This window comes from Coregonus lavaretus (genome assembly GCF_964263955.1).
Source record: "Coregonus lavaretus genome assembly, contig: HAP1_SCAFFOLD_570, whole genome shotgun sequence".
Taxonomy (NCBI): Eukaryota; Metazoa; Chordata; class Actinopteri; order Salmoniformes; family Salmonidae; genus Coregonus; species Coregonus lavaretus.
In genome coordinates, this window is record NW_028159672.1 from 138,174 (window position 1) to 210,262 (window position 72,089).

The window sequence follows — 72,089 nt, forward strand, 5'->3', positions numbered from 1 at the left end:
GTTGTTGCAGTTCTTGACAAAAACCGGTGCGCCTGGCACCTACTACCATACCCTGTTCAAAGGCACTTAAATCTTGCCCACTCACCCTCTGAATGGCACACATACACAATCCACGTCTCAATTGTATCAAGGCTATAACCTCTCTCCACCCCTTCATCTACACTGATTGAAGTGGATTTAACAATCAATAAGGGATCATAGCTTTCACCTGGATTCACCTGGTCAGTCTATGTAATGGAAAGAGCAGGTGTTCTTACTGTTTTGTACACTCAGTGTATGCGTCGCCACGTGAAGTAGGGGTATTGAGGGTGCTGCAGCACCTAATGTATACCACTAGGACATACCTAATGAATACCACTAGGACATACCTAATGAATACAACTACGACATACCTAATGTATACCACTAGGACATACCTAATGAATACCACTAGGACATACCTAATGAATACAACTACGAAATACCTAATGAATACAACTAGGACATACCTAATGAATACCACTAGGACATACCTAATGAATACCACTAGGACATACCTAATGAATACCACTAGGACATACCTAATGAATACCACTAGGACATACCTAATGAATACAACTACGAAATACCTAATGAATACCACTAGGACATACCTAATGAATACAACTAGGACATACCTAATGAATACCACTAGGACATACCTAATGAATACCACTAGGACATACCTAATGAATACCACTAGGACATACCTAATGAATACCACTAGGACATACCTAATGAATACCTGCCCCTATGGTTCTATCGGCATACACACACACAGTGCTCAGCTAGCATATCATTCCCCTAGCTGGATCCCCATTTGTTACATCACACAAATCAACCCTCCCCTGTGTGTGTTGCACTGTCATTTCCCTCACGGTTCACTAGAAAGGCAAAGGGGCAGGAGGGGAGGGGAGGGGAGGGGAGAGGAGAGGAGAGGAGAGGAGAGGAGAGGAGAGGAGAGGAGAGGAGAGGAGAGGAGAGGAGAGGAGAGGAGAGGAGAGGAGAGGAGAGGAGAGGAGAGGAGAGGAGAGGAGAGGAGAGGAGAGGAGAGGAGAGGAGAGGAGAGGAGAGGAGAGGAGAGGAGAGGAGAGGAGAGGAGAGGAGAGGAGAGGAGAGGAGAGGAGAGGAGAGGAGAGGAGAGGAGAGGAGAGGAGAGGAGAGGAGAGGAGAGGAGAGGAGAGGAGAGGAGAGGAGAGGAGGAGGAGAGGAGGAGGAGAGGCATTGCCAATGCAGCGTGGCTATGCAGAGTGTATTTGACAGAGAGCAGATTCATGATAAATGGTCTGGACAGCATTACGACCATAGAGATACATCTGCTCGTCGAACATCTCATTTAAAAATCATGGGCATTAATATAGAGTTGGTCCCCTGTTTGCTGCTATAACAGCCTCCACTCTTCTGGGAAGGCGTTCCACTAATTGTTGGAAAATTGCTGCGGGGACTTGCTTCCATTCAGCCACAAGAGCATTAGTGAGGTAGGGCACTGATGTTGGGCGATTAGGCCTGGCTCGCAGTCGGCGGTCCAATTCATCCCAAAGGTGTTAGATGGGGTTGAGGTATAGACCTCACTTTGTGCACGGGGGCATTGTCATGCTGAAACAGAAAAGGGCCTTCCCCAAACAGTTGCCAAAAAGTGGGAAGCACAGAATCGTCTAGAATGTCATTGTATGTTGTAGCGTTAAGATTTCTCTTCACTGGAACTAAGGGGCCTAGCCCGAACCATGAAAAACAGCCCCAGACCATTATTCCTCCTCCACCAAACTTTACAGTTGGCACTATGCATTGTGGCAGGTAGCGTTCTCCTGGCATCCGCCAAACCCAGATTCATCCGTCAGATGGTGAAGCGTGATTTATCAAGCCAGAGAACGCGTTTCCACTTCTCCAGAGTCCAATGGCGGCAAGCTTTACACACCTCCAGCCGACGCTTGGCATTGCGCATTGGTGATCTTAGGCTTGTGTGCGGCTGCTCGGCCATGGAAACCCATTTCATGAATCTCCCAACAAACAGTTCTTGTGCTGACGTGGCTTCCAGAGACAGTTTGGAACTCGGTAGTGAGTGTTGCAAGCGAGGACAGAAGATTTTTACGCACTTCAGCACTGGGTGGTCACGTTCGGTGAGCTTGTGTGGCCTACCACTTCGCGGCTGAGCCGTTCTTGCTCCTAGACATTTCCACTTCACAATAACAGCACTTAAGTTGACCGGTGCAGCTCTAGCAGGGCAGAAATTTGATAAACTGACTTGTTGGAAAGGGAGCAACCTATGATGGGTGCCACGTTGAAAGTCACTGAGATCTTCAGTACGGGCCATTCTACTGCCAATGTTTGTCTATGGAGATTGCATGGCGGTGTGCTCGATTTTATACACCTGGCAGCAACGGGTGTGGCTGAAATAGCCGAATCCACTAATTTGAAGGGGTGTCCACATACTTTGTGTTGTACTATTGCTGTAAATAGGTCTTCATTTGAACAAATTAAGGAAATAATGCATTTGGCCATGTGTTGGGAAACAGACAGATGCTCTGTACACACACACTGTCTGTCATGATGTTGCTTTTCTGTTGACAGTAAACAGAAACAAAAATGAATGTGTGTACAGTATGTGTGTGTTCCCAGGCCATTGATCTCACCTTATCACAGCCACAGAAGCACAATAGTGGAAGAACAGCAGAATATCATTAAGAACAGCAGAATATCATTAATAACTGCAGAATAACATTAAGAACAGCATGATAACATTAAGAACAGCAGAATAACACTAAGAACAGCAGAATAACACTAAGAACAGCAGAATAACACTAAGAACAGCAGAATAACACTAAGAACAGCAGAATAACACTAAGAACAGCAGAATAACACTAAGAACAGCAGAATAACACCAAGAACAGCAGAATAACACTAAGAACAGCAGAATAACACTAAGAACAGCAGAATAACACTAAGAACAGCAGAATAACACTAAGAACAGCAGAATAACACTAAGAACAGGGGAATAACACTAAGAACAGGGGAATAACACTAAGAACAGCAGAATAACATTAAGAACAGCAGAATAACATTAAGAACAGCAGAATAACACTAAGAACAGCAGAATAACACTAAGAACAGCAGAATAACACTAAGAACAGCAGAATAACACTAAGAACAGGGGAATAATGTTGAATAACAACACAGAGGTAGACTTCTGTGGTTTAGAGCACAGGGAACAACAGGCTACTATAGTAACTAGGCCTCTCTGCTAGAACCCACTCATTGTCAGGCACATACAAGCAAGCAAGGACAGCAGACAGCAGACATCACATATACACTACCAGTCAAAAGTCTGGACACACCTACTCATTCAAAGGTTTTTCTTTATTTTTTTACTATTTTTTACATTGTAGAATAATAGTGAAGACATCAAAACTATGAAATAACACATATGGAATCATGTAATAACCAAAAAAGTGATAAACAAAATCAACATTTATTTTATATTTCAGATTCTTCGAATAGCCACCCTTTGCCTTGATGACAGCTTTGCACACTCTTGGCATTCTCTCAACCAGCTTCATGAGGTAGTCACCTGGAATGCGTTTCAATTAACAGGTGTGCCTTCTTAAAAGTTAATTGGTGGAATGTATTTCCTTCTTAATGCGTTTGAGCCAATCAGTTGTGTTGTGACAAGGTAGTGGGGGTATCCAGAAGATAGCCCTATTTGATAAAAGACCAAGTCCATATTATGGCAAGAACAGCTCAAATAAGCAAAGAGAAACGACAGTCCATCATTACTTTAAGACATGAAGGTCAGTCAATACGGAACATTTCAAGAACTTTGAACGTTTCTTCAAGTGCAGTCACAAAAACCATCAAGCGTTATGATGAAACTGGCTCTCATGAGGACCGCCACAGGAACGGAAGACCCAGAGTTACCTCTGCTGCAAGGATAAGTTCATTAGAGTTACCAGCCTCAGAAATTGCAGCCCAAATAAATGCTACACAGAGTTCAAGTTATAGACACATCTCAACATCAACTGTTCAGAGGGGACTGTGTGAATCAGGCCTTCGTGATCGAATTCGGTGTGGGTGAACGGATGATCTCTGCATGTGTATTTCCCACCGTAAAGCATGGAGGAGGAAGTGTTATGGTGTGGGGGTGCTTTGCTGGTGACACGGTCTGTGATTTATGTAGAATTCAAGGCACATTTAACCAGCATGGCTACCACAGCATTCTGCAGCAATACGCCATCCCATCGGGTTTGGGCTTAGTGGGACTATCATTTGTTTTTTAACAGGACATTGACCCAACACACCTCCAGGCTGTGGAAGGGCTATTTTACAAAGAAGGAGAATGATGGAGTGCTGCATCAGATGACCTGGCCTCCACAATTCCCCAACCTCAACCCAGTTGAGATGGTTTGGGATGAGTTGGACCGCAGAGTGAAGGAAAAGCAGTCAACAAGTGCTCAGCATATGTGGGAACTCCTTCAAAACAGTTGGAAAAGCATTCCAGGTAAAGCTGGTTGAGAGAATGCCAAGAGTGTGAAAAGCTGTCATCAAGGCAAAGGGTGGCTATTTGAAGAATCTCAAATATAAAATAAATGTTGATTTGTTTATCACTTTTATGGTTACTACAGGATTCCATATGTATTATTTCAGTCAAATAAAGAAAAACCCTTGAATGACTAGGTGTGTCCAAACTTTTGACTGGTACTTCATACTGAACAAAAATATAAATGCAACATGTAAACTGTTGGTCCCATGTTGCATGAGCTGAAGTAAAAGATCCCCCAAAAAGTTTCTAAACGCACAAAAACCTTATTTCTCTCAAATGTTGTTCACAAATTTGTTTACATGCCTGTTAGTGAGCATTTCTACTTTGACAAGATAATCCATCCACCTGACAAGTGTGGCATATCAAGAAGCTGATTAAACAGCATGATCATTACACAGGTGCACCGTGTGCTGGGGACAATAAAAGGCAACTAAAATGTGCCACAGATGTCTCAAGTTTTGAGGGAGTGAGCAATTGGCATGCTGACTGCAGGAATGTCCACCAGAGCTGTTGGCAGATAATTTACTGTTCACTTCTCTACCATAAACCGCCTCCAATGTTGTTTTAGAGTATTTTCAGTACGTCAAACCAGCCTCACAACCAAAGACCACGTGTAACTAGGCCAGCCCAGGACCTCCACATCTGGCTTCATCACCTGCGGTATCGTCTGAGACCAGCCACCCAGACAGCTGATGAGACTGTGGCTTTGCGCAACCGTAGAATTTCTGCACAAACTGTCAGAAACCGTCTCAGGGAAGCTCATCTGCATGCTTGTCGTCCTCACCAGGGTCTTGACCTGACTGCAGTTCGGTGTCGTAACCAACTTCAGTGGGCAAATGCTCACAGATGAATCCCGGTTTCAGCTGTACTGGGCAGATGGAAGACAGTGTGTATGGCGTTGTGTGCGTGAGCTGTTTGCTGATGTCAACGTTGTAAACAGAGCGCCCCATGGTGGCGGTGGGGTTATGGTATGGGCAGGCATAAGCTACAGACAACAAACACAATTGCATTTTATCAATGGCAATTTGAATGCACAGAGATACCGTGACGAGATCCTGAGGCCCATTCATCCGCCACCATCACCACCACTTCAGCATGATAATGCACGGCCCATGTCGCAAGGATCTGTACACAATTCCTGGAAGCTAAAAAATATCCCAGTTATTCCATGGCCTGCATTCTCACCAGACATGTCACCCATTGAGCTTGTTTGGGATGCTCTGGATCGACGTGTACAACAGCATGATCCAGTTCCCACCAATATCCAGCAACTTCGCACAGCCATTGAAGAGGAGTGGGACAACATTCCACAGGCCACAATCAACATCCTGATCAACTCTATGCGAAGGAGATGTGTCTCGCTGTATGAGGCAAATGGTGGTCACACCAGATACTGACTGGTTTTCTGATCCATGCCCCTACATTTTTTTAAAGGTATCTGTTACCAACAGATGGATATCTGTATTCCCAGTCATGTGAAATCCATAGTTTAGGGCCTAATGAATTTATTTCAATTGACCGATTTCCTTATATGAACTATAACTCAGTAAAATCTTTGAAATTGTTGCATGTTGCATTTATATTTTTGTTCAGTGTAGATAATAGTAAACAGTAGTTTTTTTTTTTGAAGAGCTGAATATGTCAAATTCAGATTGTGATCGAACAAATGTTCCCAAAGTTTAGAAGCAGTGGATGCCTCTTCTCCTTGCATTCCCTCAGTGTTGAGAGAACAGCAGAACAGTTTTGAGGAGGCTTGTTGATATGAACACCTAAACGCCGCGGCTGGAGGCAGGCTGGAGGGTCTACAGCAGGCTGTTAGTCAGGCTGACAAGTCCTAAGCTTCACCCTGAGATGAGAAAAACCTCTATCTATAAATCCAACCGACAGAGATCTTTATTGTCCATGTCTGACAGGCCTGCTGATGCTGATGTGTGGCTGCTCACACACACACACAACATTCGTCTTAACGGTAGCCTAGCACTCCGCTCACTGAGAACAGCTAAAACACAGACAGACGACTGTTGGTTTTTGCTGTTACTGGTGTTCATTTTTATTTTCCTGCGTGGACAAATAGCACCAAAGTAAGATGGTTCCTTCTTGGTATCTTTCAACACCAGCTAGTCAACAACTAGCAGTAGCTATGAGTCAGGCACTTGAGACTACAGTAGTTCTGTCTCAAAAACACTTAACACTTAAAGTTTCTACTTTTGGGTAATGGGCATAGAGATATCCATAAAATGCAGGTATAATACACTACATGACCAAAAGTATGTGGACACCTGCTAATCGAACATCTCATTCCAAAATCATGGGCATTAATGTGGAGTTGGTCCCCCTTTTGCTGCTATAACAGCCTCCACTCTTCCGGGACGGCGTTCCACTGGATGTTGGAACATTGCTGCGGGGACTTGCTTCAATTCAGCCACAAGAGCATTAGTGAGGTCAGTCACTGTTGGGCGATTAGACCTGGCTCGCAGTCGGCGTTCCAATTCATCCCAAAGGTGTTCGATGGGGTTGAGGTCAGGGCTCTGTGAAGGCCAGTCAAGTTCTTTCACACGGATCTCGACAAACCATTTCTGCATGGACCTCGCTTTTTGCATGGGGGCATTGTCATGCTGAAACAGGAAAGGGCCTTCCCCAAACTGTTGCCACAAAGTTGGAAGCACAGTATCCTTTATAATGTAATTGTATGCTGTAGCGTTAAGATTTCCCTTCACTGGAACTAAGGGGCCTAGCCCGAACCATGAAAAACAGCCCCAGACCATTATTCCTCCTCCACCAAACTTTACAGCTGGCACTATGCATTGGGGCAGGTAGCATTCTCCTGGCATCCGCCAAACCCAGACTTGTCCGTCAGATGGTGAAGCGTGATTCAGCACGCCAAAGAACGCGTTTCCACTGCTCCAGAGTCCAATGGCGGCGAGCTTTACACCACTCCAGCCGACGCTTGGCATTGCACATTGGTGATGTTAGGCTTGTGTGCGGCTGCTCGGCCATGGAAACCCATTTCATGAATCTCCCAACAAACAGTTATTGTGCTGACGTTGCTTCCAGAGGCAGTTTGGAACTCGGATTCGGCCGTCGGCCTGCAAGATGGTGCGTGATTCATCACTCCAGAGAACGTGTTTCCACTCAAGAGTCCAGGGCTGCGATCTTTACACCACTTTTGTATATACTGTATAGCGTAGCATTTCTTCCATACACACACCATAAATGCACACACTCTCTATTCTGAGTACTTTATTCTGAATACAGAGTAATTATTTTTGAGTACTGTTCACTCTTTGGGAGGCTATTAGAGCAATAGTGTAGCACTGTGTAAATATAGTAACACCAGGTCAAAGAACAAACAGTCTCCCCAGTGTTTATGAACTGACACGCAAAACGACACCGGATTCAAAAATTTGAATCTTCAATTTAAATTATTATATAAAATCTTTCAATTTAAATTATTATATAAAATTCTTGCTACCAATAGAATGTTATTTATACGGGGGATAAAATCTTCCCAGCTCTGCAGATTTTGCTGTGAAGAGACAGAATCATTAGATCATTTGTTTTGGTTCTGTCCATTTGTAGCTTGTTTTTGGACACAGGTCCAGGAATGGCTAAAGGATTGCAATATTTACCTGGAGCTAACCTTGCAGATAGCATTACTGGGTGATCTGAAAAGTCATAGTCAATCAATCAATAATATAATAATACTTTTAGCAAAAGTGTTTATTTTTAATTCACAATCTGTAGAAGCAATGAGAATAGAAAGGTTCAGAACTTTTGTAAAACATCACAGTACAGTTGAAATATATATGGCAAATAGAAATCCTATATGGATGGTGTTAAGTGATAGATGGGAGGTGTTGAATGGAGTTGAAGGATGGGACTAATAACAACTAACAACAAATAATAACAAGATAACGAATAATGTAAGTATACTGTGTCCATAATAAGTATATAGGTTGTATGTTGGGAGCTTTTGGGAAAGAGCACAGTTAGAAAGATATGGCATATAGAAGCAAACCGGATGGACATCATGAAAATGATCAGAGAGGTTGAGAGTAGAAGAAGTTCAGGAGCAAAAACAAATAAAATAGAATTATTGTAAAATTTACTGTGTCCATAAAATGTAGATAGTAAGTATAAGCTGGAAGTAGAGGCCTAAGCATTGTTGTTCACTAATTTACCCCAAGTAGGGAAAGGATGGCGGGGTTGAAAAGTAATAAAGGGGAGTATATATATATAAAAAACATGGGGGATTGGAAGTAATGCAGACAATTACATTGATGGAAGTTACAATCTATCTGCAATATTAAGCTGACCCCCCCCCCCCCCCCCCCCCCCTAGATGTCTAAGAGTCAGACCTGGGTTCAAATACTATTTCAAATATGACATATATTCAAAGTAAGTATTCAGGTCTGGAATGGAGGTTTGGGTAGCCTTATAAAAATACAGTAACATTGGGTCAGGAATATAAGGCTCATGGGAGTGGAGGTCTAGGCATCCCAGTGGACTGGAGACTGCAGCTCTGGGACTAAAAGTATTGGGTAGATGTCTGCGTAGCGCTGTAGACTGAAGACTGTAGTTCTGAGAGAGCCAGCGGTAAAGGTCACCAGGATCCTGTCTCTAAGGCCCTGGCCTATCTGTAGCCCTCACTGTTTACAAGAACACTGCTGAACACAGCAGATGGGGCTCACACACACACACACACACACACAAAACACACACAAAAGCACGAACGCACACACACAGAAGCACAAAGGCCGCATTTACAGTATAGTAGTTAACAAAGAAAGCAAATCTGAGGAAAACACTACCGAAGTTCAATCAACACATTGCCTGTAGTACTCGCGCTTCAAAAACTCTCGACCACTGTTGCTCTCCCTTCCAGGATGGTTACAAGGCCCTCCCCCGCCTTCCCTTTGGCAAATCAGATCAAGACTCCATTCTGCTCCTCCTTTCCTATAGGCAGAAACTCCAACAGGAAGTACCCATGCTAAGGTCTATTCAACACTGGTCTGACCAATCGGAATCCATGCTTCAAGATTGTTTTGATCACGCGGACTGGGATATGTTCCGGGTTGCCTCTAAGAATAACATTGACGTATACACTGACACGGTGACAGAGTTCATCAGGAAGTGTATAGGGGATGTTGTTCCCACTGTGACTATTAAAACCTACCCAAACCAAAAACCCTGGATAGATGGCAGCATTCGCACAAAAACTGAAAGTGCGAACCACCGCATTTAACCACGGCAAGGTGACTGGGAATATGCTTGAATACAAACAGTGCAGTTATGCCCTCCATAAGCCAATCAAACAGGTTAAATGTCAGTACAGAGACAAAGTGGAGTCACAATTCTACGGCTCAGACATGAGACGCATGTGGCAGGGACTCCAGACAATCACGGATCACAAAGGGAAAAGCAGCCACGTCGTGGACACCGACGTCTTACTCCCGGACAAGCTAAACACCTTCTTCGCCCGCTTTGAGGATAACACCGTACCGCCGATGCCGGCCACTCCTGAGGACTGTGGGCTCTCATTCTCCATGGCCGACGTGAGTAAGTCATTTAAGCGTGTTAACCCTCGCAAGGCTGCCGGGCCAGACTGCATTCCTAGCCACGTCCACAGAGCACGAGCAATAAAATGCAAATTAATTACTTAAAAATCATACAATGTGATTTTCTGGATTTTGTTTTAGATTCCGTCTCTCACAGTTGAAGTGTACCTATGATAAAAAATTACAGACCTCTACGTGCTTTGTAAGTAGGAAAACCTGCAAAATCGGCAGTGTTTCAAATACTTGTTCTCCCCACTGTATGGGGGGAAAAAGTATTTAGTCAGCCACCAATTGTGCAAGTTCTCCCACTTAAAAGATGAGAGAGGCCTGTAATTTTCATCATAGGTACACGTCAACTATGACAGACAAAATGAGAAAAAAAATCCAGAAAATCACATTGTAGGATTTTTAATGAATTTATTAGCAAATTATGGTGGAAAATAAGTATTTGGTCAATAACAAAAGTTTCTCAATACTTTATTATATACCCTTTGTTGGCAATGACACAGGTCAAACGTTTTCTGTAAGTCTTCACAAGGTTTTCACACACTGTTGCTGGTATTTTGGCCCATTCCTCCATGCAGATCTCCTCTAGAGCAGTGATGTTTTGGGGCTGTCGCTGGGCAACACGGACTTTCAACTCCCTCCAAAGATTTTCTATTGGGTTGAGATCTGGAGACTGGCTAGGCCACTCCAGGACCTTGAAATGCTTCTTACGAAGCCACTCCTTCGTTGCCCGGGCGGTGTGTTTGGGATCATTGTCATGCTGAAAGACCCTGCCACGTTTCATCTTCAATGCCCTTGCTGATGGAAGGAGGTTTTCACTCAAAATCTCACGATACATGGCCCCATTCATTCTTTCCTTTACACGGATCAGTCGTCCTGGTCCCTTTGCAGAAAAACAGCCCCAAAGCATGATGTTTCCACCCCCATGCTTCACAGTAGGTATGGTGTTCTTTGGATGCAACTCAGCATTCTTTGTCCTCCAAACACGACGAGTTGAGTTTTTACCAAAAAGTTCTATTTTGGTTTCATCTGACCATATGACAGGATCATCCAAATGCACTCTAGCAAACTTCAGACGGGCCTGGACATGTACAGGCTTAAGCAGGGGGACACGTCTTGCACTGCAGGATTTGAGTCCCTGGCGGCGTAGTGTGTTACTGATGGTAGGCTTTGTTACTTTGGTCCCAGCTCTCTGCAGGTCATTTACTAGGTCCCCCCGTGTGGTTCTGGGATTTTTGCTCACCGTTCTTGTGATCATTTTGACCCCACGGGGTGAGATCTTGCGTAAAGCCCCAGATCGAGGGAGATTATCAGTGGTCTTGTATGTCTTCCATTTCCTAATAATTGCTCCCACAGTTGATTTCTTCAAACCAAGCTGCTTACCTATTGCAGATTCAGTCTTCCCAGCCTGGTGCAGGTCTACAATTTTGTTTCTGGTGTCCTTTGACAGCTCTTTGGTCTTGGCCATAGTGGAGTTTGGAGTGTGACTGTTTGAGGTTGTGGACAGGTGTCTTTTATACTGATAACAAGTTCAAACAGGTGCCATTAATACAGGTAACGAGTGGAGGACAGAGGAGCCTCTTAAAGAAGAAGTTACAGGTCTGTGAGAGCCAGAAATCTTGCTTGTTTGTAGGTGACCAAATACTTATTTTCCACCATAATTTGCAAATAAATTCATAAAAAATCCTACAATGTGATTTTCTGGAGAAAAAAAAAATCTCAATTTGTCTGTCATAGTTGACGTGTACCTATGATGAAAATTACAGGCCTCTCTCATCTTTTTAAGTGGGAGAACTTGCACAATTGGTGGCTGACTAAATACTTTTTTTCCCCACTGTACATACTCCGGACTCCGACATTGCTCGTCCTAATATTTATATATTTCTTAATTCGATTATTTTTACTTTTAGATTTGTGTGCATTGTTGTGAATTCTTAGATATGACTGCACTGTTGGAGCTAGGAACACAAGCATTTTGCTACACCAGCAATAACATCTGCTAAATATGTTTATGCGACCAATAACATTTGATTTGATTTGACAAAAGCACAGACACACTCACCTTACATATTCCTGACCAAAACAGGGATCCAGGTATCAAAGGGAGGCTTCCTACTGAATAAATATGAATCCTGTATTTTTCTGTTTTGTTTTACCTTTTCCCCACCATCCAGTCAGTCACATATTTACAGCAGGGAAACGTGAGTCATGGAGAGATACCTATCTACTGTTTACTTACTTACATATAGGTGGAATGGAAAACATAATTGGTTCTACTGTGAATCAGAGGGCTTGATTATTCTCAGCACTCATATAGTGTGCCACAGTGTGTAGGAGAGGATAGTGTTCTTATGGCTTACGCTAAATACAGCAGGCACGAAGGACTGCAGAGAGAGAGAGAGAGAGAGAGAGAGAGAGAGAGAGAGAGAGAGAGAGAGAGAGAGAGAGAGAGAGAGAGAGAGAGAGAGAGAGAGAGAGAGAGAGAGAGAGAGAGAGAGAGAGAGAGAGAGAGAGAGAGAGAGAGAGAGAGAGAGAGAGAGAGAGAGGAGAGAGAGAGAGGAGAGAGAGAGAGAGAGAGAGAGAGAGAGAGAGAGAGAGAGAGAGAGAGAGAGAGGAGAGAGAGAGAGAGGAGAGAGAGAGAGAGAGAGAGAGAGAGAGAGAGACTTTAAAGCTAAAAAAAAAAAAGTGGTGGTGTCATAGTATCTGTCTAACTGCAGTCATTTTGGTATATCCCACTACTACTACATTACTAATGCTACTATACTAATACTAGAGAACAGGAATAGTGATGCTGCTCTTATTCAGGTTTATATATCCCATGAGTCATGACTATAAAGAGAACAGGAATAGAGGTGCTGCTCTTATTCAGGTTTATATATCCCATGAGTCATGACTACTAGAGAACAGGAATAGTGATGCTGCTCTTATCTTATCTTAAAGCCAGGCTACCACCCAGGGTGAGGGAGAGGGAGAGGCATCAAAGCCAAAGAAACAATATTAAGAAATGCTACAGATGAAAGGAAAGTAGTGTAGAAACCCACCAAAAAACAATTAGGCAACAACAAATTCAATCCCTTTTAGACAACTTCCTGGACAAAACATTTCACTGTAATAGTGAAGGTGTAACTTGTCAGTAGAACGCCTTAACAGTACATTTGACCTTTCAGCTTCCCTACCAAATCAAAAAGTGTCAAGTGAGAAAATGAAAAACAATGACAAATGGTTTCATGAAGAATGCTAAAACCTAAGAAAGAAATTGAGAAACCTATCCAACCAAAAACATAGAGACACAGAAAACCTGAGTCTACGCCTTCACTAAAACAATACAGAAATACACTGAAAAAGAAGGAACAGCATGTCAGATATCAGCTCAATGTAATTGAAGAATCCATACAATCTAACCACTTCTGGGAAAATTGGAAAACACTAAACAAACAACAACACGAAGAGTTATCTATCCAAAACGGAGATGTATGGATAAACCACTTCTCCAATATTTTTGGCTCTATAACAAAACAGCAATAACATACACATGATTATTTACAAATCTTAGAATCAGCTATTAAAGACTACCAGAACCCACTGGATTCTCCAATTACATTGGATGAACTACAGGACAAAATACAAACCCTCCGACCCAAAAAGGCCTGTGGTGTTGATGGTATCCTCAATGACATGATAAGATATACAGACCACAAATTCCAATTGGCTAAACTTAAACTCTTTAACATCATCCTAAGCTCTGGCATCTTCCCCAATATTTGGAACCAAGGACTGATCACCCCAATCCACAGAAGTGGAGACAAATTTGACCCCAATAACTACCATGGGTTATGCGTCAACAGCAACTTTGGAAAAATACTCTGCATTATCATTAACAGCAGACTTGTTCATTTCCTCAGTGAAAACAATGTACTGAGCAAATGTCAAATTGGCTTTTTACCAAATTACTGTACGACAGACCACGTATTCACCCTGCACACCCTAATTGACGTACAAACAAACCAAAACAAAGGCAAAGTCTTTCTCATGCGTTGTTGATTTCAAAAAAGCTTTTGACTCAATTTGATATTCAGGGTCTGTGATACAAATTGACGGAAAGTGGTGTTGGGGGAAAAACATACGATATTATAAAATCCATGTACACAAACAACAAGTGTGCAGCTTAAGCCTCACCCTCTTCAACATACAGTATATACAGTATTATATCTACAGCTGATGTGGACATTAATATATCTGCATCAGATATATACAGTGGGGAGAACAAGTATTCGATACACTGCCGATTTTGCAGGTTTTCCTACTTACAAAGCATGTAGAGGTCTGTAAATTTTTTTCATAGGTACACTTCAACTGTGAGAGACGGAATCTAAAACAAAAATCCAGAAAATCACATTGTATGATTTTTAAGTAATTCATTTGCATTTTATTGCATGACATAAGTATTTGATCACCTACCAACCAGTAAGAATTCCGGCTCTCACAGACCTGTTAGTTTTTCTTTAAGAAGCCCTCCTGTTCTCCACTCATTACCTGTATTAACTGCACCTGTTTGAACTCGTTACCTGTATAAAAGACACCTGTCCACACACTCAATCAAACAGACTCCAACCTCTCCACAATGGCCAAGACCAGAGAGCTGTGTAAGGACATCAGGGATAAAATTGTAGACCTGCACAAGGCTGGGATGGGCTACAGGACAATAGGCAAGCAGCTTAGTGAGAAGGCAACAACTGTTGGCGCAATTATTAGAAAATGGAAGAAGTTCAAGATGACGGTCAATCACCCTCAGTCTGGGGCTTCATGCAAGATCTCACCTTGTGGGGCATCAATGATCATGAGGAAGGTGAGGGATCAGCCCAGAACTACACGGCAGGACCTGGTCAATGACCTGAAGAGAGCTGGGAACACAGTCTCAAAGAAAACCATTAGTAACACACTACGCCGTCATGGATTAAAATCCTGCAGTGCACACAAGGTCCCCCTGCTCAAGCCAGCGCATGTCCAGGCCCGTCTGAAGTTTCCAATGACCATCTGGATGATCCAGAGGAGGAATGGGAGAAGGTCATGTGGTCTCAAAAATAGAGCTTAAACTCCACTCGCTGTGTTTGGAGGAAGAAGAAGGATGAGTACAACCCCAATAACACCATCCCAACCGTGAAGCATGGAGGTGGAAACATCATTCTTTGGGGATGCTTTTCTGCAAAGGGGACAGGACGACTGCACCGTATTGAGGGGAGGATGGATGGGGCCATGTATCGCAAGATCTTGGCCAACAACCTCCTTCCCTCAGTAAGAGCATTGAAGATGGGTCGTGGCTGGGTCTTCCAGCATGACAACGACCCGAAACACACAGCCAGGGCAACTAAGGAGTGGCTACATAAGAAGCATCTCAAGGTCCTGGAGTGGCCTAGCCATTCTCCAGACCTGAACCCAATAGAAAATCTTTGGAGGGAGCTGAAAGTCTGTATTGTCCAGCGAGAGCCCCGAAACCTGAAGGATCTGAAGAAGGTCTGTATGGAGGAGTGGGCCAAAGTCCCTGCTGCAGTGTGTGCAAACCTGGTCAAGACCTACAGGAAACGTATGATCTCTGTAATTGCAAACAAAGGTTTCTGTACCAAATATTAAGTTCTGCTTTTCTGATGTATCAAATACTTATGTCATGCAATAAATTGCAAATGAATTACTTACATTTTACATTTTACATTTACTTAAAAATCATACAATGTGATTTTCTGGATTTTTGTTTTAGATGCCGTCTCTCACAGTTGAAGTGTACTACCTATGATAAAAATTACAGACCTCTACATGCTTTGTAAGTAGGAAAACCTGCAAAATCGGCAGTGTATCAAATACTTGTTCTCCCCACTGTATCAATGAATTGGTGAGGGCACTAGAACAGTCTGCAGCACCCAGCCTCACCCTACTAGAATCTGAAGTCAAATGTCTACTGTTTGCTGATGATCTGGTGCTTCTGTCCCAAACCAACAAGGAGGGCCTACAGCAGCACCTAGATCTTCTGCACAGATTCTGTCAGACCTGGGCCCTGACAGTAAATCTCAGTAAGACAAAAATAATGGTGTTCCAAAAAAGGTCCAGTTGCCAGGACCACAAATACAAATTCCATTTAGACACCGTTGCCCAAGAGGACACAAAAAAATATACATACCTCGGCCTAAACATCAGCGCCACAGGTAACTTCCACGAAGCTGTGAACGATCTGAGAGACAAGTCAAGAAGGGCCCTCTACGCCATCAAAAGGAACATAATATTCAACATCCCAATTAGGATCTGGCTAAGAATACTTGAATCAGTTATAGAACCCATTGCCCTTTATGGTTGTGAGGTCTGGGGTCCGCTCACCAACCAAGAATTCACAAAATGGGACAAACATCAAATTGAGACTCTGCATGCAGAATTCTGCAAAAACATCCTCTGTGTACAACGTAAAACACCAAATAATGCATGCAGAGCAGAATTAGGCCGATACCCGCTAATTATCAAAATCCAGAAAAGAGCTGTTAAATTCTACAACCACCTAAAAGGAAGTGATTCCCAAACCTTCCATAACAAAGCCATCACCTACAGAGAAATTAACCTGGAGAAGAGTCCCCTATGCAAGCTGGTCCTGGGGCTCTGTTCACAAACACAAACAGACCCTACATAGCCCCAGGACAGCAACACAATTAGACACAACCAAATCATGAGAAAACAGAAAGATAATTACTTGACACATTGGAAAGAATTTACCAAAAAATAGAGCAAACTAGAATGCTATTTGGCCCTAAACAGAGTACAGAGTGGCAGAATACCTGACCACTGGGACTGACCCAAACTTAAGGAAAGCTTTGACTATGTACAGACTCAGTGAGCATAGCCTTGCTATTGAGAAAGGCCGCTGTAGGCAGACCTGGCTCTCAAGAGAAGACAGGCTATGTGCACACTGCCCACAAAATGAGGTGGAAACTGAGCTGCACTTCCTAACCTCCTGCCAAATATATGACCATATTAGAGACACATATTTCCCTCAGATTACACAGATCCACAAAGAATTAGAAAACAAATCAAATGTTGATAAACTCCCATATCTATTGGGTGAAATACCAGTGTGCCATCACAGCAGCAAGATTTGTGACCTGCTGCCACAAGAAAAGGGCAACCAGTGAAGAAAAACACCATTGTAAATACAACTTTAACTATTTGCACATCGTTACAACACTGTATATAGCAATAAAATGACGTTTTAAATGTCTCTATCCCTTTAGAACTTTTGTGAGTGTAATGTTTACTGTACATTTTTGATTGTTTATTTCACTTTAGTTTATTATCTATTTCACTTGCTTTGGCAACGTAAACATATGTTTCCCATGCCAATAAAGCCCTTAGAATTGCATTGAGAGAGTGAGAGAGTCAGAGAAGGAGAAGTAGAGAGGCACAGAGAACTCATGCTGCTCTGAGTCCTCCAATCATATTATCATCCTCTAATGAGTGACCAACATGGGCTAACCCTAACCCTGTAATGAGTGACCAACATGGGCTAACCCTAACCCTAACCCTGTAATGAGTGACCAACATGGGCAAACCCTAACCCTGTAATGAGTGACCAACATGGGCTAACCCTAACCCTAACCCTGTAATGAGTGACCTACATGGGCTAACCCTAACCCTCTAATGAGTGACCAACATGGGCTAACCCTAACCCTCTAATGAGTGACCTACATGGGCTAACCCTAACCCTGTAATGAGTGACCAACATGGGCTAACCCTAACCCTCTAATGAGTGACCAACATGGGCTAACCCTAACCCTAACCCTGTAATGAGTGACCTACATGGGCTAACCCTAACCCTCTAATGAGTGACCAACATGGGCTAACCCTAACCCTGTAATGAGTGACCAACATGGGCTAACCCTAACCCTGCAATGAGTGACCAACATGGGCTAACCCTAACCCTGTAATGAGTGACCAACATGGGCTAACCCTAACCCTCTAATGAGTGACCAACATGGGCTAACCCTAACCCTAACCCTCTAATGAGTGACCTACATGGGCTAACCCTAACCCTCTAATGAGTGACCAACATGGGCTAACCCTAACCCTCTAATGAGTGACCAACATGGGCTAACCCTAACCCTCTAATGAGTGACCTACATGGGCTAACCCTAACCCTAACCCTGTAATGAGTGACCAACATGGGCTAACCCTAACCCTCTAATGAGTGACCTACATGGGCTAACCCTAACCCTCTAATGAGTGACCAACATGGGCTAACCCTAACCCTCTAATGAGTGACCAACATGGGCTAACCCTAACCCTCTAATGAGTGACCAACATGGGCTAACCCTAACCCTGTAATGAGTGACCAACATGGGCTAACCCTAACCCTGCAATGAGTGACCAACATGGGCTAACCCTAACCCTAACCCTGTAATGAGTGACCAACATGGGCTAACCCTAACCCTGTAATGAGTGACCAACATGGGCTAACCCTAACCCTCTAATGAGTGACCAACATGGGCTAACCCTAACCCTCTAATGAGTGACCAACATGGGCTAACCCTAACCCTGCAATGAGTGACCAACATGGGCTAACCCTAACCCTAACCCTGTAATGAGTGACCAACATGGGCTAACCCTAACCCTGTAATGAGTGACCAACATGGGCTAACCCTAACCCTAACCCTGTAATGAGTGACCAACATGGGCTAACCCTAACCCTCTAATGAGTGACCTACATGGGCTAACCCTAACCCTCTAATGAGTGACCAACATGGGCTAACCCTAACCCTCTAATGAGTGACCTACATGGGCTAACCCTAACCCTAACCCTGTAATGAGTGACCAACATGGGCTAACCCTAACCATCTAATGAGTGACCAACATGGGCTAACCCTAACCCTGTAATGAGTGACCAACATGGGCAAACCCTAACCCTGTAATGAGTGACCAACATGGGCTAACCCTAACCCTAACCCTGTAATGAGTGACCAACATGGGCTAACCCTAACCCTAACCCTGTAATGAGTGACCAACATGGGCTAACCCTAACCCTAACCCTCTAATGAGTGACCAACATGGGCTAACCCTAACCCTGTAATGAGTGACCAACATGGGCTAACCCTAACCCTGTAATGAGTGACCAACATGGGCTAACCCTAACCCTGTAATGAGTGACCAACATGGGCTAACCCTAACCCTGTAATGAGTGACCAACATGGGCTAACCCTAACCCTGCAATGAGTGACCAACATGGGCTAACCCTAACCCTGTAATGAGTGACCAACATGGGCTAACCCTAACCCTGTAATGAGTGACCAACATGGGCTAACCCTAACCCTCTAATGATGACCAACATGGGCTAACCCTAACCCTGTAATGAGTGACCTACATCGACACACTCCCTTTCATTTAGAGTGATATGACAACAACATAGCACTGCTGCACACCATGTACACATGGGCAACCTCTAGCATTGGCTCACAAAACTACCTCTAACTTCCTTCATACTGGACGCAGAGACATAAAACTGGTATCCATGAGTTCATCTGACTCTGGGGAAGTAGATAAAGGGCCTCATTGCCAACATCCCAAAGTATCCCTTTAATCAGCACACAATAAAGAATGGACATGTCACGGAGCAAGGCTATTCACCACTTACACACGTGTACTTTTAGTAGTCGTTCAGTAGTAACATGTAGTCTATATAACCCATATAATATATTTAACCACTTTTATAAGCACACAAGAAAGAATGGAGAAGAAAACATAATTGTGTATTTATAAAATGCATGTTATTTAGCGATCTTACATATAATCAAATCAAACTGTATTCGTCACATGCTTCTTAAACAACAGGTGTGGCCAATGGTGATCAGTGAGACATGACAAGCTGTGGTTTTATAGTACAGACCCATGTCGGGGGGGCTGCAATGCCCTCTGGGTAGTCTGGGAAAGAATAACACACACACACACACACACACACACAGAAACACACACACCATCTGGACCTATAAACTGTTGGTTTGGAAAGCTCAATCTCATAACCATGAGTACGCAGAATACCTACACCTACCAGTGGAGGCTCCTCAGAGGAGGAATGGGAGGACCATCCTCCTCAGTGAATTTCATACAAATTAAAATAGTGAAAGATTTAAAAAGTTATTATTTTTATATAAAACGATACTAAATACAGTTGAAGTCGGAAGTTCACATACACCTTAGCCAAATACATTTCAACTCAGTATTTCACAATTCCTGACATTTAATCCTAGTAAAAATTCTTAGGTCAGTTAGAATCACCACTTTATTTTAAGAATGTGAAATGTCAGAATAATAGCAGAGAGAATTATTTATTTCAGCTTTTATTTCTTTCATCACATTCCCAGTGGGTCAGAAGTTTACATACACTCAATTAGTATTTAGTAGCATTGCCTTTAAATCGTTTAACTTGGGTCAAACATTTCGGCTATCCTTCCACAAGCTTCCCACAATAAGTTGGGTGAATGTTGGCCCATTCCTCCTGACAGAGCTGGTGTAACTGAGACAGGTTTGTAGGCCTCCTTGCTCGCACACGCTTCTTCAGTTCTGCCCAAACATCTTCTATAGGATTGAGGTCAGGGCTTTGTGATGGCCAATCCAATACCTTGACTTTGTTGTCCTTAGGCCATTTTGCCACAACTTTGGAAGTATGCTTGGGGTCATTGTCCATTTGGAAGACCCATTTGCGACCAAGCTTTAACTTCCTGACTGATGTCTTGAGATGTTGCTTCAATATATCCACATAATTTTCCTTCCTCATGATGCCATCTATTTTGTGAAGTGCACCAGTCCCTCCTGCAGCAAGACACCCCCACAGCATGATGCTGGCACCCCCGTGCTTCACGGTTGGGATGGTGTTCTTCGGCTTGCAAGCCACCCCCTTTTTCCTCCATACATAACGATGGTCATTGTGGCCAAACAGTTCTATTTTTGTTTCATCAGACCAGAGGACATTTCTCCAAAAAGTACAATCTTTGTCCCCATGTGCAGTTGCAAACCGTAGTCTGGCTTTTTTTATGGCGGTTTTGGAGCAGTGGCTTCTTCCTTGCTGAGCGGCCTTTCAGGTTATGTCGATATAGGACTCGTTTAACTGTGGATATAGATACTTTGGTACCTATTTCCTCCAGCATCTTCACAAGGTCCTTTGCTGTTGTTCTGGGATTGATTTGCACTTTTCGCACCAAAGTACGTTCATCTCTAGGAGACAGAACGCGTCTCCTTCCTGAGCGGTATGACGGCTGCATGGTCCCATGGTGTTTATACTTGCGTACTATTGTTTGTACAGATGAACGTGGTACCTTCAGGCGTTTGGAAATTGCTTCCAATGATGAACCAGACTTGTGGAGGTCTACAAACGTTTTTCTGAGGTCTTTGCTGATTTATTTTGATTTTCCCATGATGTCAAGCAAAGAGGCACTGAGTTTGAAGGTAGGCCTTGAAATACATCCACAGGTACACCTCCAATTGACTCAAATGATGTCATTTAGCCTATCAGAAGCTTCTACAGCCATGACATCATTTTCTGGAATTTCCCAAGCTGTTTAAAGGCACAGTCAACTTAGTGTATGTACATTTCTGACCAACTGGAATTGTGATACAGTGAATAATAAGTGAAATAATCTGTCTGTAAACAATTGTTGGAAAAATTAATTGTGTCATGCACAAAGTAGATGTCCTAACCGACTTGCCAAAACTATAGTTTGTTAACAAGAAATTTGTGGAGAGGTTGAAAAATGAGTTTTAATGACTCCAACCTAAGCGTATGTAAACTTCCGACTTCAACTGTATATTCACGTCACCAAATAGTTGATTAAAACACACTGTTTATCAAGGTCTACAGTAGCCTCAACAGCACTCTGTAGTGTAGCACCATTGTGTAGCCAGAGGACAGCTAGTTTCCATCCTCCTCTGGGTACATTGACTTCAATACAAAACCTAGGAGGCTCATGGTTCTCACCCCCTTCCATAGACTTACACAGTAATTATGACAACTTCCGGAGGACGTCCTCCAACCTATCAGAGCTCTTGCAGCATGAACTGACATGTTGTCCACCCAATCAAAGGATCAGAGAATTAATCTAGTACTGAAAGCATAATCTACAGCTAGCTAGCACAGCAGTGCATAAAATGTTGTGAGTAGTTGACTCAAAGTTGATGTGTTGTGCACTGAAGTCCACAAGTGAAGGAAAAAGGTGAGAGGAGGAGAGCACGTAGATGCGAGAAGGAATTATCAGAGCAAAGTGATCATGCTGTTTGTATGTGGCTGCTATGAAAGTGAACTGTGTTTACATGTGTGTGATCACGGGTGTATTCATTCCACCGATTTGGTTGAAAAATTAAAAATGAACTGAAGCAAAAGGAACGAAACCGGGATAAACATAACTGAATTTGTCCAATAGAAACCATCGTTTGCAACTGTTGGACTAATGATTACAACCTAGATCAGCTAGATGCAGGCAGGAGTGTGCAAGGTGGTATTGAATGTGTCACTGTCTTTCAAATTAAATTAAATCTAATTTTATTTGTCACATGCGCCGAACAGGTGTAGACCTTACAGGGAAATGCTTACATACAAGCCCTTAACCAACAATACAGTTTTAAGAAAGAATACCTAAACAAATAATTAAAGAGCAGCAGTAAAATAAAATAACAATAGCGAGGCTATATACAGGGGGTGCCGGTAGCGAGTCACCTTGATTACTCAAATTTCTCTTGACCTTTGCATCCATGTTGTAAACTTTCATTCGTAGGCTAGGTTGTAGCAACCTCATGATGGGTATAGGGAATGTGAGTATCATGTAGTAGCCTAAATCTATCGATGTTACATTGAGCTGGGTGAATGGAATATGAATGACAGACAATGCTCATGAAAAAATAACATTGTCCTCCCTCATCTTAAAACGGCAGAGACCACCACTGACACCTAATACATCTACTAAACCTAATCCTGTCATAAAACCTAATACAGTGTTGACGAGACTGCGCAATTATGTTAATGCTCCCTATACGGTTGAATGTACCCCAATAATTACACTAGCATACACTCATGAGTTTATGGACACGATTAGCCTATTCATTATTCGTCCATTCACACAACATGTTCATCCAGGGAGTTTTTCTAACGGCATTAGGTAGCATATATATAGAGAGTTTGATAAACGTTGTGTGAAATACTGCACAGCTTTATTTTCACATTAAACACTCGACTGTCTCTTGGGTAGCATCCCAAATGGCACCCTTATTCTCTAATATAGTGCACTACTTCTGAACAGAGACCTATGTGGGCCCTGGTCAGAAGTATCACACTATATGGGATAGGGTTCCATTTGAGATGCAGACTTGGATTTACAGCCTACCTGGGACACTTAACATTTCGGTTGTTAAGTAGGTAAGAGAAAAGTGCGGGTACTTACAGTGAGGGGAAAAAAGTATTTGATCCCCTGCTGATTTTGTACGTTTGCCCACTGACAAATAAATGATCAGTCTATAATTTTAATGGTAGGTTTATTTGAAGAGTGAGAGATAGAATAACAACAACAAAATCCAGAAAAACGCATGTCAAAAATTTTTATAAATTGATTTGCATTTTAATGAGGGAAATAAGTATTTGACCCTCTCTCAATCAGAAAGATTTCTGGCTCCCAGGTGTCTTTTATACAGGTAACGAGCTGAGAGTAGGAGCACACTCTTAAAGGGAGTGCTCCTAATCTCAGTTTGTTACCTGTATAAAAGACACCTGTCAACAGATGCAATCAATCAATCAAATTCCAAACTCTCCACCATGGCCAAGACCAAAGAGCTCTCCAAGGATGTCAGGGACAAGATTGTAGACCTACACAAGGCTGGAATGGGCTACAAAGACCATCGCCAAGCAGCTTGGTGAGAAGGTGACAACAGTTGGTGCCATTATTCGCAAATGGAAGAAACACAAAACACCTGTCAATCTCTCTCGGCCTGGGGCTCCATGCAAGATCTCACCTCGTGGAGTTGCAATGATCATGAGAACGGTGAGGAATCAGCCCAGAACTACACAGGAGGATCTTGTCAATGATCTCAAGGCAGCTGGGACCATAGTCACCAAGAAAACAATTGGTAACACACTACGCCGTGAAGGACTGAAATCCTGCAGCGCCCGCAAGGTCCCACTGCTCAAGAACGCACATATACAGGCCCGTCTGAAGTTTGCCAATGAACATCTGAATGATTCAGAGGAGAACTGGGTGAAAGTGTTGTGGTCAGATGAGACCAAAATGGAGCTCTTTGGCATCAACTCAACTCGCCGTGTTTGGAGGAGGAGGAATGCTGCCTATGACCCCAAGAACACCATCCCCACCGTCAAACATGGAGGTGGAAACATTATGCTTTGGGGGTGTTTTTCTGCTAAGGGGACAGGACAACTTCACCGCATCAAAGGGACGATGGACGGGGCCATGTACCGTCAAATATTGGGTGAGAACCTCCTTCCCTCAGCCAGGGCATTGAAAATGGGTCGTGGATGGGTATTCCAGCATGAAAATGACCCAAAACACACGGCCAAGGCAACAAAGGAGTGGCTCAAGAAGAAGCACATTAAGGTCCTGGAGTGGCCTAGCCAGTCTCCAGACCTTAATTCCATAGAAAATCTGTGGAGGGAGCTGAAGGTTCGAGTTGCCAAACGTCAGCCTCGAAACCTTAATGACTTGGAGAAGATCTGCAAAGAGGAGTGGGACAAAATCCTTCCTGAGATGTGTGCAAACCCGGTGGCCAACTACAAGAAACGTCTGACCTCTGTGATTGCCAACAAGGGTTTTTCCTCCAAGTACTAAGTCATGTACATGTGTTTTTCTGGATTTTTTTTGTTGTTATTCTGTCTCTCACTGTTCAAATAAACCTACCATTAAAATTATAGACTGATCATGTCTTTGTCAGTGGGCAAACGTACAAAATCAGCAGGGGATCAAATACTTTTTTCCCTCACTGTATGTTGTAATTTGAACAACGACAATTGGATTTGAAACAAATTGATTGGAAGTCTTTGGATCTGAAACGCATGTTCTGTTTGGAGAGAAGCTGGTGAGACAGCGAATGAGACAGCCAATGTCTTACATCAAGCTGTATCTCCAAAATGTATGCCACTAAAGGTGAAACCTTGGATTTTTCTGGTGTCATAGTATCTGTCTAGCTGGGCTAACTGCAGTCATTTTGGTATATCCCACTACTACTACTACTACTACTACTACTACTACATTACTAATGCTACTATACTAATACTAGAGAACAGGAATAGTGATGCTGCTCTTATTCAGGTTTATATATCCCATGAGTCATGACTACTAGAGAACAGGAATAGTGACGCTGCTCTTATCTTATCTTAAAGCCAGGCTACCACCCAGGTTTACCAAGAGCTGCTCTTATCTTAAAGCCAGGCTACCACCCAGGTTTACCAAGATGGTTCCAGGCTACCACCCAGGTTTACCAAGATGGTTCCAGGCTACCACCCAGGTTTACCAAGATGGTTCCAGGCTACCACCCAGGTTTACCAAGATGGTTCCAGGCTACCACCCAGGTTTACCAAGATGGTTCCAGGCTACCACCCAGGTTTACCAAGATGGTTCTGGCTCAGTGGAAGCCAACATAAAACATCAATTTGTCAAAACTGAAAAGAAACCACCAGAATCATGAAGACACATATCAGCTCTTCAAGGCTTTGCCTCCCAAATGGCACCCACTTCCCAATATAGTGCACTACCTTTGACGTGGGCCCATAGGGTTCTGTTCAAAAGCAGTGCACTATGTAGGGAATAGTGTGCCATTTAGGAGCCAACCAAGATATCTCCAGGTTAATAGAGTTTGCTTCACACTCCAGTGAAGTACACCTCTCCTTTTAGACCCTTCATCTCTGACAACAGACAGGAAGAAACGCCTTGAAAAGCTGCTCCCTGGTCAAGCTCCAAGCTGAAAATCCTCCAGGATACACACACACACACACAGACACACACGCACACTACACACACACACTACACACAGACACACACACACACACACACACACACACACACACAGACACACACACACAGACACACACACACACACGCACACAGACACACAGACTGTGTGCTCCTCTGGCCTAAAGATAAGATCGGGACACCTTCAGACAGTCCACCTCTCTGCTCTGATTAGAAAGTACACTTAAAACACACACACACACATATTTTTACACACACACACACACTCACAAGCACAAGGACGCCCACACACACACCCTCTTAAACACTAAAGACCAATTTGAACTCCAGCTCTGCTGATTTATGGGACGTCTCGTCCTCCTCCACTTATTTGATAAGGAATAAAAAAACACTGCTTTTCTCACAATATCATTGTCCACAGAGACAGAAACCAACCACTCCAACCATTCAATCTCAACAGCACCTCATTGACTAATGACTGATGATATGTTTAGGATCTGTTCCTCACAAGCCATTCTGATTTACTTTGACACTCACACACGATTATATTTATGCAAAGACAAAAGAGGCTGTCAGAAGCTCTCACTCTCAAAATCCCACCTCTGACACCAATGTAGCAAAGTCCAGATGCTAAGGGATTTCTCCAATAATCCATATGATTAGGCACTTGTATCTCTACTGTAACCAGATGCTCCTCACACACATATCTCAAATGAAGTTGTGGACCAAAATCAATTTAGTCTCCGTGACCATGCATAACAACCTGGTCTCAGAGCATTTCGTATTATTCTATACGAAAAATCCATATGATTATCTAGTCTATGAGACCAGGCTGCGGATAATGACAAGTTCCACATCCAAACAGAGTCATTTATTCTGCAAAGTCAAATGGACACACACACCACACAAACCTGACCCAGAACCAGTTGACTGCAGAACTACACAATCTGTGGACCCCAATGCTAGGCTACAGAACCTGTCATAATCAATAAACATCTTAAAATCAGTAAATATGGTCCAGGCAACGGCCTGTGACAAACAACCGTAGCAAGTGTAGCGCTGAACAAAATCGAAAATGGCACGTGCTTATAGCAGTGCGCAGCTCTGTGTCAAGAAACTGAGAAGTGACGCTTTATGTCAAGCTTTATGTCAACCAGATACAACATCAAACAACACAGCCCCCGATTCCGTTTAGATATTGTGCGTAATATCTAGGATGAGAGGATCAAGGAAATGTCACACTCACGATACTGAACATCATCACAAGTGGAACAGACCCTTTTCTTTAGATAATAAAACCTTTGTCTTACCTTCATGCATTCTCTGCAGACATAAAGTCAGGCTTCTTCTCCAACCGGGCATGTCGGTAAAGATGAAAGCGGTCTGTGAAAAGGGTTAAATTATTTTGTAGTAAGGCAAACAAACGATGTTGACGGAGAATGGTCATAAACTGCTACTTCTCTTCTGTTTAGCCTATTGACTGCAGCGAGCGGTGCAATGAGCGCGCTATTAATTCCCTCTGCGCCACTTCAGTGAAGAAGCAGGTGCGAGTGAGTCCCGGAAAGTGTTAGAAAACGAAAAAAAAAAAAAGATAATCTACTGTTTGACGTTGGCAGATTTTATGGGAGGTAGTCCGTTATTCGTTGCACAAACACACACCGCTTGGGAAGCAGAGAGACTGAAATCATGACTCAAAAGGTTACGCTCTCTCGGTCATGTGTTTGGCAAAGTGTATGATTCGCCCTGCTGCCTGCATGCCTCGGAACGGGAACACTCGGGAACAGAGCCGCCGCCGGTAGGCTATTCCGGTTGACATCTCACTGGCATCAGCAGTGCGTGGACGCAGAATCCACACACACACACACAGTGAGACACGCGCTCTTACACACACACAGACATAGACACACACACTTATAGGCCTTCATAGCTTCAAAGATGACTTCAGTAGCACTTCCATCACTTTTCTCTCAGAGAACAGGACGATAATGGTGATGATAATGGTGATGTTGAAGATGATTTAGTGTGTCAGAGACGTGACTCAATGTAAGGTCCTGGGGAAAGTAAAACAAAATGATCATGTTCTTCTGAGTCTTCCAGAGTAGCCTACCCCCTGTGGATAGTCCATCTGCAGGTGGCCTCAGGGGTACTAGTGCCCCACATTGAGAAACACTATTGTACACTAACACATAGTACCGGTGTGGGAAGCCGAAAAACATAGATCTGTAGGAATGAAAGTGAGTTATGCTTATGAATGTGTTATGAATAAGTTATAAAATCATTATGTAGGTGGTACATAATGATTCCATTCTCCCGGCTGCCAATCACTGTGCACCTTTCACTCACATGGCCACATGCACTTTTGGTCATCAACCAATCGCTGCGTGCCTACTAGGTACCCTTCAATAAAGTGTTGCCTTTAATATGGTCATATCTACTTACAGGCTCTGCACTCCCCAGATAGCATAGGCCATCAACAAAAAAAAGTTCCCTCCCTAGCACTCTCTTCTCAAATCTCGTTACACCCAATGCCAGTGTCTGATTCTGCTGCTTGGAGCTCCGCCTCCAGGTGTTTCGTGGGCACACCTCTTTTTGGTTTACCTTGTGGGTTCCAGGATTGCCTGGCGATGTTGCGGGGGGGGGGGGCTTTCAGGGGGTGGTCGATCCATCCCCATCTCCTCCTCCTTAACAGGAACCTGGCCGGTGTGCTCCCATAGGTCGATGTTGCTGGCCTTGTCTGACCATCTGATGTAGGGTTGGGAAACTCCAGTCCTCGGGCCTGATTGGTGTCACGTTTTCCCCAGCCCTAGATAACACACCTGATTAAACAACAAATCTTATTCTAAACTGGAGACAATGATTCGTTGATTATTGGTGTCAGATCTGGGGCAGCTGGGGCAGTCACATCACCAAACAGGCCCTCCCTGACTGATCAATCATAGAAAAAAATAGTTTAGCTTTTGGAAACAGCTTTTCCTTGAAGTTCTTTTTAATTATTTGAAATATGAAAACATAACATTCTTGTTTCTAACAATCAATTGGAAGAAAATCTTGCACAAAAACAGTTTAATATTTGACAGAACGTTATTTTTTACAAGCAAGTATGTAATCTATGAATGTTCTGAGCAGGTTTGAACATGTTTTAAATAAGGCATTTTCCCTCAATGGTAACCATTTAATATAATTTCGCCAGCCATTTGCACATGCATTAAACACGTCTCATTAGACAAACTATTAAAAATAACACTTCATTATTGTTCATTTATTAACACCTTGAAGTTCAGGAGCTGTGGAAAGGGGAGTTAATGACATGCAAGCGTGGACTACGTCTGAAATGGCACCCTATTCCCTAAACAGGGCCAAAAGTAGTGCACTATATAGGGCATAGGGTACCATTTCAGACACAGCCCTGGTGTTTAACTGAGACAAAAATCATTGGATCAAAAGACAGACTTCTCCTTAAGAGAATAGAAATTAAAGCTGGATCATCGTAAACTGAATGATGACACCTCAAATCGGTCTGTAGGGAAATGTCCTCATAAAATATGGTCTTAAAGTCTGTTAGAGAAAGAGAGAGAGAGAGAGGGGCCACTCCTGAGCTTAACAGGCTAGGTGGTAGTAGTGTCTCGAGTAGTAGCCCATTCATTCTCTGTAGGGGGTAGGAAGAGGAGTGGAATGTCCTTCTGTGCCTGGATCACTGCTCGTTCTTCGCTCCGTCTGCGATGGACGATACGGCTCCCTGGCCTTTGTTGACGTCGCTGATACAGGCCCACTGGCCGTCTGCCGACTCCTTCCACAACGTCACCTGGAGACAGCCGACAACAATATACATCAGAAAACAACACTGGACGAGAATGACAGGTAACCAAGGGGATCATTTGTGACAGCACTGATGATGGGATGTACGTGTATAAACTCACTGTACTTTTAGACCAGGGGTGTCAAACTCATTTTAGCTCAGGGGCCACATGGAGGAAAATCTATTCCCAAGTGGGCCGGACCAGAAAAATCATGGTATATATAACTTAAAAACAACAACTTCAGATTGTTTTCTTTGTTTTAATACGATCAACATACAACATAAAGCTGGAGCCTGAGGACAGTGTGTCCAAAATAGTACAAGCACAACATCACTATTAATCATAAAACACGTCAAGTTTATTTGAAAATTCTAAAGAAAAAGAACACACAAACACACAATGCCTCAGTGATTAACAGAACTGTTTCACAGATCACAGAACTATATCAGGGTGTCATTTCTCAGGCAGAAATGTAGATAAAAATAATGAAATCCTGTTCCCCAAACAAGTGCAAGAACCACAGAGTCAAGAATAGGTTAAATATACAAATAAAATAAAATCAATTAAAAACAATAGCACATCAACATAAAAACATATAAACATAAAGCTGGAGCCTGAGGACAGTGTCCAAAAGCACAACATCACTATTAATCATAAAACACGTCAAGTTATTTGAAAGTTCTGAGGACAAAGAACACACAAACACACAATGCCTCAGTGATTCACAGAAGTATATCACAGATCACAGAACTATATCAAGGTGTCATTTCTCAGGCAGAAATGTAGATAAAAATAATGAAATCCTGTTCCCCAAACAAGTGCAAGAACCACAGAGTCAAGAATAGGTTAAATATACAAATAAAATAAAAACAATTAAAAACAATAGCACATCAACATAAAAACATATAAATATAAATTTGAAAGCGTTGCTCAAACTCCCGTAACAGTCCCGTTATTTTATCTTTGAACCGCTTCATGTCTGCCACATGTTGGGTCGCGCACACATTTTTCAGACAGGGGAAGTGAGCTGCATCACCACCGGCAAGTTGCGTCTCCCACAATGACAGCTTTAACTTGAAAGAACGTATGCTGTCATAATACTGCGTGACAACTTTGTTGCGCCCTTGCAGCTGTTTGTTCAAGTTATTCAGGTGCTCTGTAACATCCACCATAAATGCAAGGTCCTGCATCCATTCTGCGGAATGAAATTCTAACACTGGTTTGCCCTTTTCTTCCATGAACTGTTCAATTTCTTCTCGTAAATCAAAGAAACGCCTCAGCACAGCACCTCGGCTTAACCATCTTACCTCAGTGTGGTATGGCAGGCCATAGATGTGGTCTTTCTCTCTGAGAAGGCTGTCAAACTGATGGTGATTCAGGCTTCTGGATCGGATGAAATTAACAGTTTGGATGACCACCTTCATGACATTATCCATCTTTAATGACTTGCAACACAAAGCCTCCTGGTGCAAAATACAGTGAAAAGTCAAAAAATCACGTCCTCCATTTGCAGATTGCACTTTCTCTCTGAACTTTGTCACAACGCCTGCTTTTTTCCCGATCATTGAGGGCGCACCATCTGTAGCCAGGCTGACAGCGCGGGACCAGTCCACTCCGACCCTGTCCAGCGCGCCGACGAGTGCGGTAAAAATATCAGCTGCTGTCGTTGTATCTGTCATCGGCACCAACTCCACGAACTCCTCGGTGACGGTCAATGTGTCATCAACTCCGCGGATGAAAATGGCCAGTTGTGCAACATCTGTAATGTCCGTGCTTTCATCAATTGCAACCGAAAACGCAATAAATGACTTTACTTTTTGCTTCAACTGGCTGTCCAAATACACTGAAAGATCGGAAATCCTGTCTGCAACTGTGTTTCTTGTCAGGCTGATATTTGCAAAAGCCTGCCGCTTTTCAGGGCACACAATCTCCGCTGTCTTCATCATGCATGTTTTTACAAATTCACCCTCACTAAATGGTTTTGAAGCCACTGCGATTTCATTAGCAATGAGGTAGCTAGCTTTCACTGCAGCGTCACTGATGTCTCGGCTGTGAGTAAACACAGACTGCTGTTTCTTCAGACCCGCCAACAGTTCATTCACCTTCTCTCATCTCCGCTGTCCTTGAAAGTTGTCATATTTGTCGGCATGAAGACTCACATAGTGGCGACGAAGGTTATATTCTTTCAGCACTGCAAAATGCTCTGAACACACCAAACATACAGCTTTCCCATTCAATTCCGTGAATAAATAGGATGACCATTTTTCTTGGAACACTCTGCACTCTGCGTCCACTTTTCTCTTTTTTGACAGAGACATATTGGGGCAATGAGGGTGCCAAAGCACATAATGTTAAAAGTAGAAGCCCTAATAAATATCGTGGGCAAAACAAAGTAGCTCATTGGCTGCACGTGCTTGACCTACTTGCTCTGCCCCGGTATAAACAGTTTGCTTGCTTAACACAATTGCTATTGCGCCATCCAGTGGACGCAATTGGAACAGCAGTTTATTTTATTGGAAAATTGCAGCGCATTTTTATACTTTACAAAATTATTATTATTATTATTATTATTTTTTTTTTTTTTATCATCTCGCGGGCCGGATTAAACCCGTTTGCGGGCCTGATCCGGCCCATGGGCCGGACGTTTGACACCCCTGTTTTAGACGCTTTGGATGAAGTATCTGCTAAGTGGCATAAATGATACATTGCTGGGGATCAAGTTTATTCAGCTGCCTGGTAAAAGAGTAAACACTTCACCACTGACCGTGTGTGTGTGTGTGTGTGTGTGTGTACTGACCTTGTTATCCCCCCCAGACACAGCCAGGATGTTTCCAGTGATGGACCAGCTGACATGCCACACCACGTCGTTGAACTTGTGGAGGAGTTTAGCCGTCCACGTGTTGCCTGAAGGGTCGTCACACGTCCAGATGAATACCCTGCCGTCCTGCACACACAGACAGCAAGAGAGATTTTTTGTTAGGTGTTTTTGTTCCGAGATAAAGGTCAGACACTGACTGGCAGATCAGACCACAACAAATTGTTTTTTTGTGCAGTTCACAAGGTCCCAACACATTTTAAAAGATGATATAACAGGGTTGTGTGTTCAGTTCCATTTCAATTCAGGAGTGCCTTTTACTTTCAATGAGAATGGAAACATCCCAATGTTAAATAAACGGACACTTTGTTAGAATTGCAATAATTCAATCAAACTGGAATTGACCCTGAGCAGTTTGCTGGTTATATGAAATGAGCCAAAATCACAAACACTGTAGGATCTTGTGGACCCCAGGAACAATACCTGGGGTCATTCCACGAATAGGTGCCGTTTGGACAGGCAAACTTTTAAGAAATTAACTTTCAAATACCTCTTCTTTCAACATTAAAATTATATGGAGGATATGTTTAGCCTACGGAAAACACCTTTTCCCATCTCAGCCATTAAAGTCCTATGAACTAAGAGCATTTGTTCTGCATTGTACCACACCGTCTGCCAACTCTGTTACATACACTTATGTACAAGTAGACAGACCCCTTTACTTCCCCCCCCCAAAAAAAAACAGCTCAATCTACACACAATACCCCATCATGACAAAGCAAAAACATATAAAATACAAAAAACTGAAATATCACATTTACATAAGTATTCAGACCCTTTACTCAGTACTTTGTTGAAGCACATTTTGGCAGCGATTACAGACGAGTGTTTTTGGGTATGACGCTACAAGCTTGGCACACCTGTATTTGGGGAGTTTCTCCCATTCTTCTCTGCAGATCCTCTCAAGTTCTGTCGGGTTGGATCGGGAGCATCGCTGCTCTCCAGAGATCTTAAAATCGGGTTGAAGTCCGGGCTCTGGCTGGGCCACTCAAGGACATTCAGAGACTTGTCCCGAAGCCACTCCTGCATTGTCTTGGCTGTGTGCTTAGGGTCCTGTTGGAAGCAGGTTTTCTGTATCACTGTACTTTGCTCTGTTCATCTTTCCCTCAATCCTGACTAGTCTCCCAGTCCCTGCCGCTGAAAAACATCCCCACAGCATGATGCTGCCACCACCACCATGCTTCACCGTAGGGATGGTGCCGGGTTTCTTCCAGACGTGACGCTTGGCATTCAGGCCAAAGAGTTCAATCTTGGTTTCATCAGACCAGAGAATCTTGTTTCTCATGTTCTGAGAGTCCTTTAGGTGCCTTTTGGGAAACTCCAAGTGGGCTGTCATGTGCCTTTTACTGAGGAGTGGCTTCCGTCTGGCCACTCTACCATAAAGGCCTGATTGGTGGAGTGCTGCAGAGATCGTTGTCCTTCTGGAAGGTTCTCCCATCTCCACAGAGGAACTCTGGAGCTCTGTCAGAGTGACCATCGGGTTCTTGGTCACCTCCCTGACAAAGGCCCTTCTCTCTCGATTGCTCAGTTTGGCCGGGCGACCAGCTCTAGGATGAGTCTTGTTGGTTCTAAACTTCTTCCATTTAAGAATGACAGAGGCCACTGTGTACTTGGGAACCTTCAATGCTGCAGAGATTTTTTGGGAACCTTCCCCAAATCTGTGCCTCGACACAATCCTGTCTCGGAGCTCTATGGACAATTCCTTCGATCTCACGGCTTGGTTTTTGCTCTGACATGCACTGTCAACTGTGGGACCTTTATATAGACAGGTGGGGTATTGCGTGTTGATTGATGAGAAAAACATATTTTTTATCAATATTAGAATAAGGCTGTAAAGTAACAAAATGTGGAAAAAGGCAAGGGGACTGAATACTTTCCGAATGTAACGGTTTACTAAGTATTAAATAAAAACATGTTTGAGATAAACCCAACATTTTCTCATTGATCAAGTATCCCTTGTACAAATAAACGTAATATCAAACTGATAAAGTTAGTTGGGCCTCTAACAGGGTTGACGATAACAGGGTTGAGTTTTTAGGTGAAGATCAGCCATTACTCCTCATGTGGTGCAGAGCATGGGACCACACGCTGTTCATTAAATTAGGAATTATACATATGTTCCACACATAACGATAGTTAAATCAAATTCAAGTTTTCCTAATATTAACTGATAAAACAATTATAAATAGACCAAAAAGAGAGAGAAGACTTACTTCCTTTTCCACCGCTGTTCAGAGGACCCAAACAATGCTGTAAATCATTTAATTTGGTGGAATGGTCCAATGTTTTTAAAAGGGGTAAATTGTTTGGGTTAACCAAACAATGGAATGGTCCATTGTTTTAAAGGAGTAACCATTTTAACAAGGTTGGCATTAGAATGAGGGACACACATAAAGGCTAATCACATGAATATAAATAATCATCGTCAGAAATAACTGTCAAAGCAGCAAAATAACTAGGCCTTTACAATGATGGTGAAACTTTGAGACGTTTTTGGATTAAGTGGGTTAAAATCTTCCTAGAAGTGACACAGGGTTGACGGAGGGACATGTCAAAATGCAGAAGTTTAGCATTTTAACAAGCCTTTATTCATATTAAAAAAATTGATTTATTGAATTCTCAGTGTGGTCTATATTAAAGTGCACTTCATTTAATATATCAGGCTTTTAAAATTCAATATTGGTGCATAATTTCTACTTAAAATATAATTTTAGTGGAACGACCGTGCTGCTGCTTGTTCAACAGCTAATTGGGATTCTAATACAATCACATCTTAATTTGAGCCAGTTTGCTAAAGCAGGAAGATAATCCTGCAGCAACAGAAAATGTGAATTATTATGTGGATTATAATTCATGGGTTGATACATTTTTGGTAAGGGAAAATGAAGTCTGAAATGTTAAAGTGGAAATTACAAACTTCAGAAGCCTTTTTAAACCTCAAATACACTACAGGAAAGTTATCCTGTAACAGGGTGATCAAATAAAGATCCTACATCTGTACCAGCCATACAATGTTTTTTTTACTGACAGTAGGTTACCTGAGAGCAGCTGGCAATGGTGCTGGTGGGTAGTCCTATGGAGGGAGCCCAGCCTACATCTCTGACCCAATCACTGTGAGCCTCCAGCTTCTGGTCCTCCTTCCATTGGCCATCCTCCTCTCTAAGAAAGAAGACACACAAACCTGTCTGTCAACCATTTTATTCAAACTCCTCACTTGCCATCGGAACCTATTTGGTAACACCTTACATAAAGTTGTTCACGCTGTTATAACTATATCATCATGTTGTTATTACAAGAGAATTGATGTTAATGCAAGTAAGTAAATTGTAAAGATTTGAGTGATTTCATGGAACTATACAGTGCCTTCAGAATGTATTCATACCCCTTGACTTATTTCACATTTTGAGTTCTCTCCCATCTACACAAAATACCCCATAATGACAAAGTGAAAACATGTTTTTAGAAATGTTTGCACATTTATTGAAAATGAAATACTGAAATCTAATTTACATAAGTATTCCCACCCCTTTGCTATGACATTCCAAATTGAGCTCAGGTGCCTCCAATTTCCTTTAATCATCCTTGAGACGTCACTACAACTTGATTGGAGTCCACCTGTGGCCAATTCAATTGTTTGGACATGATTTAGAAAGAAACACGCCTGTCTATATAAGGTCCCACAGTTGACAGTGCATGTCAGAGCAGAAACTATACCATGAAGTCTAAGGAACTGTCCGTTGATCTCCGAGATAGAATTGTGATGAGGCATATATCTGGGGAAGGGTATAAAACAATCTGAGCGTGTAGAACGTTTCCAAGAGCACAGTGGTCTCCATCATTGGGGAAAATATGGAACTACCCCAGACTGTGCCTAGAGCTGGCCATCCGACCAAACTGAGAAGGAAAGACGTGACCAAGAACCTTGGCTGAAATGGGAGAACCTGCCAGAAGGACAACAGTCTCTACAGCACTTCACCAATCTATGGGAGAGTGGCCATGCGGAAGCCAATCCTGAGAAAAAGGCACATATGACAGCACGCCTGGAGTTTGCAAAAAGGCACGTGAAAGAGAGCATAAGGCAAAATATTCTGTAGTCTGATGATAATTTTTTTTAACTCTTTGGCCTGAATGCAAAGAGCTATATCTGGAGAAAACCAGGCACAGCTCATCACCCATCTAACAACATCCCTACAGTGAAGCATGGTGGTGGCAGCATCATGCTATGGGGATGCTTTTCAGCTGCAGGGACTGGGAGACTGGTAAGGATAGAGGGAACAATGAATGGAGACAAATACAGACAAATCCTTGATGAGTACCTGCTTCCGAGCGCAAACATCCTTAGACGGGTGATTTACGTTCCAACAGGACAATGACCCCAAGCATACAGCCAAAGCAACACTGTAATGGCTTCAGAACAAGAATGTGAAAGTCCTTGAGCGGCCCAGCCAAAACCCAGACTTGAATCCCATTGAAAATCTGTGGAAAGACTTGAAGATTGCTGTTTACTGCCGCTCCCCATCTAACTTAACAAAGCTGATACAGACATACGCAAGACGACTCAAAGCTGTAATCGCTGCCAAAGGAGCTACTACAAAGTATTGACTCAGGGGTTTGAATACTTATGTAAAAGAGATATTTCTGTTTTTTATTTTCTATACATTTGCTAAACATTCTAAATACATGTTTTCACTTTGTCATTATGGAGTATGTATGTAGATGGGCGGATTTTTTTTTTTACAAATTGGAATTCAGGCTGTAACAACAAAATATGGAATAAGTCAATGGGTATGAATACTTTCTGAAGGAGCTGTAGCTGTGTTGTAAATAAAACAGAAGCATTTCAATAACAGAGAAGATAAGACACCCTCCAATCATCCGCTACTTACTTCCAGAGCTTGACCAGGTTGTCGCAGCCTCCTGAGACAAACCTCTTGATGTAGTTGGGTTTCTGACCCGACGGCTGGTCTATCAGACTACCTGGCACCACTGCTGGAGCCCAGCTCACTGCGTTACAGCCGATCTAACAGGACAGAGGAGGGGGTTACAACACGCAGTCACATACTGACATGTCCAGACCAAGGAAATTAATTCATATGAACTCAATTAGGACTATGATAACCAGCAGGACAGTCACAACTGACATTTTACACTTTAGGTTTATTCATATTAACCCAGCCCTAGAGAAAATACTTAGTGTCTACCCTGGACGACGCTGGGCCAATTGTGCGCCGCCCCATGGGTCTCCCGGTCGCGGCTGGCTACGACAGATTCGAACCAGGATCTCTAGTGGCACAGCTAGCACTGCGATGCAGTGCCTTAGACCACTGCGCCACTCAGGAGGTTACTCACTGTGTGTGCATTGCTGATCTTCTTAATGTCCCACTGTTGATCCCCAGAGCAGGTGACCAATGAGATGGCACCGTCTGAGCTGCCACAGGCCAGGATCAGACCAAAGTCATAGGGACCCCAGCACACTGAATTCACTGGAAACACAAGAAGGAAGACAGGAAGTACTCATTAATATACACTAAAAACACAGAGAGCTTCTGACAATGCTTAATGGCAGTGTTATTCATCCCTGGTCTTGAATAGGGTTTGATCGAAAGTGAAATTGAACAACACATTGCATACCCTGTGGGTTCCAAGCACCCACAAGGATTGAAGAACTCGGTTTGAATATTTTCAATAAGATCATTGAAAATATTCTAACCATATACAAAAATGTATGCACTCAATGTACTGTAAGTCGCTCTGGATAAGAGTGTCTGCTAAATTACGTAAAATATGAATTGAATACATTTGTGAGTTATTTACCGGGAATGTTCTTACCTGAAGAGTCGTGTCCAGTGTACTCGTACATCTTGTCCCAGGTTCCGTTCTCTTCCTTCCATATGATCACCTTCCTGTCATAGGAACATGAGGCCAGGATGTTGCCATACATGGGGTGAGCCCAGGCCACCTGCCACACAGGACCCTCATGGCTGCAGAGAGGGGAGATAGAGGCAGAGATATCTGGATACAGCACTTCACAGGTAATGGAGAGAGGAGATGAAACAGGGACATGACAGTTCACTCTGTGTGTGCTGGAAAATAAGTATTGCATCTCGCTCATTGCAATATCTGCGGTGCTGCTCGTGGGCAATTTCCTTTCGCTGAGTCGACCCCTAATCAAGCAGAGTCACGTCTTACCCTCTCAGGTCCGCCACTAGGATTTGTCCTCCGTTTTTAACATCGAAGATCTTGACAGACCTGTCAGAAGAGCAGGTGGCCAGTCTGGTGCCATAGTAATCCATCTGGGCATCATGCTGAAGACGCAACAGGACATCATATGACACAACAGAGCATGTCATAAGAAGAGGTCAAAGGTTGCAATTATTATGTTAGATTAGTCACAGTAGAGTGAGTTAGCTACTAAGATTAGATTAGATCGGGGATAAATAAAGTACATTCAGTTTGCTACAGCTGGTTGAATTATAACATACGTTAGCTAGTAGCTGTCACATAACAAAAATTTAACGTTACTTACGATCATGTCCTCGTGGGAGGTGTCCACCGTGTTGATGACAGAAACCTATATTTAATGAAACACAAACACAAGAAGTGAGAGATTATTTGAAAGAACGCCAGTCTAAAATAATAACGTTCCGTTAGTTAGCTAAATCTAACTTTGCTAGTTACACAAACTAGCTATCAACGTTAGTTAGCTACTTAACTAGCTAGATAGAAGCTTGGTGAACTAATCGCAGAGATACCGTTACTGCATAAAACAGCATTACAAGATTTTGTAACATATATTACCGTATACTTAACGGTCTATTTAGTAGTAAACAATAAGTTTAACTTTATAAAAAATACACTTGTGGAGCTTAGCAACTTGACAAGCTAGCGTTAGCTATCTAACGTTAACAGTTACCTTGCTAACCGGCTAATTAGCTAACAACTGCAGTCAGAAATACCAGAAATTACGTTACTCGCCATGATTGAAGATTATCGTAATGAGTTTGTCCCTAAACAGAGAAATGCACTGCCAGACGTGTAACTCTATTATCAATGTATCTCGGTTTTACGATGTATCAAGAACGTTTTTCTGAACCGACGTGGCAACAACTTTACAATCACTGAAAAAACAACTTCCGTGTGCGTGCGCCAAGGTTCCGGTTGAAACAAGCATTGCGCTTACAAATAGTCCCGCGAAATAAAAGTTCCTATACGTTGAGCATTAGTTCCACCTGGTGGCAGTAGAAATGGCAAATTAATTTTACTCATAACACAGTGGTGCATATTTCTAAAGCACCCTGCAAGTGTAATGTTTCCCAGTTTGTTCTTGGCCTAAGTTAGTTTGTCACTATTGCCACCCTCTCTAGCCATTTTCTCCAGCTAAAACTTCTGCTCCACTATTTCAACGTTTTTATCCATAACTTTGATCATATTTAAATTGACTGTAACTGGTAGTCAAGATGTTGAATGTAGTATTGTACCACATCTCCAATCTATTGGAGAAAATGACATATACTGACAAAATACTTTCTGTAAGAAAGCAGACTGCTTTGCAATGCAAGTTTGAGTGTGGAATGACACAGTAATAATGTAGCAACAATGACTGTCATTTTTTTCTGTGTCGGCCACTAAGTATGTTTGCCTACTTTTATGAGAATTTATTAGTGTCTTTAAAAGTAGTCTATAACCTTTCTCACCTATTAGGAATGATAGACTATGCTTTAGTGTGTGTAGGCCATAACAATAATCTAAGACAATGAAGCCATATTAATGTCAAGGTTATGATCATAAAAATACATGTAAATCAACTTTCAGTGAAGAAAATAATTGTTGTGGTTAAATGACTTAAAAATTACAATGATCATAATACTGACAGTTTAAATAACGTCATATGAGAAAATAGAAAAATAGAATAAGTACTAACCGCAGGTACGGGTCTCTTTCTCTACCTGACCCCATGCTCCGCAGGTACGGGTCTCTTTCTCTACCTGACCCCATGCTCCGCAGGTACGTGTCTCTTTCTCTACCTGACCCCATGCTCTGCAGGTACGGGTCTCTTTCTCTACCTGACCCCATGCTCTGCAGGTACGGGTCTCTTTCTCTACCTGACCCCATGCTCTGCAGGTACGTGTCTCTTTCTCTACCTGACCCCATGCTCTGCAGGTACGGGTCTCTTTCTCTACCTGACCCCATGCTCTGCAGGTACGGGTCTCTTTCTCTACCTGACCCCATGCTCTGCAGGTACGGGTCTCTTTCTCTACCTGACCCCATGCTCTGCAGGTACGGGTCTCTTTCTCTACCTGACCCCATGCTCTGCAGGTACGGGTCTCTTTCTCTACCTGACCCCATGCTCTGCAGGTACGGGTCTCTTTCTCTACCTGACCCCATGCTCCGCAGGTACGGGTCTCTTTCTCTACCTGACCCCATGCTCCGCAGGTACGGGTCTCTTTCTCTACCTGACCCCATGCTCCGCAGGTACGGGTCTCTTTCTCTACCTGACCCCATGCTCTGCAGGTACGGGTCTCTTTCTCTACCTGACCCCATGCTCTGCAGGTACGGGTCTCTTTCTCTACCTGACCCCATGCTCTGCAGGTACGGGTCTCTTTCTCTACCTGACCCCATGCTCTGCAGGTACGGGTCTCTTTCTCTACCTGACCCCATGCTCTGCAGGTACGGGTCTCTTTCTCTACCTGACCCCATGCTCCGCAGGTACGGGTCTCTTTCTCTACCTGACCCCATGCTCCGCAGGTACGGGTCTCGATCTGTACCTGACCCCATGCTCTGCAGGTACGGGTCTCTTTCTCTACCTGACCCCATGCTCTGCAGGTACGGGTCTCTTTCTCTACCTTTTTTGCACAAGCTACACTACAGAATGGTTGGAAACTGGCCATTGAGAGTGTACTATATTCTGTCAGTTAACCGTCTGAAGCATTGGATTGGTGTAAGCAATGACTGGAGGTAGTGTCCACCATTGTTAAATCCATGACAGGGAGTGTACAAGACAAGTGCATACTTCAGAAGAAGGGTAGAGAATCTGGACGCAGAAAACTATAGAGTGTTAGGATGCCTGTTTTGCAATGTGTTACCAGGTCTGAGCCTGACTGCCAATGTATGTAAGAAGATCACAGCTCAGCTGATAGGAGCCATGGGGAAACAGGAGGATGTTCCTGTTCAGCTGGAGGCTCTGGACATCCTGTTGGACATGTTTGGAAGGTTACTACTGCTTTCCTAGTGTTATAGACATGCCTTTTAAGCAGAAGACTCCATAATGACCTGTATTTATCCTGGACAGACATGGGCCAAATAGATATCACTATTTAAGGTTGGGATCCATTTTTACATTTTTTGTCATTTAGATTCTCGCTCTTATCCATTGGTCTATGCCATTGGTTCCATTGTACTTGGAAACTAGCCAAATCAAGCACAGCTCAGATATTTGAAAGAATGTTACATAATGTTCTTGACTAATATCTGATCCTGCACCCTCTCTGTTCTTCCCGATAGGTTGAGTGGTACGTTGATCAGCTTCCATGCCTCCATCCTGACCAGCCTGCTCCCCCAGCTGACCAGCCCCCGTATGGCTGTGAGGAAGAGGGCTATCATGGCCCCTGGTCACCTGGTGCCCAGCTGCAGCACGGCCCTCTTCATCCAGCTCACTGAGCATCTGCTGGCTTAGCTGGGCCGGGGACAGCAGACCTCTCCACACGTACCTACATCCAGTGTCTGGCCACCGTCAGCCACCAGGGTAGGCATCTAGTCGTGAGGGCATCTAGACGGTGAGGGCATCTAGTCGTGAGGGCATCTAGACGATGAGGGCATCTAGACGGTGAGGGCATCTAGTTGGTGAGGGCATCTAGACGGTGAGGGCATCTAGACGGTGAGGGCATCTAGACGGTGAGGGCATCTAGTTGGTGAGGGCATCTAGACGGTGAGGGCATCTAGACGGTGAGGGCATCTATTTGGTGAGGGCATCTAGACGGTGAGGGCATCTAGTTGGTGAGGGCTATAGACGGTGAGGGCATCTAGACGGTGAGGGCATCTAGTTGGTGAGGGCATCTAGACGGTGAGGGCATCTATTTGGTGAGGGCTCTAGACGGTGAGGGCATCTAGACGGTGAGGGCATCTAGACGGTGAGGGCTCTAGACGGTGAGGGCATCTAGTTGGTGAGGGCATCTAGATGGTGAGGGAATCTAGTTGGTGAGGGCATCTAGACGGTGAGGGCATCTAGAGGGTGAGGGCATCTAGACGGTGAGGGCATCTAGTTGGTGAGGGCTCTAGACGGTGAGGGCATCTAGACGGTGAGGGCTCTAGACGGTGAGGGCATCTAGTTGGTGAGGGCATCTAGACGGTGAAGGCATCTAGACGGTGAGGGCATCTAGACAGTGAGGGCATCTAGACAGTGAGGGCATCTAGTTGGTGAGGGCATCTAGACGGTGAGGGCATCTAGTTGGTGAGGGCTCTAGACGGTGAGGGCATCTAGACGGTGAGGGCATCTAGACGGTGAGGGCATCTAGACGGTGAGGGCATCTAGACAGTGAGGGCATCTAGTTGGTGAGGGCATCTAGACGGTGAGGGCATCTAGTTGGTGAGGGCATCTAGTTGGTGAGGGCATCTAGTTGGTGAGGGCTCTAGACGGTGAGGGCATCTAGACGGTGAGGGCATCTAGACGGTGAGGGCTCTAGACGGTGAGGGCTCTAGACGGTGAGGGCATCTAGACGGTGAGGGCATCTAGTTGGTGAGGGCTCTAGACGGTGAGGGCATCTAGACGGTGAGGGCATCTAGACGGTGAGGGCTCTAGACGGTGAGGGCTCTAGACGGTGAGGGCATCTAGACGGTGAGGGCTCTAGACGGTGAGGGCTCTAGACGGTGAGGGCTCTAGATGGTGAGGGCATCTAGACGGTGAGGGCTCTAGACGGTGAGGGCATCTAGATGGTGAAGGCATCTAGTTGGTGAGGGCATCTAGAGGGTGAGGGCATCTAGTTGGTAAGGGCATCGTAGCCTTAGCTAGGTGGGGTGGTGTTCGTCTAACGTAGCCTTAGCTAGGTGGGGTGGTGTTTGTCTGTTCAATGGTTTTCCTCTTTGTAATTTTATATTAGGCTACGTCCAAGTTCTTGAAATCCACTTTCAACTCTCCTTTCGTCCTCCCTCCTTTCTCTCCCAACCTGTTATATGAAATTGCACCAGCAGAGGGCAGAATTATATAGGTCAATCCATAGCCATATATCAAGAGTATTACACTGAACAAAAATATAAAAGCAACATGTAAAGTTTTGGTCCCATGTTTTAATGAGCTGAAATAAAAGATCCCAGAAATGTTCCATACGCACAAAAGCTTATTTCTCTCAGATTTTGTCCACACATTTGTTTACCTCCCTATTAGTGAGCATTTCTCCTTTACCAAGATAATCCATCCACTTGACAGGTGTGGCGTATCAAGAAGCTGATTAAACAGCGTGATCATTACAAAGGTGCACCTTGTGCTGGGGACAATAAAAGGCCACTCTAAAATAGTTTTGCCACACAACACAATGCCACAGATGTCTCAAGTTTTGAGGGAGCATGCAATTGGCATGCTGACTGCAGGAATGTCCATCAGAGCTGTTGCCAGATAATTGAATGTTAATTTCTCTACCATAAGCCGCATCAGAGAATTTGGCAGTACCTCCAACCAGCCTCACAACCGCAGACCACGTGTATGGCGCCGTGTGGGCGAGCAGTTTGCTGATGTCAACGTTGTGAACAGAGTGCCCCATGGTGGTGTGGGGTTATGGTATGGGCAGGCATAAGCTAAAGACAATGAACACAATTGCATTTTATCGATGGCAATTTGAATACACAGAAATACCCTAACGAGATCCTGAGGCCCATTGTGAGGTCATTTTTTTAAAGGGATCTGTGACCAACAGATACATATCTGTATTCACAGTCATGTGAAATCCATAGATTAGGGCCTAATGGATTTATTTCAATTGACTGATTTCCTCATATGAGGAAATCTTTGAAATTGTTGCATGTTGCGTTTATTTTTTTGTTCAGTATATGTAGTTGCCTCTGGGTCAATTGTTGGACATCTCTTGTTGCAGGTGAGCACCGAGAGAAGACCATCCCAATGGTGGTGAAGTTCTGCAGTGTGGAGGATGATGAACTCAGGGAGTACTGCTTCCAGGCCTTTCAAGCTTTGACTGCAGGTAAAACTCTCTAGTGAATGTCTCTCTGTCTCTCTCTCTCTCTCTCTCTCGATCTCTGTGTCTCTCTCGATATCTCTTTCGATGTCTCTCTCGATATCTCTTTCGATCACTCTCTGTCTTATGATTTCACCCATTACTAATTGACCAGAGGCCCGCACTCACGTGAGATTTGGTTCTGGGTTGCTGAGATTAGACACAATTGAACTACAGCCCCATAACTACAGCCCTATAACTACAGCCCTATAACTACTATGTTTTACACCTTACCTGTTGTTTTTTAATAATAGATGCCCTAATGAGATGTCCCCTCATATCCCCACGGTGATCAAGCTGCGTCTGAGATACATCACCTATGAGCCCAACTACAGTCGTGGTCAAAAGTTTTGAGAATGACACAAATATTAATTTTCACAAAGTCTGCTGCCTCAGTTTTTATGATGGCAATTTGTATATACTCCAGAATGTTATGAAGAGTGATCAGATGAATTGCAATTAATTGCAAAGTCCCTCTTTGCCATGAAAATGAACTTAATCCCCCAAAAACATTTCCACTGCATTTCAGCCCTGCCACATCAGGACCAGCTGACATCATGTCAGTGATTCTCTCGTTAACACAGGTGAGAGTGTTGACGAGGACATGGCTGGAGATCACTCTGTCATGCTGATTGAGTTAGAATAACAAACTGGAAGCTTTAAAAGGAGGGTGGTGCTTGAAATCATTGTTCTTCCTCTGTTAACCATGGTTACCTGCAAGGAAATGTGCCTTCATCATTGCTTTGCACAAAAAGGGCTTTAAAGGCAAGGATATTGCTGCTAGTAAGATTGCACCTAAATCAACAATTTATCGGATCATCAAGCACTTCAAGGAGAGAGGTTCAATTGTTGTGAAGAAGGCGTCAGGGCGCCCAAGAAAGTCCAGCAAGCGCCAGGACCGTCTCCTAAAGTTGATTCAGCTGCGGGATCGGGGCACCACCAGTGCAGAGCTTGCTCAGGAATGGCAGCAGGCAGGTGTGAGTGCATCTGTACGCACAGTGAGGCGAAGACTTTTGGAGGATGGCCTGGTGTCAAGAAGGGCAGCGAGGAAGCCACTTCTCTCCAGGAAAAACATCAGGGACAGACTGATATTCTGCAAAAGGTTCAGGGATTGGACTGCTGAGGACTGGGGTAAAGTCATTTTCTCTGATGAATCCCCTTTCCGATTGTTTGGGGCATCTAGAAAAAAGCTTGTCCGGAGATGACAAGGTGAGCGCTACCGTCAGTACTGTGTCATGCCAACAGTAAAGCATCCTGAGACCATTCATGTGTGGGGTTGAATAAAGTTGAATAAAGAATGGTACCAACACATCCTCCGAGAGCAACTTCTCCCAACCATCCAAGAACAGTTTGGTGATGAACAATGCCTTTTCCAGCATGATGGAACACCTTGCCATAAGGCAAAAGTGATAACTAAGTGGCTCAGGGAACAAAACATCAACATTTTGGGTCCATGGCCATGAAACTCCCCAGACCTTAATCCCATTGAGAACTTGTGGTCAATCCTCAAGAGGCGGGTGGACAAACAAAAACCCACAAATTCTGACAAACTCCAAGCATTGATTATGCAAGAATGGGCGGCCATCAGTCAGGATGTGGCCCAGAAGTTAATTGACAGCATGCCAGGGCGGATTGCAGAGGTCTTGAAAAAGAAGGGTCAACACTGCAAATATTGACTCTTTGCATAAACTTAATGTAATTGTCAATAAAAGCCTTTGACACTTATGGAATGCTTGTAATTATACTTCAGTATACCATAGTAACATCTGACAAAAATATCTAAAAACACTGAAGCAGCAAACTTTGTGAAGACCAATACTTGTGTCATTCTCAAAACTTTTGACCACGACTGTACAACTATGACGTGGATGAGAACTGGGATGAGTCCATGGACACAGAGGCCAGAGAGGATGAGGACCAAGGTGTTGTTGTGAATGTCTTTATTTCCAAATATATACAGTTGCAACGCCACATTTTACTCAGTGGTTGCAGCTACAACTTTGTAAAACAGTGACATACATCACCATGTTTATTTAATTGTTACTGTACACTGTTAAAATGTGCAATGTTAAAAAAATATGCAACTAAGCTGCCACCGTTGTGTAGGAGTTCGAATGTGCTTTGCAAAGTTTTTAGCTTTTCAACACTGCCCTGCCCCCTGTAGAGTCAGATGACGAGTACAGTGACGACATGAGCTGGAAGGTGCGGAGGTCATCTGTTAAGTGTCTGGAGGCTGTGATCAGCACCAGGAGAGACCTGCTAGTAGAGCTGTATGGTTCAGTGGCTCCAGCCCTGCTGGCTCGGTTTAAACAGAGGGAGAACTTCAAGACGGATATATTTGTAGCCTTTGTCGCTTTGCTCAAGCAGACCAGGCCCTCTGAGGGACTCATCACAGCAGCAGAAACCGGAGGCAAAGAAGACCCAGTTATCACTCTGCTTAAGAAGACCCAGTTATCACTCTGCTTAAGAAGAACCAGCTATCCCTCTGCTTAAGACCCAGCTATCCCTCTGCTTAAGAAGACCCAGTTATCACTCTGCTTAAGAAGACCCAGCTATCCCTCTGCTTAAGAAGACCCAGTTATCACTCTGCTTAAGAAGACCCAGTTATCACTCTGCTTAAGAAGACCCACTTATCCCTCTGCTTAAGAAGACCCAGCTCTCACTCTGCTTAGGAAACAAGTAGTTTGTTGTTGTTGTTTAACCATTATTAATCCAGGCTAGTCTCATTGAGATAAAATGCCTTTTAAAAGTGAGTCCTAATCCAAGACAACAGCAATACTGTATCACAATGCTTACTTAACTGAGAGGACATATTTCAGTACGTTTTATCTGAGCTTTCCCTCAGTGGTGGGATTTTCAATGCTTTGTTTGTTTGTTGTTTCCCCACAGTAGTGAAGGCTCTCCACGAGCAGCTGAAAGAGAAGAGCATGAAGTCTAGACAGGGCTGTTTCTGTCTGCTGACAGATCTGGCCAACGTACTGCCAGGAGCCCTGGGGGGACACACACCAGCCAGGAGCCCTGGGGGGACACACACCAGCCAGGAGCCCTGGGGGGACACACACCAGCCAGGAGCCCAGGGGGACACACACCAGCTCTCACCTCTTCACTTACATGTTAATTTACTACATTCCTTTGTTTATTTTTTGGGCCAGTAGTTTTTCCATAACGTGACCTAAAATTGTTAATTTCTTCTCTGTACTTACTCAGGACTATTTCCTGTCCCTAGATAGTTACCTACAGTAACTTAAAAGGAAATAGTGTTACAATGGCTGTTGGTACAATGCCAAGAAGTCAACTTGACATTCATATTAATCTTCTCTCTTCGGGTATCGTTTACTCACAGACAAGTCTACCTCGTCCAACATGAAGATCAACGCCCTCTCTTTCCTCTATGTCCTCCCGTGCAGCCACCCTCCTGACGTCTTCCACCCTCACATTAAGGTTATTCTGCCCCCCGTTGGTGCAGTGTGTATATAAGATCACCTCGAGGCCATACTGGTCACTCAGCAGATGATACGCCCATTAGGCTGTCAGAGGTTAGAGAGGTGGACCAGGAAAATAAAGGTTGTGGTTCAAGTCCCGGGCCGGGCGATGAAAAAGTGGAGACTGAATTGGCAACTGGATAGCTACTGGTGTCAGATCATTACTGACACTACCATGGTGCCCTTGAGCAAGGCACTTAACCCACAAAATAGCTCTCCATCCAAGGAAGCTGCACCGTGTCTGACTCTGTGCCTCTCAACGTGTTTTCCGGATTTCTGTTATAGCCAAATGGACAATAAAGTATCTATTATCTTCTATTCTAGACAAACTATCTGCCTCTACGTTCGACGTCAAGCCCTACGTGAAGGACTTGTTCGCTGGGACCCTGAAGAGGACGAAGGCTGCAGACATAGACCAGGAAGTGAAGGAGAGGGCCATTTCCTGTATGGGTCACGTCATATGTCACCTAGGAGACCAGCTGGGTGGGGACCTCCAGCCAACCCAGCAGATCTTCCTGGAGAGGCTGAAGAACGAGATCACCAGGTAGGCAGGGTAGAGAGGCGGACCATCAGTATCCAAGGTACCATCTTCTGCTGTTGTGCCCTTGACCCCTAAACTGCTCCATTCCTCCAACAGTATCTCTGTGACAAAGTATATTCTCTTCTGTACTCTCCTCCCGTACTCTCCTCTCCGGTTGACAGCAGTGAAGACCTTGACTCTCATCGCCGCGTCACCCCTTAGGATTGACCTCCGACCTTTACTTACTGAGGGAATCCCCATCCTGGGCTCCTACCTGGTGTGTTTCATCTGGTTAATTCCCCGTTGCTCCAAGGAGGGTCTCTCTTCACCATCCTCAAGTTCTTCCAAGCGCTGGTGGTCACCAAGGCTGGGAACATGGGATACAACGGGCCCCTTTCAGAGCTTGGAGAAGGCTGCAGACCCCACACCCATGCACAGACAGTCCTACTACTCTGTGACCAGGTAGTTACATTTACGTCATTTAGCAGATGCTCTTATCCAGAGTCACTTATAGTTACTTTTTTTTTTTTTCATACTGGCCCCCCGTGGGAATCGAACCCACAACCCTGGCATTGCAAAAGCCATGCTCTACCAACTGAGCTACATCCCTGCCGGCCATTCCCTCCCCTACCCTGGACGAATTGTGCGCCGCCCCATGGGTCTCCCGGTCGCGGCCGGCTACGACAGAGCCTGGATTCGAACCACTCGGGAGGTTAGTTGTAGTTTGATTGATTGATTGATTCATTTATTGGATTGATTGATTTGTTAAAGTAACACTAAATATGCTTTCTATATTTTATTTTCTCTTTCTCATGTTTGTCCAGGTGTGTGGCTACTCTCTCCTCCGTGTGCCCTAAAGAAGCTTCCGGAATGGTCACCTCCTTCATCCAGGAAGTGAAGAACCTCAAGTCTCCCGAGTCAGTCAGGATCCTGTCTTTCCTCTGTCTGGGGGAGGTGGGGCGTACCATCAACCTGGGGGGTCAGAAGGAGCTAAAGACCGTGACCCTGGAGGCCTTCTCCTCTCCCAACGAGGGTGCTCTGGGGAACATCTGTGTGGGCAACCTGGAGGAGTACCTTCCCTTTATGCTGAAGGAGATAGGTAGCCAGCCTAAGAGAAGGTACCTGCTGTTACACAGCCTCAAAGAGGTGATCAGCGCCTGCTCGGCAGAGAGCTTGTTGGCCCACGTCGAGGATATCTGGGCTCTGCTCTTTAAGAACCGTGAGTGTGCAGAGGAGGGGACAAGGAATGTGGTGGCGGAGTGTCTGGGGAAACTCACCATGGTCAACCCGGCTCAGCTCCTGCCCAAGCTCAAACAACAGCTGTCTTCAGGGTCTCCTATGACCCACATTACTGTGGTCACTACTGTTAAGTTCACCATTGTTGATCAGCCTGTGCCCATAGATTTATTGCTCAAGGGATGCTTAAAATAACAAATGAATAAAAGTGAAATGACAGCCTTGTTCCGTATAGTGCACTACTTTGAGCCAAAGCCACATCTGGTTAAAAATAGTGCATCCTATGAAGAACAGGGTGTCACTTGAAATGCACACGCAGTTAACATATCCAGGGTTGTATTCATTAGAGCAATTGGAAACGTTGCTCTAATGAATCAGTCTGCTTTTCTTCCATTTGGTGTGTAATAAACACGACCCTGTTCTCTATGCCAGGCGACTTCCTGAAGACTCTGCAGGACAAAGACCCCGAACGTCCGTTGCGTGATGTTTAACTCTGCTGCCCACAACAAACCTTCTCTGATCCGCGGCCTGCTAGCCTCAGTCCTCCCTATCCTCTATGATGAAACACATATCTGGAAAGAGCTCATTAGAGAGATATTCTAAAAACTCATGGGCTGGTTTCCCTAGGTTTTCACTAGAGCTGGACTAAAAAGTACTTTCAATGGAGAAAGTCCTAGGTTTAATATCTGACTGGGAAACCAGCCCTTTATGTGTCGAGTGGAATATTTCTATGCTTCTAAACAACTCTCATCTGCAAGGATAGTAACATTCTGTAGCCTAGTGGGTAAGAGCGTTGGGCCAGTCACTGAAAGGTTGCTGGTTCGAATCCTTGAGCCGACTAGGTGAAAAATCTGGCGACGTGCCTTTGAGCAAGGCACTTAACCCTGATTGCTCCTGTAAGTCGCGCTGAATAAGAGCGTCTGTAAAATGAGCTCTGCCTATCTCATGTTGAGATGGGTTCGTTTAGGAACATAGTGGATGACGGTCTGGACGTGAGGAATTGTTTGAGTGCATGTACACACTGCTGGACAGTGGACTGGACTGCCTTGACATCTTCGAGTTCCTCAACCACATAGAAGACCTGAAAGACCACTACGACATCAGCCTAAGACTGCACGCAAACATTATAGCACCGCAAACTAACTTCCTCAAGGCCTTTACAGCCCCTAAAACATGGCACTGGTGTTTTTGGGCACTGCTAAACTGGACAAATTAAGCGTAAAAAACGCAGCCAACTAACTCAATGGTTTTTCGATGAGAGCAGTGCATTGCTGGTGATTCGGGGAGGGCCACGCTGTCCCTCAGAAAAGGTTGTTTTATTCTCGGCCCCCAGAACCAAAAATCAGCTGCTGTTTGGTGAAGGCTGTTATGAGAGGCTTTGATGAAACTTTGAAGAGAACGTCTTTATGGTCTTATTTCTCTAATAAGTCTTCCTGCATGTCCTGCAGATTCATCATGCTGGCCAGACTCTCCTGTCTGTGTCCCAACACTGTGGTCCAGAGGCCACTCAGCGCAACCTGCACCACGAAGGTAAGTGGTGACATGGCAGTCCACACAAGCAGAAAATAATTAAAGGTGGTTTCGGTTGGAACTTTAATCTGGATGTCCGAAAAACACTTGTAATAGAATCCACAGACTAGAAAAGATCTGACTTGTGCACAGGATTCTCACTTTTTATCTGGGTTGATTTAGAATTAACCAGTATATCTTTAAGCACAGTGGAAGGCATGGACACCAGTTAAAACTAAATGACAGGAGGGAACACCCCAGAATAATTTTAAGTTATTCTTTAAAATGAAATGACAATGTTTAACAGAAACCAAAGCCAGTGCCCAACATTTTGGCTAGATGCCTTTGTATGGCTGTCTTAGGTCATACTCACTGCCTCAGACATTATTCTACAGGGTCCCCTGTAGCTCAGTTGGTAGAGCATGGCGCTTGCAACGCCAGGGTTGTGGGTTCTTTTCCCACAGGGGGCCAGTATGAAAAATGTATGCACTCACTAACTGTAAGTCGCTCTGGATAAGAGAGTCTGCTAAATGACTAAAATGTAAAATGTATTCATATCCTGCCTTGGAAGTTGATAGTTGAAAACGTGCCTTCTGGACAAGCCGGTGGTATCCAGTGCCATTTTGTAGGGCTGTGATGTTGATACAGTATTCCCAATTAATGCATCGCAAATAAACAAAATGTTTAGTTCTAGTGTGTAAAACATAAAACTAGCATTAAGCCCCCCACCCCCCTAAAGCATTGATGAACTGGCAAAGAAGACTGTAAATACTATCTACACGTATAGATCATTTATTGAACAAACAATAAATAGATAACAGGTGGGTCTAGATCACTCGTGTTCCTCGCTGCGTAGCCTGGCGTTGGGGTTGGTGATCTTGATAGCAAGCTGAGCTGCCCTCTCCACGATCAACTTCCTGTTCTTTGACGACACATTGTGGGCTATCTCTGCAGCATGGGTCCTGTGGAGGTCAAGGGGACATAAATGTAATAGTAATAGACATGAGGGCAAAAAATGTGATTTCTCTGGAAACAACTGTCATCAGGGTTAGGGTTGATTCCATTTCGATAAGGCAAGCCAGTGGCTGCGGAACCGGGACCATGAGGGATGTGGAACTCAACTCGAGGTCAACAGTTGGAGAGAAGATACTGCTAGAAGGGGGGGGGGCCACGTCGAAGAACATCTCACAAATACATACTCACTCCCATGAGGGTCCTAGAGTTAGGCAGGGCCATGACAATACCAGTAAGAGGCACCTACTGTGGTTCTGCTTATAACACCACAGATGGATTGGTTATCTTAAGACATGCAAGGAGGTGACTCCGCCTAGTTGGAAGGTATAAAGATGTTTTGTCTTTGCAGCTGTACGACCCAGTGGGGTGAATAAACTTGGTTTGAGCTTTTTCTAGTCATCTGTGAGTTTTTAACTCTTGTTTGTTCAGAACCTAACACACCTCACGGAACAGACATCTGTGGTTCGGATCTTACTTGTTGCTCATCATGAGGACCTCCAGCTCTCTGATGTTGTGTACCAGGAACTTCCTGAAGCCGGAGGGCAGCATGTGTTTGGTCTTCTTGTTGCTACCGTAGCCGATGTTGGGCATCAGCATCTGGCCCTTGAAGCGCCGCCGCACCCTGTTGTCGATACCACGGGGTTTACGCCAGTTTTGCTACAAAGGAGAAGATAGTTGAGAAAGAGTAAGGCAGTATCCTGTAAATACACTAGCCATGGTTACCAAGGCTGCGTTTACACAGACAGCACTATTCTGATCTTTTACCCAATTATTGGCAAGAGATTATCTGATTGGGAAAAAGACCCGTTCGTGAATACTGAAGGGAGTACAGTACATGAACTTGTCCAAGAAGAAACACTTGTTTTCCGTGCGCCCTAATGAATACGACCCTGGTTTAACACATCCACGTGCCAAGGATTGAAATACCGTTGCTCTAATTAAGGTTATTGTGGTCTGAACCGTACCTTGACTTTGACATAACGGTCTGACTGATGTCTGATGAATTTTTTCACCCTCTTCTTGACGATCTTGGGCCTTTTCAGAGGCCTGAGAGCTGCCATGTTGCCTGGAGGTAAAGAAAAAACGAGTCTGTTAGCAGTAGCCTGGAGGAACAAGCAGTCTGTTAGCAGTAGCCTGGAGGAACAAGCAGTCTGTTAGCAGTAGCCTGGAGGAACAAGCAGTCTGTTAGCAGTAGCCTGGAGGAACAAGCAGTCTGTTAGCAGTAGCCTGGAGGAACAAGCAGTCTGTTAGCAGTAGCCTGGAGGAACAAGCAGTCTGTTAGCAGTAGCCTGGAGGAACAAGCAGTCTGTTAGCAGTAGCCTGGAGGAACAAGCAGTCTGTTAGCAGTAGCCTGGAGGAACAAGCAGTCTGTTAGCAGTAGCCTGGAGGAACAAGCAGTCTGTTAGCAGTAGCCTGGAGGAACAAGCAGTCTGTTAGCAGTAGCCTGGAGGAACAAGCAGTCTTCATCTTTCCCATTGGATTTACAGCCATTCATTAGCTAGCTTTAACCACCTTGTTCAGGGCTCTATAATGACATTTTATATTTAATTTCGGAGCACAATTAAAAACATTCGCTGTATTAATGATAAGAATTGCCAGCAATTACAAAATACAGGGTTAAGGAGATCATCTCCTGATGAACCTCCCTCTTTTCTTTCTGTGCCACTAAATGGTATATGGTTATATGAAATGACTGCGAATGGTTGTGGTCTTGGTAGCCAAGTAAACTCAACTACACTTTGTACTTCACGTCAATGGAGTTGAGCGTGGGCGGACTGGAGCTCCGACATAAAAATGAATTTTATTTAAAAACTACGGATTTCAGCACCCAAAGAATAGCACGCAATTACGCAATTGTCCTGTTGCTATTGTCTGGGTGCTGAAATTGGGTGACATCGGATCTATAGTCCACTCACACTAGTCGGCGCAAAACTCCGTTGATGTGAAGTACATAGTTGAGTTTAGTTGGCTATCCTCTTGGACGCAAGGTCATCCAGCCAAACAATATGTACTGAACAAAAAAATATAAATGCAACATGCAACAATTTCTACGATTTTACAGAGTTTCAGTTCATATAAGGACATCAGTCAATTGAAATAAATAAATTAAGCCCTAATCTACGGATTTCACATGACTGGGAATACAGATATGCATCTGTTGGTCACAGAAACCCTTTTTGTTTTTTAAGGTAAGGGCGTGGATCAGAAAACTAGTCAGTATCTGGTGTGACCACCATTTGCCTCATGCAGCGCGACACAGCTCCTTCGCATATAGTTGATCAGGCTGTTGATTGTGGCCTGTGGAATGTTGTCCCACTCCTATTCAATGGCTGTGCGAAGTTGCTGGATATTGGCAGGAACTGGAACGCACTGTCGTACACGCCTATCCAGAGCATCCCAATCATGCTCAATGGGTGACATGTCTGTTGAGTATGCAGGCCATGGAAGAACTGGGACATTTTCAGCTTCCAGGAATTGTGTACAGATCCTTGCGACATGGGGCCGTGCATTATCATGCTGAAACATGAGGTGATGGCAGCGGATGAATGGCACGACAACGGGCCTCAGGATCTCGTCATGGTATCTCTGAGCATTCAAATTGCCATTAATAAAATGCAATTGTGTTTGTTGTCAGTAGTTTATGCCTGCCCATACCATAACCCACTACCACCATGGGGCAATCTGATCACAACGTTGACATCAACAAACCACTCGCCCACACATCTGCCATCTGCCCAGTACAGTTGAAACCGGGATTCATCCGTGAAGAGCACACTTCTCCAGCATGCCAGTGGCCACCGAAGTGAGCATTTGCCCACTGAAGTCGGTTACGATTCCAAACTGCAGTCAGGTCATGACCCTGGTGAGGACGACGAGCATGCGGATAAGCTTCCCTGAAACGGTTTCTGACAGTTTGTGCAGAAATTCTTTGGTTGTGCAAACCCAGTTTCATCAGCTGTCTGGTCTCAAGACGATCCCGCTGGTGAAGAAGCCGGATCTGGAGGTCCTGGGCTAGCGTGGTTACTGTGGTCTGTAGTTGAGGCCGGTTGAACGTACTGCCAAGTTAAAACGATGTTGGAGGCAGCTTATGGTAAAGAAATGAACATTCAATTCTATGGCAACAGCTCTGGTGGACATTCCTGCAGTCAGCATGCCAATTGCACACTTCCTCAAAACTTGAGACATCTGTGGCATTGTGTTGCGTGACAAAAGTGCACATTTCAGTGGCCTTTATTGTCCCCAGCACAAGGTGGACCTGTGTAATGATCATGCTGTTTAAATCAGCATCTTGATATGCCACACCTGTCAGGTGGATGGATTATCTTGGCAAAGGAGAAATGCTCACTAACAGCAATGTAAACAATTTCGTGCACAAATTGAGAGAAATAAGCTTTTTGTGGGTATGGAAAATTTCAGGGATATTTTATTTAAGCTCATTAAAACATGGGACCAACACTTTACCTGTTGCTTTTATATTTTTCTTTAGTGTAGCTAGCTTGCTAGCCTAGTCAACATACACTGCATTGAGATGATTTTACAAGTATGAAGAAAACTACAGTAGGTTAATTTGCTATGCTTGATTGGCTGATGTGCCTGCATAATTTTTTAAGATGTGTTCATTTGATGTTTAACAACGTTCCCCACTTCGGTTCGTACTACTTGTAACAATGTGTCAAAAGTGATGCACTGGACGCTACTGTGATGCACTGGATCAACGTGGTGTGTTAGCCACGTCACTCAACTACAGTGTACAACTACAAGACATCTTCTCCGAAAACTGTTAAATCGACCCGTTTTCCAACTTTTCCCTAGTTAGATATCGTTAGATCAGTGGGCATACATGAGCATCACACTCTTCCACTGTGTCCATAACTGGACGGACCTCAGCTGTTAGCTAGCGGAGTCGAATAACACTAGGCTACGTCACCATCTTTTGATTCGACATTTCAGTGCCTGTTTTTCTTGTAACAATAAGTGACACATATCTACAAAGTTCAGCAACAATAACGAAACATATATAAAGTTCGATTGAATATGTAATGGATAACGTTGTTTTTTTATGGATTAGAGTCATACATTTATAACGATGATTACAGATGTACATTTTCGCTTACCGTTTGGGCTGTCTGTTTCCCTTCAGACCAGACCAGGGAAAGAGGGAGGAGATTGGAACGGAATTCTGGGTAATAAAGGGAAAGAATGAAATCGAATCAGAGCGATAGACTAGAAGAGAAAAACTCCAGGAGAACAAATAAAACGTAGAAAATAATCAGGCTTACAAAAATGTATTTTAATCAGTCAAAATGTCACTGGTTACAATAGCATGGCTGACTTTGGAAGCCGAGAAGTACTAGGAGTTCTAGGCTACTCTCTTTTTTTATTTGCTACATCGGTGTCAGAAGCAAGATGGCACTAGGTCATTGGAGTTTGCTAGGTTTCCATGGCTTTACTTGAGTTCTGTGGTATGAACCTCCAAACTAGTGATGCGCGGGTCAGATGTTTGTTCGCCCACCCACAATTGCTAATAACACACCCGCAACCTCCCGAATAGGTTATGTGATAAAGTGAAAAATCTGAGGCCCGCACACCTTATTTGACCTTTTCTGCCGTTTTTTGAGACATTGTTCGATCCCACCCAGGGACACTTCATTAGTATTTACAATGCTTGTTACATTGTACTTAAAACATTAATCATATGATAAAAGTTTACTCTGTTTATGAAAATACACAAAGTTTATTCCTGAGAAATTAGTATACTGTACTTAAAACAATAATTACATTACAGTTGTGATAGTTTTAATACAGTTGAATAAGTTTATTGAAATGTTTAGTCTTCAGTTCTTTATTATAATAATGTTTATTCCCTCAGAGCAAATAGTTTTACAGGAGAGGGGACCCAATGTAATTAACTGAGTCCCTCTTCAGAGCAAGGCTCCATATCCTGTGAGATGGTCAATAAAAGCCAAATCTGAAGATAAAGACATAAAATGGATTGTTCCACTTTCAATATTCCACCTCGGCAGTTACAGTGCATTAGGAAAGTACTCAGACCCCTTGACTTTTTCCACATTTTGTTATGTTACAGCCTTATTCTAAAATGTATTAAATTGTTGTTTTTCCTCATCAATCTACACACAATACCTCATAATTAAATTTTTTAATTTTTAACATTTTTGTCATTTAGCAGACGCTCTTAACCAGAGCGACTTACAGTTAGTGAGTGCATACATTTTTTTTTCATACTGGCCCCCAGTGGGAATCGAACCCACAACCCTGGCGTTGCAAACGCCATGCTCTACCAACTGAGCTACATCCCTGCCGGCCATTCCCTCCCCTACCCTGGACGACGCTGGGCCAATTGTGCGCCGCCCCATGACAAAGCAAACAGAGGTTTTTATAATATTTTGCTAATTTATTATCACATTTACATAAGTATTCAGACCATTTACTCAGTACTTTGTTGAAGCACCTTTGGCAGCGATTACAGCCTCGAGTCGTCTTGGGTATGACGCTACAGGCTTGGCACACCTGTATTTGGGGAGTTTCTCCCATTATTTTCAGCTCTCTTCGCTCCTTGCAACACTGCTCCCCTCTGCTTCAACGCCTCCAGCGCTGGTGCTAAAGGGGAGCGGAACAGGACAGCCTGTAAGGAGGACCACTGATAGAGCTGGTGCTGAAGGGGAGCGGAACAAGACAGCCTGTAAGGAGGACCACTGATAGAGCTGGTGCTGAAGGGGAGCGGAACAAGACAGCCTGTAAGGAGGACCACTGATAGAGCTGGTGCTGAAGGGGAGCGGAACAGGACAGCCTGTAAGGAGGACCACTGATAGAGCTGGTGCTGAAGGGGAGCGGAACAAGACAGCCTGTAAGGAGGACCACTGTTAGAGCTGGTGCCAAAGGGGAGCTGAACAGGACAGCCTGTAAGGAGGACCACTGTTAGAGCTGGTGCCAAAGGGGAGAGGAACAGGACAGCCTGTAAGGAGGACCACTGTTAGAGCTGGTGCTGAAGGGGAGCGGAACAAGACAGCCTGTAAGGAGGACCACTGATAGAGCTGGTGCTGAAGGGGAGCGGAACAAGACAGCCTGTAAGGAGGACCACTGTTAGAGCTGGTGCCAAAGGGGAGCTGAACAGGACAGCCTGTAGGGAGGACCACTCACCCTGGCAACCCCTGATGTGTGTGTGTGTGTGTTCATATGACACAGAGGTTTGTCAACCTGACCGAGTCCTTTTAGTAGGACATTCAGTGATTAGCTTTGGCATTAACTACCATCAACAGTGTAGAGTAAAAAGGATATCAAACATTCAGATCTGTATTGACATAGACTTAATCATGTGAAGTTACAAAACCTCTAGTTTAGTAATCACTCGAGTTTAACAACGGATGTAGGCTACATTGCAAGTGTGTACGCACCTCTCGACCATTGTGATATCCATTAATTGGCACAACTGTTGTTAACAAATGCATTGAGTGCAGACTTATGGCTCGTGTACACTAGCACGCAGTAAATTGCCGCGTGCCGCATCGGCCGCCCGAAGTGGCTTGCTTGTGGGCGTGCTGGCAGCATATGGCAGCACGCCCAACAACCTGCCCGCTTGACCCTATCCCCTCCTCTCCTCTCCAGACCATCTCCGGTGACCTTCTCCCTTACCTCACCTCGCTGATCAACTCATCCTTGACCGCTGGCTATGTCCCTTCCGTCTTCAAGAGAGCGAGAGTTGCACCCCTTCTCAAAAAACCAACACTCGATCCCTCTGATGTCAACAACTACAGACCAGTATCCCTTCTTTCTTTTCTCTCCAAAACTATTGAGCGTGCCGTCTTTAGCCAACTCTCTTGCTATCTCTCTCAGAATGACCTTCTTGATCCAAACCAGTCAGGTTTCAAGACTGGTCATTCAACTGAGACTGCTCTTCTCTGTGTCACGGAGGCTCTCCGCACTGCTAAAGCTAACTCTCTCTCCTCTGCTCTTGTCCTTCTAGACCTGTCTGCTGCCTTTGATACTGTGAACCATCAGATCCTCCTCTCCACCCTCTCCGAGCTGGGCATCTCCGGCGCGGCTCACTCTTGGATTGCGTCCTACCTGACAGGTCGCTCCTACCAAGTGGCGTGGCGAGAAGCTGTCTCCGCACCACGTGCTCTCACCACTGGTGTCCCCCAGGGCTCAGTTCTAGGCCCTCTCCTATTCTCGCTATACACCAAGTCACTTGGCTCTGTCATATCCTCACATGGCCTCTCCTATCATTGCTACGCTGACGACACACAACTAATCTTCTCCTTTCCTCCTTCTGATAACCAGGTGGCGAATCGCATCTCTGCATGTCTGGCAGACATATCAGTATGGATGACGGATCATCACCTCAAGCTGAACCTTGGCAAGACGGAGCTGCTCTTCCTCCCGGGGAAGGACTGCCCGTTCCATGATCTCGCCATCACGGTTGACAACTCCGTTGTGTCCTCCTCCCAGAGTGCGAAGAGCCTTGGCGTGGCCCTGGACAACACCCTGTCGTTCTCCGCTAACATCAAGGCGGTGACCCGATCCTGTAGGTTCATGCTCTACAACATTCGGAGAGTACGACCCTGCCTTACACAGGAAGCGGCACAGGTCCTAATCCAGGCACTTGTCATCTCCCGTCTGGATTACTGCAACTCGCTGTTGGCTGGGCTCCCTGCCTGTGCCATTAAACCCCTACAACTCATCCAGAATGCCGCAGCCCGTCTGGTGTTCAACCTTCCCAAGTTCTCTCACGTCACCCCGCTCCTCCGCACACTCCACTGGCTTCCAGTTGAAGCTCGCATCTGCTACAAGACCATGGTGCTTGCCTACGGAGCTGTGAGGGGAACGGCACCTCCGTACCTTCAGGCTCTGATCAGTCCCTACACCCAAACGAGGGCATTGCGTTCATCCACCTCTGGCCTGCTGGCTCCCCTACCTCTGCGGAAGCATAGTTCCCGCTCAGCCCAGTCAAAACTGTTCGCTGCTCTGGCACCCCAATGGTGGAACAAGCTCCCTCACGACGCCAGGACAGCGGAGTCACTCACCACCTTCCGGAGACATTTGAAACCCCACCTCTTTAAGGAATACCTGGGATAGGATAAAGTAATCCTTCTACCCCCCCCTTACCCCAACCCACCCCCCCCCCCCTCAAAAAAAAAACTTTGTAAAGTGGTTACCCCACTGGCTATAAGGTGAATGCACCTATTTGTAAGTCGCTCTGGATAAGAGCGTCTGCTAAATGACGTAAATGTAAATGTAATGTTTGATTGTGTGTCAAGAATTCAGCATAGCAAGTTTGTATGAAGGGCTGGTTATTAAATGGGTAAATAGTTTAATCCATTCTCCGTTTCATTGATTTATTCACAGGTAAATAGTAATATGCTCTAAACCGCTCTGGTGACTAACAAACTTTGCTGCCCTGTTTCTAATCGTCCACATGGCTGGGAGAACCTATTCAAGTAAGTAAATACATTTAGAAAATGTTTTTTTTTAAACTATGTATTATTAGCTAACTAGCTACAGTGCAGGCTAACTCAAATGAGCTGTTAACGTAGCTAGCTAGCTATCTAGTCAACTTTACATACTGTATAGATTGCTAGCTAAGTGAATTAATTTTGACCAGCTACCCAACTTCATATTAGCTAGCTATCTTTATGTATTTATCACTGTAAAAAACAAACTCCAAATGCATTTGTAGGTAGCTAGCTAACAGCCATGGAGGAGGGTGAAAGGAAAGCAGCCCCATCTGTCAAAGTGAGAGAGTAGGCTGTTCTGGATAGGGCAGGTACTTTTGTGTAGTTCCAGTCCCTAGAAGTGAGGACGGAGATAATAGTAACATAATATTCAGTGCGGTCTAATTTGAGTATAATGAAATCTGTTTCTTGTGAGGTTTTCTGTCCTCAGATACAGAGAGCTGTGAAAGCCTGTCTGCAGATGAAGAGGTCCCAATGAAGAGCAGTGGTTCTCTGTCCTGGTCCTGGGGACTCAAAGGGGTGCACATTTTTGTTTTTGCCTCAGCACTACACAGCTGATTCAAATGATCATCATTATCAAGCTTCAAGTGGTATTTATGTATTAATTTGTGATGCTATCCTTGATATGATCCTGCTGTTGTCACATGCTACACATGCATTTATCTATCCAATGTTATCATGATTTGTTATAAGGGATATTATACTTCAGTAATCCACAATGACCTGGTGATGTAAAAGTCTAATAATTACATTCTTCCATATTCCTACAGATACCTTGTAACTGGAGATTCCTTCAAAACGATTGCCTACAGTTACCGTGTAAGGCACTGCAAGGTTGGGTGACCAGGGCCATCTGAGACTGCCTCCTGGGGGAATTCAGGCGTGTGTGAAGGCTACCTGTGTCCTGCATAACTTCATGAGGATGGACACGAGGACCAGGAGGGGGTCTGCAGCCGTGTGCCAGAGGAGAGGTCTGCTGCTCTGCAGGATGTTTCAAGGATGGGGGCCAACAACGCAGCACGGGAGACAATCCATGTGCGGGAGATCTTCTTCTCCTACTTATTCGAAGAGGGTGCTGTTCCCTGGCAACACCATTAGACTACACTATGCACAACCAAATGCTCTTTTAAGAGCCATCCACATTGCAATAAGAGTATTCTTCCATTTACTTAGCTATGTCATCTGCAGTTATTAAATTCCCCGTTTCTCTCCTTTTGATTTCTACTTCTCAGGGGAGGGTGCTGTTCAGGTAAGGGTGATGTCTGTACAAATACAAAACAGGCTATTTTAAGAGTCACCCATATTGAAAACATTTAGAACAATTAGACACCCTATAACCCACAACTACGCACACGTGTATCAATCTGATTGATGGATTGTGTTGTGCGGTAAGCAGGCTCAGGTGTATAACTGTGGCTCCTTCCACCTTCAAAGAATAGGCCAGAGGACCAACCATGGAGAATAGTAAGACACTTCATTATTTATATAACTACGCTATATTGTTTGTCCTCCTGTGTCTGTGCATGTTTTTCAGTATAAAGTACTCTGCAGCCACTTAGTGTGGACACCAGGTGAGACCACACACACAGATTCCTGTTGAACATTGTCTCTTTAACTACCTTATTTTCTCAATAACAGTCTCTCTCCTTCACTTCACCCCCCCCCCCCCTCCCCCTCCCTAAATCCTCTAGGTTATATCAGCTATGTCGTTGAACCCCTCCTGCATCTGAACTGGCTGACACGTAGAGGGCACAGCATGATCAGAGGTGTGAGGTCACTTGGTCGGGTCAACAGGAAGTATTATTACATTGAAATACAGATAGAGATGTAGTAGTCCCAGAGTTAATGATACAAGGTCCGTTTTGCATTTCACCTCCCGATGATTATGATGACTGACAGGGTTAGAGTAAAAAAAAAACAAAGCTTAATCATCGTCTGCAGGTATGTTTTGATGTGAGAGAGGGTGTCAACCCCCAGTCCCGTCATCACCATCTCACCCGCTCTTAAGATAACCTTCAGGCCAACTGGGGGCACAAGGCTGTTAGGAGACACCGCTATAGACACTATTATGTAATTGTGTTGAACTGAGAGAATATTAGGGTAGCACTGTAATTCATTAATCATATGCTGTCTTCCCGGCCCCTCTGTTCTTACCTCTTTCCCTTTCTGTCTTTTACACTCTTTCTTACACCACTCTACCCACCTCCTCTTTCTTCCTCTGTTTTTATAATGCACACCAGATGTGCATTGAAGTACAGATTGAGCTAATATTTCAATTATAATATTTATAATACATGTATTATGTATTTATAACACTTGGATAATGAACTTCTTTCAATAAAGCGTTTCGCATTCTCTACTGGTTGAAATTAAGTCTCTCATTTGATGAAATATTACATTTTACATTTTAGTCATTTAGCAGACGCTCTTATCCAGAGCGAATTACAGTTAGTGAGTGCATACACACCTATCCTGTGTCCTCAGATCAATGCAGATGAAGGGAGTTTGATATTGAGATTAACCGGTTTTAGAGTATTTACATGATGCATAGGAAGTGTAGTGTACCGTTTAAAAAAAATTCTGTTTCTGTATATATGAATTACAAATCAGCCTTTAACTACTTAAATCATGTTTCTAGTCTATTGCATAGTTACAATGTGTAACCATTGATGCCCCCAGGACCGGGATTGGTAAACACTGTTGAAGTGTATAATTGTAATACATACATGCAGACACAGCATCATTCAAAGAATGGAGTTTGATACTCCTGGTATTGGATAAGACTGAAAAATAATGTCTCACAGACATTCATACCTGAACTGCACCTTTATTTGCTAAGGCAGAGTACATGATCCGTGAATATATTAAATGTACAGGCTACAATGCGGGGATCTCATGCTTGGTAATAACTACATGTATATAGGACTTGCAGCCTTGGCACAATAAAGTTACATTATATTCTACTCAATCCATAGGCTTAATTAATGCCATTCAGACTGTTTTGAAGTCGACACAACAGGCTATGATAGCTGAGGTTCATAGCTAGGTTCTGAACAAATATTTCTACCAAACGTTTTAGGGTCCATGCACAGAACTTTTTCACCGCCTCCCACGCCACGTTCGCGCCGCCCAACGATTCCCCGCCCTCTGCTTCTAACCGCTTTCCTTCCATAGAAAATGACTGGGAAGCGATGTTGACGTGACGTGATTCAAAGAAGAAGAAAAAAATCTATACAATCGTGTGACCTTTTAAAATATGTGCCTTAGGGTGCCTTGTCTCAACCTGTCCCGCTGATCCGTTTGATTAGCCCAGCTTTATTTTTCTTGGAAGAAAATATTGCTTTCAGTTTCAACACATTCTTTGGTAGGTTTATTCTATTCAACAGTAGCCTTTCCATTTCAACACCCTTCTATACAAGAGTAGGCTATCCATTTCAACAGTGATTTCAGTCCAAAAGCAATTTTGGGATGTTGCCAATGCCATGACCCTCCTACCCCACACTGGAATGGGGCACTTAAGTGTGGTGGGGAGGAGCTTTAAGAGCTCGGGGGAGACAGGGAAAGATGGCGGAAGCAGATGATGAAGTGGATTCTGAATCTAATGTTGGTAGAATCAAGGAGAATTTGAATATTGTCCAAAAGAAAGGAAAAACGGAGCAAAGTAGAGTACAGTGATGAGAATGTCACTTCGTATCTTGTAGGAGTACAGTTTGTAAGTGAGGAGCAGCTGATCGAATTACCAATCTTGAGGAATCCATTTGAGATATCCAAACTGGTGGATAGAGTACTGGGTAGAGTGAAGGCTGTTAGGATCACGAGAGGCGGGCATGTTTAGATTTTTTGTGCTTCTGCGGATCAGAAGAAATGTGTGTTGAGTCTAACCCAATTGGATGGTCCTCTGTAGCTCAATTGGTAGAGCATGGTGCTTGTAACGCCAGGGTAGTGGGTTTGATCCCCGGGACCTCCCATACATAAAAACGTATGCACGCATGACTGTAAGTTGCTTTGGATAAAAGCGTCTGCTAAATGGCATATTATACGTTTGAAGTGTCGTGTGTGTCTCTTAGGAACAGGGCACCCCTCAATGGGGTTATATCTGGCGTCTCGTTCGAAGTCGATGAAAAATATTCCTGGAGTGATTGATGCACGTTGGATGAATCGTTGTCAGCGGGTGCTGTAGGTGGGTGTGGTGCAGGAATCAGGCGCAGGACGCAGAAACTTAGTCCAAAAGACTTTAGTGAACACTCACTCATAACACGAGCCAAAAAGCCCGGAGGCGAGAAAAGACGCACACAGGCGTAAAACAAAATGCGCACTAACATGTGCGAGAACCCTCCCTAACAGAGGAGGAAAACAACGAAGCACAGACAACCAACAGTAGCGCACGAACACGACAGCAAGTACAATCACACACAACACCTGACAAACACAACGAGAACTTATAGGACACTAATGAACGCTAACTGAAAACAGGTGTACAACATCAAGACAAAACCAAACGAACATCGAAACATACAACGGTGGCAGCTAGTACTCCGGAGACGACGACCGCCGAAGCCTGCCCGAGCAAGGAAGAGAGGCAGCCTCGGCCGAAACCGTGACAGTACCCCCCCCTTGACGCGCGGCTCCAGACGTGCGCCGACTCCGGCCTCGGGGACGACCAGGAGGACGCGGAGCAGGGCGCGTCGGGTGACTACGGTGGAATTCTGTCAGGAGAGACGGGTCCAAAATGTCTCTCCTCGGCACCCAGCACCGTTCCTCCGGGCTGTACCCCTCCCACTCCACGAGATATTGGAGACCCCCCATCCGACGTCTCGAATCCAAGATGGACCGCACGGAGTACGCCGGTGCGGTTCATCTTCCTGGAGTGGACCAGCTACCACCGGCCTGAGAAGAGACACATGGAACGAGGGGTTAATATTCTTATAATCAATAGGCAGTTGTAATCTGTAACACACCTCGTTCAATCTTCTCAGGACTTTAAACGGCACCACAAACCGCCGACCCAGTTTCCGGCAGGGCAGGCGGAGGGGCAGGTTTCTGGTAGAGAGCCAGACTCGATCACCAGGTGCGTACACCGGCCCCTCACTGCGGTGGAGATCGGCGCTCGCCTTCTGACGACGGAGGGCCCGCTGCAGGTGGCCGTGTGCAGCGTTCCACGTCTCCTCCGAGCGCCGCACCCACTCATCCACCGCAGGAGCCTCGATCTGGCTCTGCTGCCATGGTGCCAGAACCGGCTGGTAACCTAACACACATTGGAAAGGGGTTAGGTTAGTTGAGGAATGGCGTAGGGAATTCTGGGCCATTTCTGCCCAGGGAACGTACCGTGCCCACTCCTCCGGCCGGTCCTGGCAGTATGATCTAAGAAACCTACCCACATCCTGGTTCACACGTTCCACCTGCCCATTACTCTCCGGATGGTAACCCGAGGTGAGGCTCACCGAGACCCCCAAACGCTCCATAAATGCTCTCCAGACTCTGGAGGTGAACTGGGGACCTCGATCAGACACAATATCCTCGGGTACCCCATAGTGCCGGAAAACGTGAGTGAATAGTGCTTCGGCGGTCTGTAGGGCAGTAGGAAGACCCGGCATAGGGAGCAAACGACAGGCCTTAGAGAACCGGTCCACAACGACCAGTATAGTAGTATTCCCCTGCGAGGGGGGAAGGTCAGTGACGAAGTCCACCGAGAGGTGAGACCATGGTCGTTGTGGAACGGGCAGGGGTTGTAACTTCCCCCTAGGCAGATGTCTAGGCGCCTTACACTGGGCGCACACCGAGCAGGAGGAGACATAAACCCTCACATCCCTCGCTAACGTGGGCCACCAGTACTTAGCACTAAGGCAGTGCACTGTCCGGCCAATACCAGGATGTCCAGAGGAGGGTGACGTGTGAGCCCAATAGATCAATCGATCCCGAACCTCGAGCGGGACGTACGTCCGAACCTCCGGGCATTGAGGAGGACTAGGGTCGGTGCGCAACGCCCGCTCGATCTCAGCATCGACCTCCCACACTACCGGTGCCACCAGACAAGACTCTGGCAGTATGGGAGTGGGCTCCACGGACCTCTCCTCCGTGTCATACCGCCGAGACAGTGCGTCTGCCTTACCGTTCTGTGACCCAGGGATGTACGTGATCTTAAATACGAACCGGGCCAAAAACATGTTCCACCGGGCCTGGCGAGGGTTCAGTCTCCTAGCTGCCCAGATGTACTCCAGGTTACGGTGGTCAGTCAAAATGAGAAAAGGGTGTTGAGCCCGGAGCCGAAGTAAACAGGTCCTTCAGTCTCCCAAAAGCCCTGTCCGCCTCGGCTGACCACTGCAAACGCACCGGACCCCCCTTCAAAAGAGACGTTATGGGAGCTGCCACCTGTCCAAAACCCCGGATTGTCAGATGAACCGATGTGGATGTGGTGGAGGAGTCAGGCGCAGGACACAGAGGCTTCGTCCAACAGACTTTACTAGTCAAAAGTGCAAAAATACAATACACGGCCTCGAAACAAACAGAGGCGAGTGAATACGTAAACCATGCGTAAACACTAAACAAACAAACAGAGCGTCAACACACAGCTCCGAAATACAGGCAGACAACAACACACAATCTAACCTATACAAAACAGGGAACTTATAGGACACGTAATCAGAACACAAACAGACACAGGTGTACAAGACAGACCAAAGCAATCACACCACGAAACATTCAACGGTGGCCGCTAGTACTCCGGGGACGGCGAACGCCGAAGCCTGCCCGAACCAGGAGGAGGAGCAATCTCGGCCGAAACCGTGACAGTACCCCCCCCTTGACGCGCGGCTCCAGCCGTGCGCCGACCCCGGCCTCGGGGACGGCCAGGAGGACGCGGACCCGGGCGCGTGGGATGCCCACGGTGGAACTCAGTCAGGAGGGATGGATCTAGGATGTCCCTCCTAGGCACCCAGCACCGTTCCTCCGGACCGTACCCCTCCCACTCCACGAGATACTGGAGACCACTCATCCGGCGCCTCGAGTCCAAGATGGTCCGGACCCTGTACGCCGGGGCCCCCTCGATGTCCAAAGGGGGCGGAGGGGTCTCTCCTATCTCATCTTCTTGGAGTGGGCCAGCTACCACCGGCCTGAGAAGAGACACATGGAACGAGGGGTTAATATTCTTGTACTCAATAGGCAGTTGTAACCTGTAACACACCTCGTTCAATCTTCTCAGGACTTTAAAGGGCCCCACAAACCGCTGACCCAGCTTCCGGCAGGGCAGGCGGAGGGGCAGGTTTCGAGTCGAGAGCCAGACTCGATCTCCCGGTGCGTACACCGGTCCCTCACTGCGGTGGCGATCGGCGCTCGCCTTTTGTTGACGGATGGCCCGCTGCAGATGGACATGGGCAGCGTCCCACGTCTCCTCCGAGCGCCGAATCCACTCGTCCACCGCAGGGGCCTCGATCTGGCTCTCGTGCCACGGTGCCAGGACCGGCTGATACCCTAAAACACACTGGAAAGGTGTTAAATTGGTGGAGGAGTGGCGGAGAGAGTTCTGGGCCATCTCTGCCCAGGGGATATACCTAGACCACTCCTCCGGCTGGTCCCGGCAATAGGACCTCAGAAACCTACCCACATCCTGGTTGACTCGTTCAACCTGCCCATTGCTCTCTGGGTGGTACCCCGAGGTAAGGATCACCGAGACCCCCAAGCGTTCCATGAACGCCCCCCAGACTCTGGAGGTGAACTGGGGACCTCGGTCAGACACAATATCCTCGGGGATCCCATAGTGCCGGAACACGTGGGTAAATAGGGCCTCGGCGGTCTGTAGGGCAGTAGGGAGACCCGGCATTGGGAGGAGACGACAGGCCTTGGAGAACCGATCCACAACGACCAAAATGGTGGTATTCCCCTGGGAAGGGGGTAGGTCGGTTACAAAATCCACCGAGAGGTGGGACCATGGTCGTTGTGGAACGGGCAGGGGATGTAACTTACCCCTGGGCAAATGTCTAGGCGCCTTACACTGGGCGCACACCGAGCAGGAGGAGACATAAACCCTCACATCCTTAGCTAACGTTGGCCACCAGTATTTCACGCTAAGGCAGTGCACTGTCCGGCCAATACCTGGATGTCCAGAGGAGGGTGATGTATGAGCCCAATAAATAAGACGATCACGAACCTCGAGCGGAACGTACGTCCGCCCCACAGGACACTCGGGGGGAGTAGGGTCGGTACGCAGTGCCCGCTCGATTTCCGCATCGACCTCCCATACCACCGGAGCCACCAGACAAGACTCCGGCAGTATGGAAGTAGGCTCAATGGCCCTCTCCTCTGTGTCATACCGCCGGGACAGGGCGTCTGCCTTACCGTTCTGGGACCCTGGGATGTATGTGATCTTAAAAACAAACCGGGTCAGGAACATGTTCCACCTAGCCTGACGAGGGTTCAATCTCCTAGCTGCCCGGATGTACTCCAGGTTACGGTGATCAGTCAGAATGAGGAAAGGGTGTTGAGCCCCCTCAAGCCAATGCCTCCACACCTTTAGGGCCTGGACTACAGCTAACAGCTCCCTGTCCCCAACGTCATAATTGCGCTCCGCCGAGCTGAGCTTCTTGGAGTAGAACGCACAGGGGCGGAGCTTAGGTGGCGTGCCGGACCGTTGTGACAGGACTGCCCCAATACCGGTCTCGGACGCGTCTACCTCTACTTGGAATGGTAAAGAGGGATCCGGATGCGCCAGCACCGGGGCCGAGGTGAACAGGTTCTTCAGTTTGACAAATGCCCTGTCCGCCTCAGCTGACCACTGCAAACGAACCGGACCCCCCTTTAGCAGGGACGTAATGGGAGCTGCAACCTGTCCAAAGCCCCGGATAAACCTCCGGTAGTAATTAGCAAAACCCAAGAACTGCTGCACCTCTTTTACAGTGGTTGGAGTTTGCCAATTACGCACGGCCGACACACGGTCTACCTCTATCTCCACACCAGACGCGGACAACCGATAACCCAAAAAGGAGACGGACTCCTGGAAGAACAGGCATTTCTCTGCCTTGACATACAAGTCATGCTCCAACAGTCTTCTCAACACTCGGCGCACCAGGGCTACATGCTCGGCTCGTGTAGAAGAGTACACTAGGATGTCGTCGATGTACACTACCACACCCTGCCCATGCATGTCCCGGAAAATCTCGTCAACAAAGGATTGGAAGACTGAAGGAGCATTCATTAACCCGTATGGCATGACGAGATACTCGTAATGACCCGAGGTGGTGCTAAATGCCGTTTTCCATTCATCCCCCTCCCTAATGTGCACCAGATTGTACGCGCTCCTGAGATCCAACTTTGTGAAGAACTGCGCTCCGCGTAATGATTCTGTCATAGTCGCAATCAGTGGAAGAGGGTAACTGTACTTAACCGTGATCTGATTGAGACTACGGTAATCAATACACGGGCGCAAACCCCCGTCCTTCTTCTTCACAAAGAAGAAACTCGAGGAAACCGGGGAAGTGGAGGACCGTATGTATCCCTGTGCCAAGGACTCGGCTATGTAAGTCTCCATAGCCGCAGTCTCCTCTTGAGACAGGGGATACACACGGCTCCGCGGAAGTGCCGCTCCTGTTTGGAGATTTATCGCACAGTCCCCCTGTCTATGAGGTGGTAGCCGTGTTGCCCTCGTTTTGCTGAACACAAGTGCTAAGTCCTCATACTCAGGGGGAATGCGCATTGCGGGCACTTGGTTCGGACTCTCTACCGAGGTCGCCCCTAAGGAAACACCTAGACATTTCCCTACACACTGGGCAGACCACTCCATAAGAGCCCTCTGTTGCCACGCAATGGTAGGATCATGGGCGCTTAACCAGGGAAGCCCCAGCACCACGGGGTACGCAGGAGAGTCAATCAGATAAAACTGAATGATCTCCTCATGACCCCCCTGCGTCGTCATCTTAAGTGGTGCTGTGACTTCTCTGATCAGCCCCGACCCCAACGGCCGGCTGTCTAGGGCGTGGACAGGAAAGGGGGCTTCTACCGGCCGTAGGGGAATTCCTAACCTATAACAAAATGCACGATCAATAAAATTCCCAGCTGCGCCTGAATCTACTAGCGCCTTATGCTGGGAATGAGGTGCCACCTGTGGAAATCTCACAGGAATACTCATGTGACCAACAGAGAGCTCTGGGTAAGTGGGGCGCCTACTCACCTGAAATGACTCCCCAGTGCGTGACCTGTTGTCCCCTCTCCCAGGAGACCCTCCCCAGCACCTGGCCGCGGTGTGTCCTCCACGGCCACAGTTGGTGCAGGGGATGGCCCCCCTCGGGTTCTCTCTCCTCCTCTCTCTAGCGCCAGCACCCCCGAGCTCCATGGGAATCGGCTCGGAGGTGCTGGAGGGTGGAATGGACGACCCCCACTCGGGACGTCCGCGGGTAGCCAGCAGGGTGTCGAGACGGATGGAGATGTCCACCAACTGGTCGAAGGATAGGTTGGTGTCCCTGCAGGCCAGCTCACGACGAACGTCCTCTCGTAGGCTACACCGGTAATGGTCGATGAGGGCCCTCTCATTCCACCCCGCATCCGCCGCTAGAGTCCGGAACTCCAGGGCGAACTCCTGTGCGCTCCTCTTCCCCTGTCGGAGGTGGAACAGACGCTCCCCCGCCGCCTTTCCCTCAGGTGGGTGATCGAAGACAGCCCTGAAGCGGCGGGAGAACTCCGCGTAGGTGATGGTAGCGGCGTCTATTCCCCTCCATTCGGCGTTGGCCCACTCCAACGCCTTGCCGGATAGACAGGAGATGAGGGCGGAGATGCTCTCGTATCCCGAGGGCGCTGGGTGTAGGGTAGCCAGGTAAAGTTCCACCTGCAGGAGGAACCCCTGACACCCGGCTGCAGAACCGTCATATGCCCTCGGGAGCGAG

General features: G+C 45.3%; 2 protein-coding genes and 1 pseudogene across 3 annotated transcripts; 1 reads left to right on the plus strand and 2 right to left on the minus strand.

Moving 5' to 3' along the window:
- Positions 1–29,067: 29,067 nt before the first annotated feature.
- Positions 29,068–39,912, minus strand: LOC311122575 (protein SEC13 homolog). The gene is made up of 9 exons (XM_084196916.1): positions 39,747–39,912; positions 39,298–39,342; positions 38,961–39,076; positions 38,601–38,752; positions 38,121–38,254; positions 37,658–37,791; positions 35,810–35,930; positions 32,694–32,840; positions 29,068–29,901 (listed from the first exon to the last, which is right to left on the minus strand). The coding sequence occupies exons 1-9, from the start codon at positions 39,747–39,749 to the stop codon at positions 29,791–29,793; spliced, it is 963 nt and encodes a 320-aa protein (XP_084053042.1). The 5' UTR covers positions 39,750–39,912; the 3' UTR covers positions 29,068–29,790.
- Positions 39,913–41,716: 1,804 nt separating this feature from the next.
- On the plus strand, positions 41,717–51,925 carry LOC311122574 (cullin-associated NEDD8-dissociated protein 1-like; annotated as a pseudogene). The gene is made up of 17 exons: positions 41,717–41,726; positions 41,858–41,981; positions 42,273–42,513; positions 44,852–44,969; positions 45,244–45,326; positions 46,837–46,911; positions 47,154–47,439; positions 47,835–48,031; positions 48,333–48,518; positions 48,796–49,015; positions 49,109–49,137; positions 49,242–49,453; positions 49,816–50,417; positions 50,660–50,821; positions 51,175–51,340; positions 51,676–51,757; positions 51,920–51,925. The product of its transcript is annotated as a cullin-associated NEDD8-dissociated protein 1-like (transcript).
- Positions 51,926–52,512: 587 nt separating this feature from the next.
- On the minus strand, positions 52,513–56,927 carry LOC311122572 (large ribosomal subunit protein eL32-like). The gene is made up of 4 exons (XM_084196914.1): positions 56,866–56,927; positions 53,716–53,816; positions 53,226–53,407; positions 52,513–52,698 (listed from the first exon to the last, which is right to left on the minus strand). The coding sequence occupies exons 2-4, from the start codon at positions 53,809–53,811 to the stop codon at positions 52,569–52,571; spliced, it is 408 nt and encodes a 135-aa protein (XP_084053040.1). The 5' UTR covers positions 53,812–53,816; positions 56,866–56,927; the 3' UTR covers positions 52,513–52,568.
- Positions 56,928–72,089: the final 15,162 nt, after the last annotated feature.

Coding starts and splice junctions, on each gene's coding strand:
- LOC311122575 (XM_084196916.1), bottom strand. Junction 38,753..38,960: donor CTAGTGGCGGACCTGAGAGG/GTAAGACGTGAC, acceptor CCCTCTCTGCAG/CCATGAGGGTCCTGTGTGGC. Junction 38,255..38,600: donor CACTGGACACGACTCTTCAG/GTAAGAACATTC, acceptor TTGTGTTTCCAG/TGAATTCAGTGTGCTGGGGT.
- LOC311122572 (XM_084196914.1), bottom strand. CDS start 53,811: ATGGCAGCTCTCAGGCCTCTGAAAAGGCCCAAGATCGTCAAGAAGAGG. Junction 53,408..53,715: donor ACCGTTATGTCAAAGTCAAG/GTACGGTTCAGA, acceptor TCTCCTTTGTAG/CAAAACTGGCGTAAACCCCG. Junction 52,699..53,225: donor GTCCTCATGATGAGCAACAA/GTAAGATCCGAA, acceptor TGACCTCCACAG/GACCCATGCTGCAGAGATAG.